The 72,089-nt window shown below is 36.2% G+C and overlaps 4 protein-coding genes and 1 pseudogene across 4 annotated transcripts; 2 read left to right on the top strand and 3 right to left on the bottom strand.

Moving 5' to 3' along the window:
* Positions 1-28,063: 28,063 nt before the first annotated feature.
* LOC145004126 (CBS domain-containing protein CBSX5-like) lies at positions 28,064-29,593 on the top strand. Its single transcript, XM_078963022.1, has 2 exons — positions 28,064-28,488; positions 28,566-29,593. Exons 1-2 carry the CDS (start codon positions 28,142-28,144, stop codon positions 29,431-29,433), a joined length of 1,215 nt encoding a protein of 404 aa, XP_078819148.1. The 5' UTR covers positions 28,064-28,141; the 3' UTR covers positions 29,434-29,593.
* Positions 29,594-39,948: 10,355 nt separating this feature from the next.
* Positions 39,949-42,536, bottom strand: LOC145004730 (Regulator of chromosome condensation (RCC1) family protein). The gene is made up of 5 exons (XM_078963710.1): positions 41,528-42,536; positions 41,231-41,440; positions 40,669-41,148; positions 40,473-40,580; positions 39,949-40,377 (listed from the first exon to the last, which is right to left on the bottom strand). The coding sequence occupies exons 1-5, from the start codon at positions 41,867-41,869 to the stop codon at positions 40,072-40,074; spliced, it is 1,446 nt and encodes a 481-aa protein (XP_078819836.1). The 5' UTR covers positions 41,870-42,536; the 3' UTR covers positions 39,949-40,071.
* Positions 42,537-46,476: 3,940 nt separating this feature from the next.
* Positions 46,477-51,506, bottom strand: NSF (AAA-type ATPase family protein). The gene is made up of 19 exons (XM_078963674.1): positions 51,102-51,506; positions 50,054-50,150; positions 49,893-49,974; positions 49,587-49,805; positions 49,329-49,483; positions 49,134-49,242; positions 48,961-49,060; positions 48,827-48,882; positions 48,674-48,739; positions 48,502-48,584; positions 48,287-48,420; positions 47,999-48,209; positions 47,734-47,926; positions 47,585-47,644; positions 47,439-47,497; positions 47,283-47,370; positions 47,088-47,210; positions 46,954-47,019; positions 46,477-46,876 (listed from the first exon to the last, which is right to left on the bottom strand). The coding sequence occupies exons 1-19, from the start codon at positions 51,271-51,273 to the stop codon at positions 46,733-46,735; spliced, it is 2,217 nt and encodes a 738-aa protein (XP_078819800.1). The 5' UTR covers positions 51,274-51,506; the 3' UTR covers positions 46,477-46,732.
* Positions 51,507-52,705: 1,199 nt separating this feature from the next.
* LOC145007459 (isocitrate dehydrogenase [NAD] regulatory subunit 1, mitochondrial pseudogene) lies at positions 52,706-53,750 on the bottom strand (annotated as a pseudogene).
* A 4,186-nt stretch (positions 53,751-57,936) lies between these two features.
* LOC145006595 (3-deoxy-manno-octulosonate cytidylyltransferase, mitochondrial-like) lies at positions 57,937-60,034 on the top strand. Its single transcript, XM_078965676.1, has 8 exons — positions 57,937-58,261; positions 58,598-58,643; positions 58,757-58,843; positions 58,933-59,057; positions 59,145-59,284; positions 59,379-59,430; positions 59,503-59,613; positions 59,711-60,034. The coding sequence occupies exons 1-8, from the start codon at positions 58,019-58,021 to the stop codon at positions 59,801-59,803; spliced, it is 897 nt and encodes a 298-aa protein (XP_078821802.1). The 5' UTR covers positions 57,937-58,018; the 3' UTR covers positions 59,804-60,034.
* The last annotated feature ends 12,055 nt before the right edge of the window (positions 60,035-72,089 follow it).

The following is a 72,089-nucleotide window of genomic DNA, read 5'->3' as shown; positions in this document are numbered from 1 at the left end:
TAAGCTTATATAAGGTTGTTAGGTATATTCACTTTACTCATATATATATATATATATATATATATATATATATATATATATATATATATATATATATATATATATAGAGAGAGAGAGAGAGAGAGAGAGAGAGAGCTAGGTTCAAATGTTTTTAGCAACTATTGTGTGCCTAAATGCACCAATGAGAATTCAAGAAATAATAAATAATTAAATAAATCATTAAAGGGTATTTTGGACCTTTTGTACTTTTATTTAAGGAAATTATTTAATTGAAATCATTCAATTAAGGAAATAAACTAATCATTCAATTAAGGAATTAAACTAAATATATTTGACCTAGATATGCTTGCGGCCGAACACTTCATCATCGACATCAATAGCATCACCATCACCGATTCTACTTCTTCTACAATCGACGGATCCAAAGGGGAGCACATACTCTCTTCTCGCAATCGATGATGGATTCTGGGGTCGATGAGGCTGAAGAAGGGGATGTGGATGAGCAGTGCGCTGTTGTGGGGTCTATGAACACGAATGAAAAGTGAGGAGCACACGGTGAGGAAATCCCGACGATTGCAGGTACTTGGATGGAGGTTTCCTCCGGCAGCCTCCTATTCTTCTTTCTTTGGTCCGGTAATCCAACAATTAGGGGATATAACTGGAAATTATTTACCTCAATCGAGATTGATTTTATCTCGATTTTTTTTCAAGATCGAGATTGTGTTCATCATCTTATTAAATTCGATATCTTCAATGGTTTATTTTTGTTCGATTGAAGAAATATTCTGATACAACTTGCACTTCACAGTCATAAGTTGGATTTTGTTTCGAAAAAGTCAAAATTGGTGTTCATATTTCTAAATCGATAATGTAAATGTGTGTTTGTTTCTTGAATTCATGACTGGGAATGAATGCATGTGTGTTGATGATTCAATCACAGCTATTGAATTCTGTATACAATCACAGCTCTTGAATTATGTAATGTATTCTATTAGTATTTATTTTATATAAATGTATTCTGTTAGAATGTTTGAGAATAATTGTCAACAACAAGTACATTCTGTCAGAATTTATAGTTTTTATTCTCTTATAATGCATTGAATTTTTTAATTTTTGAATCTTGATTATGTTTTCTTTGTGGATTTAGGTTTTGAAGAGACTAATATTGATGTGGAGAAGGAAGAAAACATAGAGAATGAGAGTGTATTATACGAGAATGTGTTATGTTACAATGTATAAAATGTTGCTAAAAAGTAATATTCTATCAGAATAGATTAGTGTTTTTGTTAGATTGTGTGACATCCCCAAAATCTCGGCCAGAAAAGACCGATTTTCATTTATGCTTTTAAATATTTTCAGAGTAAATCCTTTTGATTTGAAAGAGTTGCGGAATTTGTTCCCAAAAACAAAACATGATAAAACAATGTTTACCAAAGCATTTCATAAAAGAAATGTATTTTCATTATAATCAAAACTCGGGGTGTCATGTTCCGATACAGACCAATAAGCATAAACGAATACATTACAAGTCATATAACAAATATAAACATATGTAGACTTGTAAACAAAACAACTTGATGGTTCATCCATCTTACGCCCTTGCGCCACTTCCTGTAATACAAATAAAACTGAGTGGGTCAGGCTTGGGAGCCTGGTGAGCATATAGGGTTTTCAACCCACAATAAATAATTAAATTAATTATTATCAACCAACAATAACCCAGTTACCCATTCCCGTTATTCTCACTTTACGTCCCTAAAATAACTAACACAAGAGACCTAATCTAAGAATATTTTCATCGGGGTGACAACACATGCTGCGGGGTTTCCTCAGCAATATAAGTCAAATAAAGCAACCATGAGGGGGGGGGGGGGGTGGAATACAGCGAATGAACACCCAAGTTCATTAACACCTACAGGTTATGAGCCTGCTAGCGTTCCACTGGACTATCTAGAAAAGTCCGTGGTCGTCATCTAAATTCCGCTAGATGACTGGATCAAACAACAACGAGGCCTCTCATATGTTTATTACACACCAACTATCTACCCATGTTCTACCCAACATATTAGTAGATAAAAACATACATTTTATACATATTTTCAAAACCTGTATAGCATGCTTGATCAAAACATTTTCCATATAACAGATGAGACACACGCACATAACACGTATTTCATATAGAAATAATCATATCTGTAAGATAGAAGAAAGTGAATATACATTCACACACATAACAACAAAATATACACATAACACGTATCTCGTATAAAATACTTCATAGTTATACGTTATGAGAAAGTAACAACGCATTCACACGTATAAACGACAATAAACTTAATACCCTCGAACCATACTTGTATTATTATTGCGTTTATGAAAGGTAGTATACACTCACTTGATCAGAAGATGATCGGACAGCACTACGACTCGCAAAAGTAATAATCCTCCGCAGATCTGGAAGATCTCTACGAAAATCGAACTTCTCGCGGGCAGAGCTTCGGCTCGGAAACCGCACTTCTCGGGATCTCGGGACTCGCTTCGGGACTCGGGAATATTACCGGGGCTTCGGGATGGCTTCGGGGGTAAAAACGCAGAGCTTCGGCACAAAAACGAGAGGAAATTAGCAAATAAACCCGGACCCCTCGCATCCTATTTATAGGAAGCTGGAAGCCTCTCGTACGTGGGGCGTACGCGCCTCAAAAACGTAAGCGCATGCGTCATCCGAAGTTTCGACACTCTTCGGAGTACGCGGGGCATACTCACTTACGCGGCGCGTAAGTCGGATCAGACCTGTGACTCGCCTTCGGATAATGCTTCCGAATTTTGATTTAAAAACAAATACAAATTAATTAATAAACTTCGGAAATTCATATCTTCTTCATACGAACTCCGTTTTCGACGTTCTTTATATCCATGGAAAGGTGAGACTACGCTCTACAACTTTCGTTTAGACTCCGTCGGCTAATTTTGACTTTATTTTTATTATTTATTTTTAATAGGCCGGGACAGAAAAGTTCGTTATAAATTCATAACTTCTTCGTTTGACGTCCGTTCTCGCCTAACTTTTTATCGCTTTGATACTAACAACGAGATCTTCAATTCTCGTTTAGATCACTAAGGCTAAATATCGCTTTAACGTAAATTTCACTTTTTACGTTATTCAGCGTTGCCGGTTCTGTCGCGAAACTTCGACAGGTCATAACTTCCTCGTTATAACTCGGATTCCGGCATTCTTTATATCTTCGGAAACCTTATTTCAACTACTACAACATTATCTAAAGATATCAAGTTTATTTTACACTTAAATTTTGACACTTATTTTTATTCTTAATTAATCAAACCGCATAATTAAGCAATTAAGCACAAAACACATAATACTCAAATAATACAATCTTATTATTTCAAAACGGGTTACAAAGGTTAACCTAGACCATTATATTGCTAAAAATGGCAAGCCTGGAAACACAGGCGTTACAGATTGTGATGTTTTTTTTTCTTTTTTTATTCAGAATGTTGTTATTATTCAATGAATCACAATCATAAAATGTAATTATTTGGTATATTGTTAGTTCAAGAATTGATTTTATGTATTCTTTTTAGAATGTATTTACTAGTTTATGGTTGGCATTCTGTCATTCTGACAGAATAAAATCGAAAAATATTTTTACTAGTTTATGGTTAACATTCTAACATTCTGACATAATAAAATCGAATTTTTAATTTTGAATTAATTTAAAATATTCAGATTTTTAAAAATAAAGGAATTAATTATCCCTAAAAATCTGAAAATTTCCTTTTTTAATATAGGTTAATCGACCAAAATGCCCTTATGCTGAAATTTGTGTGATTATATGGTATATGTTATCCTATTCTACTATCATAGACCCTTAGATCATGACCTTTGATTATATTTCATCCGATGGTCCAGATCTGTGCATTCTGACACATAATAGTTACTAAAAACAAAATAACCTAACCCTATATATATATATATATATATATATATATATATATATATATATATATATATATATATATATATATCCTTATTCTAATAAAAGAGTAGTTTTTAATTTCCTTTTGACATGTGTCACCATATTAAGCTTTATAATTAATGCAAATTTTATTTTTCTTTTTTCATGTTTCACGTTATTATGTTTTATAATTAATGCATACCATTTGTCAATATATTGATTCTCCATTTCAATTTTCAAATTCTAAATTTCTCATTCTAATCAAATTAAATTAACAACACTAGAATAAAAATTAAAATAAAATTAATACAAATGATAAAGTGATATAATTTTACATATTTATTTAAATCAATGATTATAATTTTATATAACTAAAAAAACCTCTTAATTAATAATTTATTTAAAATAAGTTACTAATAATTTTAAATTTTAACTATTAAAGTTTAATTAATTTTATAATCGTGGTTCCCACGGGTTATAAACTAGTATATATATATATATATATATATATATATATATATATATATATATATATATATAAAGAGAGAGAGAGAGAGAGAGAGAGAGTTAGGTTCATGTGAGACGGCCTAATTTTGTGAGACCGTGAGACGTATTTTTTTATTTTTATTTTTATTTTTTTTAGTTAATTCAAGTTCCGAAAATAATATTTAAAAAAAGAATTTTTTGATTTTTCCATTTATTTTGCATTTTAAAATTATTTTTAGAATATGTACAATGTAATATTCTATTTAGAATATTTCACGTATTTTTTTAAAAAAAATAGGATTTTATTTTTATTTTTTTTAGTTAATTCAAGTTCCGAAAATAATATTTAAAAAAAGAATTTTTAGATTTTTTCATTTATTTTGCATTTTAAAATTATTTTTTAGAATATATCAGTGTCATATTTTATTTAGACTATTTCACGTATTTTTTTTCAAAAAAAAAGGGGATTTTTTTTATTTTAAAAAAAAAATTATTTTTTTTAGTTAATTCAAGTTCCGAAAATAATATTTAAAAAAAGAATTTTTGGATTTTTCCATTTATTTTGCATTTTAAAATTATTTTTAGATTTGGTCTCACAGTCTCACAAAATTAGAATGGTCTCAAATGAACCTGAACCTATATATATATATATATATACTAGGTGTGAGCCCCATGTATTACATGGGTGTATTTAAAACAATTAAATATGTATAAACATTTCAGAAATTTGAATTTATAAGAAAAATAAGAAAAATATTGAATTACTAAAATTAAAATGTTTTTTTTCTTTTTTTAAATTTAAACAAATCATTTAGATACAATAATCAAAGAAAATTAATGAGATTTTATTTTAAAATTTTGAAATTATAAGAAAAATCCATTAATGAAATTGATATGTATTTATTATTAAATTTAAATAGTATATGGAATTTAATAAAATAGGAAAACCATAAAATTACATATGGAATAAAAATTAATTCAAAATAACCATAAAATGACATGTGACAAAATGAATGAGAGTGTGACAAGTGACAAAAAAAACTTTCATTTATTAGAAAAGAGTAGTTTATAACCCGTGGAAATTAACCACAGTTATAAATTTCTTTAAATTTTAATAGTGAGAACTCAAAATTATTAATCAATTATTTTAAGTAAATTATTAAATAAGAGACATTTTTAGTTATATAAAAGTATAATTGTTAATTTAAATAAATATGTGAAATTATATCACCTTATAATTTGTATTAATTTTATTTTAATTTTAATTTTAATGTTATTAATTTAATGTAATTAGAATGAGAAATTTAAAATTTGAAATTTGAAATTTGAAATTGAGAATTAATAGATTGACAAGTGACATACATTAATTAGGAAGTCTAATAGGGTGACACATGACAAAAGAAGAATAAAATATGCATTAATTAGGAGGCTTAATAGGATGACATATGTCAAAAGGAGATTAAAACTATTCTTTTATTAGAATAGGGATATATATATATATATATATATATATATATATATATATATATATATATATATATATATATATATATATATATATATATATATATATATATATATATATATATAAACTGAAACATGAACATCCGCAACCTACGCACGAAACTTCAACAGCGATTTTAACAAAGATCAAGTCATACGAATTGATTTGACAACATGTTAAAAACCGATTGTGTGTCATTTACTATATACTATAGGAATATTGGTAGAATGGTCCTCATATTTTAGTAAGTGGCCAAAGTCAAGTTATGCAACTCGTCAGTTTCACATTTCAAAGTTCAAACAAAACCTCTCATTCGATAGAATTTCTTTTTCATTCTGATTTTTTTTGGCCTACTAATCTGATAGCTATTTTTCTTTTGTTTTCTGATTTGTCTGTGTGATATTAACAATTATTATAAGATATTATAAGATCTGTAGTGGTGTATATTATCTTCCAAGGTTAATAAAAAAAAGTAATAGATATTTAAAAAAATTCATTAAATTATTTTTGTGTCAATTAAAATTACTAAATCTTTTGATTTTGATTAAATTAATGATTTATAAGTGGATAAACCAAGAAAACCAGTTGCATAACCTACATTGAACTAAAAATTTAAAATGACACTATTAATTTTTAAGAACATCAATTCCGATTTCAAAAAATTGCTACCTTTTAAGCCGTTAATTTTAAAAATATATAGTTTCTGTAACACATAAAACTATCAATAATGTCACACATTTATATTTTAACTCCACATAGACCATGGAAATGCAACCGGATTCTATGGGTTATTCGTTTACGAAATGTTAATTTACCATGCATTAAAAAATATAATGGGATTTATGGATAAAAAACATAAACGTTTTTCTAAAGCATAAAAAATAATATGTTGGATTTTACAAAGACTTTTTATAAAACAAAAATACAAAAAAATAATGCAGAAAATACATTTAAAAACACACACACACTATACGATAAGCAGCATCGGCTTTCGCGTGGAGCCATTGTTCTGTCCTGTTCGCATGATGTCAGCCGAGCCGACCCGAGCTCCAGCCCACCCTTATTGGACCCCTGAAGCGGCTCTCTTGTATTTACCTAAATACCTTCCAAAACATTACATACGATTCATCACATTCACATGGGCCTTGTTTTCTATTTTTGTTTGTTTCCTGTTCGATACTTCGATGTGACCTATGTTTTCCACATATATTGTAATCGCTTTGTAGGTAATGGTTATAACTTAAGACCTGGGTTTGCTTTTATTTTAAGTTTTCTTCTTTATATTTGTTAAAAAAATGGTGTATTTAATTATTACACGGAAATATTCGAGTTTCCATATATAGGATTAAAATTATTAATCTGAACAAACTTTTTTCTGTTTTAGTCACAAGCAAACAAACTTCTAAACAAATTACGAAAACTATGGTTTACATGATTATAAAATTATTAGATATCAAACACGACATCATATAATAAGTTATCGTATAAAAATATCAAACACGAAATCATAATAATAGGTTATCATATAAAAATGTAGTAAATTTTGTCTTTTCCCAAGGATTTTATTATAATTATTTTTTTGAACGGTGGTGGAGAAAATATAAAGTAAAAACGAAGCTAGAAAATAAACTATTACTAAAAAATGTAAGTTAAACTTGGATTTTAAGGTCAAACTAATTTTACTTTATTTTTTTATTCTTATTAGAAATCCAAAAAATGTTACGTTAACAATATTATCAAACAATTTAGATTTTCTAGGAATAGATGTCCCGAAAAAACATTGAATTTCGAAAATTCCACAAGCTCCATAAAAAATCATGGTCACCACATCGAAAGCCTTCTCTGAACACCTGTCAACCGAATCGAGTCTGTCGAAGTAATAAGAGAAAGAAGAGTAAGAGGATTAGGAACCTCACCCCCCCGCCAAATAACAATCCTAGACTATAGCTCTATCAAATAAGGGCATCCTAAGCAAACATGAAAAACCATCTCAACAAATGTCGAATAATAAGAACAAAGAATCGACTCTACTATAAGGTGTTGTTTGGTTCGCAGAATGTTTCCAAAGGAATTTGAATTGGAACTGGAAAAAGAATATGTCAGAAATTTGAATTCAATTCCCTATCATGTTTGGTTGGCAAGAAAATGAATTAGAATTAATTCCAGATTTTGTTTGGTTCGCAGAAAATGAAATTGGAATCCATGTAAAATGACAAAATTTCATTTTTTTTTGTCCGTTTTGCTTAATTTTACTTTATTTTATAGCTTATTAGTAAAGATACATTATATAAATTATAAAAATAGTAAAATCTCGGCAGTGGCGGCGGTGGTGGTGGCAACGGCGATGGTAGTGGTAGTGGGTGGTTGTAATGGTGGTGGTAGTGGCGATAGTGGTGGCGACGACAACAATAGTGTTGGTGGTGGCAACGGTGGTGTTGGCGGCGGTGGAGGTGGTATTGGCGATGATATTGATGATGGGTGATGGTAGTGGTGGCGACGGCGTTAGTGGTGTTAGTGGTGGAGGTGATGCTGGTGGAGGTGGTAGTGGTGGAGACAATGGTAATAGTGCTATGTGATGGTAGTGGTGGAGGCCACAGTGGTGGTGGTGCCAACTGTGGCTGTTGGTGGCAAGTGATGGTAGCGTTTTGAGATTTATGCAATAAAGGGTGAAGGCTGAGCATAGGAAGGCTAATGATGGATTAGAGCCTTTAAATAGGGCTTAAAACCCCTCAATTAGGGTTTTAGTCAGCAACGACTATGCTATGCGTAGCCAGATTTACGCCATGTGTATATCATTAAAGACGCATTCCATCTTCCAACTCAACTTCAAACAACCATACCTTCTTCGTTTCAACTCCGTTTTCGGCGTTCTTTATATGAACGAAAAGGTATTGACAAGCCCCACAATCCTATCTAATCACATTTGGCTTAACACATGCCGAATTAAAACCATAATCCTTGCAAGAAGCCCAACACAAAACTTTTCTCTTTCTCCCCTTTTGTTCCAACACACGAATTGAGGGCTTAGATCTTATAACCAATATTATTATTCCTCAATAAGATCTAAACGTTACTCCCTTAATGCCCAAAGCTCTTTTCTTGATCAAATTACTGCCTAGAAACCCTGAATTAAGAAACATCTGAAACAGGGTGTTACAACATAAGCACATATAACATTTAGTTATCTAAATATTGCGTATCTATGTGTATGATGAAAGTAACTATGCACTCACATGATAAAAGTGGATGTCTCAGAATTTGGGCAGAACTTCACATTGGTACTTTATCTTTTCCTCTGACGTGACCTAGTATACTCATTACTAAGTGTTAGTTTAAATTTCTAGGTGACTAATGACATCATAGATTCATCACTAATCTTAATGTCTAAATAAAGATCTATCAAGTAAGGAATAACCAGGTAGGATCATATCAAAGGTAGGGTCTGTTTGGTATACAAAGTATATTGTTTGGAATTCCTACTTTAAACACCTCACTAAATCCATCCTAGACATCATCCACGTAAATAGATCAATCAGTATGTTGACTTGAAGTCACTGATAAATCTTATTTATAGGTTCATAATAACGACTATGAATCATAAATATAAGTTGCACTGAAAGCAAAAAAAATGTAGCTTAACTTATAGAGGTTTTAGTGAAAACCGGGAAATTACACGAGCAGAATCCCGACCCGGAAAGCTTCTTTTCGTTAGGCTCCTATAACTCCAGAGTTCCCACTAAAATGTTCTAAAAGTTTGGGAGAAAGTCAGACTCGAAGGTGGGAAGGTTTTTGAGATAGATTTGGAGAAGTTTTGTGGAAGGAATGTTGATTTCACAGCCTATTTACATGAGAGGGCGCGCTGCGGCCCATACTGTGTGCATCGCGCACATGCAGCTTGTTTCCTCCTCTGGTTGCTTGCCACGTGTAGTGTCCAAAGTCTTCCACCTCATCTTTTCTAGAAGGCTGCCACATGTCAAAATCTTGTAGAGCCACGTTACTTGTATCTTGGAGGATTGGGCGTCAAACTTTCCACGTGGTGCCACATCATCACCGCATGCAACTTTTCGTAGATCTTCAAACGACCATAACTTTCGCACACAAGCTCCATTTTTAACGTTCTTTATATCTCCGAAATCCCCTCGATGAGCTCTACAACTTTCATTAAGGTCTCAACATCTAATTATTGCTCTAACAAAAATTCATATTTAGATCGATTTAGACTGTTAAAGCCCCTATGAAATTCATAACTTATTCATACAAACTCCGAACTCAAATGTCTTTTTATCGACATGTTCATATTCATGAGATATACAATTCTCATTTTGATTGTTCCGACTAACAATCAACCAATTAGAATTTCGATTTATGTGCTCGCACTGTTGCGCTGAAACTTTGAAAAATCACAACTTCCTCTCACGAAGTCAGATTTCAACGTTCTTTATATGCACGCTCTCGGTTTAATGACTACTATGACAATCATTTAAATCACATAGACTACAAAGTAATTTATCAAAAAATCATTTTTTACGATACACAGAGCCATGCCGGTTTAATCGTAAAACTTCGAAGAGGCATAACTTCTTCGTATGAAGTTGGATATTGGCGTTCTAATTATGTAAGTAATCCATGTCACATATATTATAACTTAGGTTATGGTTATTATCCTAAATAATCCATTGTCAAAAATTCATTTTTAACGTTTTCTATCTCTAAATTGACTAGCTCGAATCTGTAGGTTTTACAATTATCTCCTCCTTAGAATGATTATGTTATGGAATCATCAAAATAGGGCTTGTATAATCGATCTGCATGAAACCTTTCCATCCTAGGTAATAATCGTAATTCTTATGTCCCTTCAAATGAGTTTCTAACGCTTGGACTTTTTGACTACTGACAGCGCTCAATCTTGCACATGCTCTTCCTTTCTAAATTCAATCTCTATTGGAGGCTCCTGCTCTTTTTAGGATTAACTTAACCTAAGAGAAGGTCTTTATTTCGACTATCATAACAGATCGATGGGTCTTGCTCTAATAACCTTTCATAGTATTATGCGATGGCTAGAATCAGGTCTCTTTGAGTCAGACTGTAGCATGAAAGATTCCTTCCTTCATGTTCTAATGTGATATAATCGCATTCTAGCATGTAGCACTTCTAGCTACATGCTACTTAATCTTAACGGCGACCGCGATACTTCTATTGATCACTTCGATTATCATTTCCTTTAATCTAAAGTCAAACGCTATGTCGAACTTACTTTGTAGATTAGTCGCACTCTATTCGATATGACCGCTAAGGTCGGAATAATATTTATCTTCTCATTCATTACCGAAACAAAGTTAATGATGGAAATGAACAAAATAGCTCAACTACCAGAGTTTTAGTAACCTTATGATTTTCCCTAATCCAAGTGCGAGTCATGTGCTTCCGGTAGTATAGGCATCCATTACCTTTCGCACCTACTCATACTCGTCCCAAGTATTGTCTCGCAGTTCAGTAAGTTATAGAAGAAAACTACACCGAAAATCAACATATAACATAATTATATTGCTTCTAAGAATGATTACAACGAGTACTCATATGTTACGCCTATTACATCAGGTACACAACCTAATACTAAGATAATTGATTCATATTTTGAACTTTAGATGGGTAGCTCTCTTTCTCAACCTATTGCTGCTTCATAAAGGATCATATGGTATGCTTTTGCCTTTGCCTTTGGTGGCGCATTCAATCTTGTCGGTTCGTTTTTCTTCGGGAAATCTTTCGAAATATGCTCATTGTCTCTACACTTGTAGCATACCCTGTCATTGGATATACAATCCTTTGAATAGTGATCGATCATTCAACACTTATAACATGTCACTTCTCCGATGCATCTTACGAAGTGCTTTTTTTCACTTATCACACCACTTGGTTTCACTGCTACCCCTAGACTTCTTGTCGTTCAGTTCGGTCTTTGTGAATCTCCCATTCTTATCAGATCTTGAAGATACCTCCAACTTCCTTTTCTCTCATTTCTCAGCTTTTTCCAGTCCCTTTTACTTTATCTGGGTCTCCATATTCCTAGCTGCCCAGATGGCTGTTTTCAGAGTAGTTGCTAGCTTTACTGTTGGCCCATAGTATGATGGTAGTCTGGTAGCAAACTTGTTTACTTTGGAAAGTTCGGTAGGAACTAGTTTCATCTTTTCCATGAATGTCACAACATACTCACTGACACTCGTCCTTCCCATTTTCAGATTTTGGAATTCATTGTTGATCTCCAGAAGATCTTGTTCAGCACAATATTGCATCTTCAACTCTTTAAGAAAGTTCTCCCAATACATATCAATGGCTTCTCCTTTCGGCATAGTATCAGCTAATAGCTTCCACCAGCTCAGACTATGAGGACAATCTTCTGTCTGTTGCTATAGTTGAAACTTTCAAACCATCTCCATCCTGGAGATCTAATCCATGACTTCTACTGGTGTTGGGCTTCCAAAAACACTTGGCGGTTTGGCAGCTGTAACATTCCAAAATTTCAGATAATTTTTTTTATTTTTAGTTCATTCCAACATATCCAACAAGCATGTTGTAACACCGTAAATTTTCAAACAAAATTTTTAACTTTTAAAATCACATGAATCTCATCAACAAATTTCACAAATCCCCAAAATGCCAATTTATCAAAAATACATATTCATAATTGTTTAATCAAAATCTAGGATCCTCAAAAAACATAACTTCGTCTCGTGTGTACAATGAAGTCGGCGCCTTCCTGTGATCTTGAGAAGTACCTGAAACACATAACACATAACACGGTAAGCACGAAGCTTAGTGAGTTCCCCAAAATACCACACATATCTCATTAGCCTCTCATGGATATATCACGAATAAGATCCTCCGGTGAATGTATCTTAGTGGAACCCTCCGGTCCCACAACTCGGGTGGACCCTCCGGTCCTAACTCAGTAAAGCTCAGAATAATACACAACATAAATCACAAAGACATAATGCAGGATATCACATTACTCGGTATAATCACACAAGACCCTCCGGTCACACAAAATTACCACTCAAGGTAAGTATAGTGAGAAGACTCACCTCCTAAGCAAACAAATATACCTCGTACACGAATCACCGATCTAGCCTCCGCCTAACACATACGATAATTATCTCTAATTAACACTTAAATCACAACTCTAAATAAACCACACTATGTTCTCTCTCTAATCTCTTGGGATGGGTAAAAGACCATTTTACCCCTCCAAGGTCTCCAGAATCTCTGTCTTGACCAAACCCTAAAACCAACCGAAGTCAACACTCGAGTCAACAGTCTATGTTGACCTGAATCGTCGAATGCATCTATGTGACTCGTCGAGTCCTTTTGTTCCTTCAAAAATTTCATGAAAATCCAACTTACTCATCAAGTTGTCTCATCAACTCGCCGAGTTACACATGCCCAGACTCGTCGGATAAAACCCTAGCTGGCTCGTCGAGTTGGCTCATCAACTCGTCGAGTCCCTTAAGCCTATTTTCTCATTCAGATGTTTTAAGGCAGAATTACAACCCCAAACTCTAGATCTAGCCTCCCAAGGCTGAGATACCACATAAATTTGCAAGCTTTATGTCCATGCATGGCACTTAGGGCTTGAAATGCCAAAACAAGTTCTATTTTGGGTTGGATGCACAAAAGCTTGCCTCTAGCTCAAAGCTCGGAACTTTGGGCTCACAAGACCTCCTACAGTCCATATATGAGGTTTCAACCTCATGATTTGCTCAATTGAATCAATAACAAAAGATGCATGGGAGAAAACCCTAAAAACTCCCTAAACTACGATCTCACAAAGAAATGATCAAGATAGTAGCTTTTTACCTCCACACAGAAGCTAATCACTGAAGAACACTGGATCCACAACCCCTCCTCGATCCAATCCGCAATGCTCTCCAAATCTCCTTCCAAAGATGCACAAGAACACTCAATTCAGCCTCTCTCTCTCTCTCTCACACACACACACACACAAAAACACAACGAGTGGAACTGGTCTAGGGTTTCTCACATAGCTCTAAGGTGACAAGGCTGGTGGAAATGAGGGTTTAAAGTCCTTTAAATAGGACACAAACCCGGAAAATTAGGGTTTCCTGTCACAACGCCAACTCATCAAGTTGGTCCCTCCAACTCGTTATGTTGATCGTAAAACCCACGCAACCAAATCCCTTCTCTACTCGACGAATTGGGGTCTCCAACTCATTGAGTTGCTCAGAAAAAATTATGAAAATTATAAAAATGTTATACCAGGGAGTCGGGATGTTACACATATCAAAACAACCAAGAGTGTATCATGGTGAAATAACATATGAGTACAAAATCCTAAAATGATGGAATGTGTAAAACATGGGCGGATGCGGTGCGACCAAGTCGGGCACTTCCCTTTCGAGCTGGAAGTACTTGAAACATAAACTGAAAACTGTAAGCACAAAGTTTAGCGAGCTTCCCCAAAATACCTCATACCATACATGTATAACAGTCAAAACATAATTGGGTCTATTTCACCTCCCTTCAGTCTCTTTCAACCGGTATCGGGTCTATTTCATCCCTTATAGCTAGCATACAATCATAACACGAAGAGTCATAGAGATCACATGCACATACAAACATAGTAGGAAATTGTCACAAAGACAACCATCAACCTCTAAACGTAAATTAATTGGGCCGACATTGGTGCCTTCGACCCACTAGTACAATGAAGGAAACTCACCTCAGTCTGAAGATAAACAAACCACACTTTGGCTGCTGAATCGAAAAATCCTCTCGCTAAATCACAAATAATAGAACCTTGATTAGCAATTAGGCTATTAACCCAACCGAAGAGTCCAAATACTAAGTCCCGAGTTCAAGGGTAAAAAGGCTACTTTACCTTTCCCTTATTGGGCCTATCATACCAAGCCAAACTAGCCTAAAGTCCAAAAGACACTCCAAGCCAAATATATACCCAATCCATAAAGGCCCAGATCAGAAAGACTCGTGGCCCAACAAGGGCCCAAAACCCTAAAGCCCAAGGTGACCCGAAACTAAAATCCCAAAACTCCCCTGGTGAGTACGCTAAGTGTACCCCATCAGTACGCTCGGCGTACTCAAGTGCTTCACATGATCGGAACCCCAGGCACGTACACTCAACGTACACTTGCATACGCCATAGTATTATATTTATAATATACATATACGATATATATCGTATAAGATCTATCTTTATAATATTTCATCTAACACATAACATCTTTGCACATAAGCACATATAACATTAAATTATTTAAATACTTCGTATCTATGTGTAAGATGAAAGTAACTATGCACTTACATGATAAAGTGGATGCCTCGGAATTTGGGAAGAACTTCGCCTTGGTACTTTATCTTTTCCTCTGACGTAACCTAGTATACTCATTACTAAGTGTTATTTTAAATTTCTAGGCGACTAATGACAGCCTAGATTCCTCACTAATCTCAATGTCTACATAAATATCTATCAAGTAAGGAACAATTAGGTGGGATCATATCAGAGGTAGGGTCCGTTTGGTATACAGAGTATACTGTTTGGAAATCCCACTTTAAATACCTCACTAAATCCAGCCTAGACATCAACCACGTAAATAGATCAATCAATATGTTGACTTGGAGTCACTGATAAATCTTATTTATAGGTTCATAATAATGACTATGAATCATAAATATAAGTTACACTGAAAGCAAAAGAGTGTAGCTTAGCTTACAGAGGTTTTAGTGAAAACCGGGAAATTGCACGAGCAACATCTCGACCCGAAAAGCTTCTTTTTGTTGGGCTCATAGAACTCCAAAGTTCCCACTAAAATGTTCTAAAGTTTAGGAGAATGTCGGACTCGAAGTTGGGAAGGCTTTTGAGAGAGATTTGGAGAAGTTATGAGGAAGGAATGCTGATTTCGCAGCCTATTTATAGAGTTTACGAGAGGGTGCGCCACGACCCATACTGTGTGTGACGGGTTTATATTCATGAGATCTTCAATTCTTGTTTATATTATTTCGGCTAACAATCAACCGATTAGAATTTTGATTTCTATATCCGCACTGCTGCATTGAAACTTCGAAAAATCATAACTTCCTTTCATAAAGTTAGATTTTGACGCTCTTTATATGCACATTCTCGATTTAACGACTACTATGAATTTCATTTAAATCACGTAGTCTAAAAAGTAATTTATCAAAAATTCGTTTTTTACGATACACAAAGTCGTGCCGATTTAATCTTAAAACTTCGAAGAGACATAACTTCTTCGTGCGAATGTCGGATTTCAACGTTCTTTATATGTACAAAATCTTCACATATACTATAACTTTGGTTAAGGTTATTTATCCTAAATAACATTCTTTCAAAAAATCATTTTTAACATTTATTATTTCTGAATTGACCAACTCAAATGTACAGGTGTTACAATATAATTTAAAAAGTTTTTTATTAAAATTATAATTTTACTTTTACCTAATAATTAATTTAGGTTCATGTTTATGTTACACTCCTATGAAAAACAAGCGTTCCCTTATTGGAAATTGAGTAGACTCATCAAGCACACCAAGTCATAGTATCTAATTTATTGTCTTAACTCAATATTCAATATTCATATGTGACAATCATATTGTTTTGATTTATTTTTGAATGTATTGCATGTGGTTTGTTTGTCTGAAACTGCGTATGGGTTTTATTTGAATATAGTGATTGGTGCAAAAACAATCTATCATGAAATCAAATTCATGTTAAAATGCACCATATCATTCATTAGAACCTGACTAAGACCAAATTACTGGATATCATCTCACAAAAGACTAAGCATAAATGAGTTTAAGTTACATTTCTTGATTGATATACCATTAAATTAATTATGGTTATTGTTTATCTTTTATAAAATAGTTTTATTATTTATACGTGAATTTAACAACAAATCTCGAAAATCTCATTGGAATATCGTAGGGGAAGGGAGATATGTCAACAACCATACATGTCTCCATCAGAGATAAGGTTAGAACAACTAGTTCACATATATAACTTTTGACATATGAAAGCGAGAACCTATAAATTAGGCAAACAAAAGAAATTAAGTCAATGTGATCGATACGAAAAACACAATAAGTCATAATGCAAGAAAATGAAGTCGAGGACCTTCAAATACATCAAAACAATATATAGTAAGTCAATATGAGCAGTGAAACAAATATGAGATAAATTCGAGTGTATATATATATATATATATATATATATATATATATATATATATGTGTGTGTGTGTGTGTGTGTGTGTTTATGAGCATAAAACATATATCAACAACAAAGATCTTAAAACAAAGGGTAAATAGGTAACAAAAATGTACAAAGGACACAACCAATAAGACACTTATTGGGACCTAAGATATTTAACTAGCCCGATATTTAGTCTTTACATGGATAAAGTGTCTACATGAGTAATGATGTCTGTATGGATAAAATGTTGTACACATAAGATATGTTTCTTTTTGAATGTGAATAAACCATTTGAGTGTGATGAAATGATGTTAGGTGCATTTCATGTACCCATTTTGTAGCTTTATTTTATAAAAGTACATTGCATATAGGCTTAAACTCAAGCATTTTGCATGTTTTTCGGGATTTTTCATGAGGCAGTTTCATTCAAATACTTTTGTGATATTTTAGGGACTTTTGGAGGAAGGATATTATTGGAGGAGGTAAATAAAAGTTGCGGACAAAATTTCAGGACTTGCGGAGCACCGAGGAGCAAGATATCAAAGAAATGAGGATTTTGGCTTTACAGAGATATACACGGCCGTGTAAATGCAAGCCTTGCGTTTACGCGGGCCGTGTAAACGTAGATTTCTGTGCAGTATACTTTTGCGTTTACGCGGGCCGTGTAAATGACAGTGTTAATTTACGCGGGCCGTGTAAACGTAAACGTGAGTTTTAAAGCAGTTTTTCACCATTCTTAAAGGGGGGAACCGACTTTTTACTTAGGGGGTCGACTTTTGGAGTAGAGAAGGAGAATTTCTTGAGGATTTTGAAGTTGATTAACACTTGGGAACATTTGATTTCATTTTGTAAGAACTTTAATTTCATTTTCTAGATTTGTGATCTTGTTCTAGCCATGAGTGGCTAGAACCCTAAATTCTCCAACTTTATGTCTTGACATTTGGATGTGATTTCAATCATATGACTTGATGTTTGCTTTCAATTTTCTATCTAGTGAATTTGATTTTTTCTCAATTGAATGTTTGATTCTAATTGTGATTCTTATTGGCCATTTGGATTAGGGTTAGATCATTCAAGTTATCTAATTGCAAAATCCATAATTGTTTTGTAAATTGGACTAGGTAACAAGCACTAATCTGATTTCTATTGAATGAAATTAGTGTAAATCTATTCACACATTCTTATGCTCCCGAGCTTATGAGGAGTATTGATTATTGTTGGGAACATTCACATAAAGTTTAATGCAATCTTTCAACCTAATTCTAAGAGCTTGTTTAGATTAGATTGGTAAGGTTAGGATTAATCAAAGAGCTTGTTTTGGTTAATTATTGTGGTGAATGGGAAGTGTTAGAGCTTGTTAACATTTTCAAGTACCAACTTAGATAGAATTAAACAAATATCTTGTCATCCATGGAATCACATTGCTAATTTGTCTTGCATAGAGTTGGAGTTCTCACAAATCCTGAATTTGTTTCATTTAATTGATCATTTACTTATTGCTTTATTCTTTTGTTTAAATCATTGCATACCAACCCCCCCATTTATGTGACCATTATTGTACCTTCCGTAAAAAGGTATAAACATTTGTTTCGTGTCTCTGTGGATCGACCCTACTTACCTTGTATTACATTTCTAGTACAAAGTAGTAGTGTTTAAGGAGTTATTTTACCCCTTTATTTGTTGGGTTTGACACGCCTAACAAATTGGCGCCGTTGTCGGGGACACGGTGTTACTAATTGTTTATGCCAAGCATTTTGTGAGCAGGTGCTTTCAAAAAAAAAGTCAGGTAGAAGATAAGTTTACAATTGAAGGAAGTGGTGAGAAGGTTAATGTGTTGTAAAGGCCCACCTACTTAGAACAAAGCACATTCAGGGGCCAAGTCGAGCCAACGACTTAAAACAAGGGCAGCTAACCGGGAGGCAACCCGGGGGGTTTTTTTTTTTCCTTTATTTTAAAACTTTTTAGTCTTTGGTAAATTTCAAGTTTTTGTTAATGTCCCAAATGGTTTTAAACTTATTTTTTATGCCTAGAAAATGAATCTCCGGCTCCAAAAATACTTCATGGATAGCTTGGGGAGGATGAAGAGGAGGTTCACACCACAATTGTGAGGCACCAAGAACGATTTGGTAAATTCTTTCCATATCTTCAATCGTTCATATTTTACTTAAAATTCAATTTGTGTGCATTTGTGACTGTTTTGGACCCATTCCCAAATCATCTACCATCCTCCACCATCTGACTCTCAATAGGCCGACTATACCTCTCTCCAAGCATCGAGGACGATGCTTATTTTAAGCTTGGGGAGGGGCATCCATCCAAACATTATCCCGTTGCATGTAGGTTGCATGTAAATTTTGTACATATTGCATTGCATTGCATTATTTTTCTTTGTCATTTTTTAGAAAAAATTTCAAAAACCAAAAAGATTTTCTTTCTACTCTATTTTTATTATACTTTTTGCATTTTGCATCTAAATTTTTGCATTTTCATTTAACTTGAAAAAAAAAAAGTAAAAGTAAAATTTTTTGATCCAATTCCAAGCAGCCAAATCTTCTCAAAACAGTTGAGATGGTAAGTGAGTTGTGTGCCTTGAGATTTTACTTGCTATTTTTATTAAAAAAAAATCTAAAAGCAAGTTAATCACACGAGCACATCTCCCGAAGCTACTTATGCAAAGCAGAAAATGAGAAGATTGTCAACACTGAAGCATAACAGCAGGTATGAGTCGATTCTTTGGGACATATGGCCGATCTTATGAGTAGTAATGCTCAATTGAACTTAAAATGCCAAATTCAAAAGTTCATAAAAAGAATGCAAAATCTTAATGTCCAACCTTCCAGCGCTCTTAAAAGTCCTTTCTACTTATTCCCTTTTATATACCCTGCTTGAGGACATAGATTTCAACTATACTTACGGGTTTTTGCATGTTAACATTTAGTCCCCCGAAAAATGTCTTAGAAGTCCTCACGGTAATAGACCGTGAGATGTCCCACAATAGAAAAGTCAAGGACGGAAATATAAGGAAATTGGCCAAATAAATAAATCAATAAGAGTGTTATGTGTTAACTTAGTTATTTGTATTTGTGTTACATAAAAATAAAATAAAAATAAATAAATAAATAAATAAATAAATAAATAACTATTATTAAGTTAATCTGTGACCTTTGGGATTCGAACAAGTAAACTCTGAGGGGTGGTTTACACCTAATCGCCTAAAGCTAAATTGTTTGGGACTGATTGAGTTGAAAATTCGTTACACGGGTTCCATAGAAAGTCATGAACTTAATAATAGCAAATAAAGCTAATATGTGGCCTTTGAGGTTCGGGCAAGTAAACCCGAGGGATCTCTTTAAATCTAACACACTAAGGTCATTTGATTTGGATGTGTTGGTTGAAAGCCTGTTACACGGATTTCAAAGAAAGTCATGAGCTTTATTTGTAAAAAAAATGTAATTAGAAAGTTTGTACATAGTTGTGTTTATAGTTTAATTAGATGTTGTGTTTAGGAAAAATACTTGGCTGTCAAAAGATTCCCTTGGACTTGGATTTGAATTTATGACATTGGACTGAATGTTAATTACTTCGACTGGTGTAAGTGGTTTGAAGTTTGTAACAAATCTGGATAAATATTAGGGAATTTTTAGAAAATATTTTTCAGAAAAAGATTGTTGTTAATCAACAAATAGTTGGAATCGGACATTGTTATATTTTATGAAACAAAGATGGTTGAGCATGTTTTGTCACATATAATTTCACGAGAGTAAGACCATCATTTGTTCCAAGAATTGACTTGATGATATCGAAATGGAATAAGTGTTGTGATCTTTGATTCTGTTGAGTTGTACTAGGGAGTGGCTAAAATCTTGTCTCTATTATCATATAATATTTTGAGATTAAAGCCAAGTTAACTCAAGGCATGACAGGTATATTCTCAACTATGGTACAAAACAGGGTTAATTGGGTTGGATATATTTTTTCATGTTTGTTTTGATTTCATGCATTAAGTTTCAAATAGTTTTAACTTTAATTTTATTTTCTTCTATTCTATTTTATTTTCTCCAGTTTAAATCTTCTTGTTCTTTCTTGAGGACAAGAAAGGTTTAAGCTTGGGGAGATTTGTTAGGTGCATTTCATGTACCCATTTTGTAGCTTTATTTTATAAAAGTACATTGCATATAGGCTTAAACTCAAGCATTTTGCATGTTTTTCGGGATTTTTCATGAGACAATTTCATTCAAATACTTTTGTGATATTTTAGGGACTTTTGGAGGAAGGATATTATTGGAGGAGGTAAATAAAAGTTGCGGACAAAATTTCAGGACTTGCGGAGCACCGAGGAGCAAGATATCAAAGAAATGAGGATTTTGGCTTTACAGAGATTTACACGGCCGTGTAAATGCAAGCCTTGCGTTTACGCGGGCCGTGTAAACGTAGATTTCTGCGCAGTATACTTTTGCGTTTACGCTGGTCGTGTAAATGACAGTGTTAATTTACGCGGACCGTGTAAACGTAAACGTGAGTTTTAAAGCAGTTTTTCACCATTCTTAAAGGGGGGAACCGACTTTTTACTTAGGGGGTCGACTTTTGGAGTAGAGAAGGAGAATTTCTTGAGGATTTTGAAGTTGATTAACACTTGGGAACATTTGATTTCATTTTGTAAGAACTTTAATTTCATTTTCTAGATTTGTGATCTTGTTCTAGCCATGAGTGGCTAGAACCCTAAATTCTCCAACTTTATGTCTTGACATTTGGATGTGATTTTAATCATATGACTTGATGTTTGCTTTCAATTTTCTATCTAGTGAATTTGATTTTGTCTCAATTGAATGTTTGATTCTAATTGTGATTCTTATTGGCCATTTGGATTAGGGTTAGATCATTCAAGTTATCTAATTGCAAAATCCATAATTGTTTTGTAAATTGGACTAGGTAACAAGCACTAATCTGATTTCTATTGAATGAAATTAGTGTAAATCTATTCACACATTCTTATGCTCCCGAGCTTATGAGGAGTATTGATTATTGTTGGGAACATTCACATAAAGTTTAATGCAATCTTTCAACCTAATTCTAAGAGCTTGTTTAGATTAGATTGGTAAGGTTAGGATTAATCAAAGAGCTTGTTTTGGTTAATTATTGCGGTGAATGGGAAGTGTTAGAGCTTGTTAACACTTTCAAGTACCAACTTAGATAGAATTAAACAAATATCTTGTCATCCATGGAATCACATTGCTAATTTGTTTTGCATAGAGTTGGAGTTCTCACAAATCCTGAATTTGTTTCATTTAATTGATCATTTACTTATTGCTTTATTCTTTTGTTTAAATCATTGCATACCAACCCCCCATTTATGTGACCATTATTGTACCTTCCGTAAAAAGGTATAAACATTTGTTACGTGTCTCTGTGGATCGACCCTACTTACCTTGTATTACATTTCTAGTACAAAGTAGTAGTGTTTAAGGAGTTATTTTACCCCTTTATTTGTTGGGTTTGACACGCCTAACAAATGACCATTTTGCTCTCACAATCAAAATCTAGTGGATTTGAAGTGTGTAATTTATAAATGAGGTCGATGGTACAAACATTGACACACTAAATCTTGTTATTGCTCTATGATTTGCCCCTAATATGACGAGCCACTCATCGGGTTCGTCGTGGGTCATCTAGGTGGTGTGAGTTCTCATTTTAATATTCCTACAAACAATTTTAACAATACTCATAAATTTTAACAATACGTATAAAATTTTACCAGGGAGTAGTTGAAAGGAAAAAATACAAATAGATAAATATTTGATGTTTTAATAACTTAAGTGGTGTTTTTTTGCTTAACCATTAAATCTATTAGGTTAAATAAAAAGTAACAATAGGATATGATCCACATTAAATGCTTAATCCATAAAGCCTATTAAATAGTAGTAAAAAACAAGACTAAATTGCAAAAATGATCCCAATGTTTAACCAAAATTATCACTTTGATCCAGAAAGTTTTGTACTAATATAACTAATCCAAAATGAGTTTTTGTTGCGATTTTGGTCCAAAGTGTTTTGAAATTATCTAAAATTATAGATTTGCCCTTGGTATTTTTGTTTTTCATCTTTTTATTAATTTTGTATTTTTCTTATTAAAAATTACAAAAACAAAAACAAAAAAAATATAACCCTATCCCACCCTCACTCCCTCCCCATCTCCCATTCTCTCTCTCTCTCTCTCTCTCTCTCTCTCTCTCTCTCTCTCTCTCTCTCTCTCTCTCTCTCTCTCACTAGAATACCCACATCCAGAAAATAACATCACCACTGTCGGAAAATATAAACACCACCACCGCCATAAAATATGAACGCCACCACCACAGGTCAACACCACCAGATAAGGAGCGAGGTAAAGTCGACTTTGTATCTCGTTGTTGTTTTCCCAGAGATCTAGAGATTTCATCACCGGAGAAGATGAAGGGCGACGAAAACAAAGATGATGTAGATCTCACCGACGATATTCCAGATATGTGAAGATGACAACGGCCTTCTAGATCTGGGCCGACAATGACGTTCCATATCTATGTCAAAATCTTCAAACAAAACTAGCAGCGACTCTGAAAACCCTAGTAGCGGCGACGACTTGTGGTTTGTGGTAGGCGATGTTGGAGAAGGTAGGTGGTGGTATTCTAGATCCGATAAAGATGCCTTTATCTCCCTCTCTCTCTCTCTCTCTATCTATCTATCTATCTATCTTTCTTTCTTTCTTTCTTTCTCAAAAGTCCATCTTAACGAGAAATGAAAACATCAATGAATGTGGTCGTGTTCTAAATTTTCGGTAGTTGGTGGTGCTCTGATTTTCCGACAGGTGGTGGTTGTGCCGACATTCTGATTTTTCGGATAGGTAGTGGAGGTGGTAATGAAAGGAGATAAAGAGATGGAGAAAAAAAATATGTTAAAGAGATCGTGGGTGTAGTAGGATGGTATGGGTGGGGTAAGATTTTTCTTTTTTATTTTCTTATAAATATATAAATGAAAAAGAAAAAGAATAAAGGATAAAAGTAAGGGCATAATTATCATTTAAGTATTTTAAAAAAAATAGACTAAGACCGTAACAAAATTCTCATTTTGGAATAGTGATTTTAATCCAAAACTTTTTGGATCAAAGTGATAATTTTTTGCTAAACATAAACATAATGATCATTTTTGCAATTTAGTAAAAAAAACAATCTCTTAGATTTAATTGTACTTGATATTCTAATAGTTTGGATAATTGAGTAATAACCAAACTTGTTTTCTATACTTTTTTAATGATAGCCAGGCTAGAAATATCAAACAATTAAACTTTTAGAAAAAATTGCAAGAATGATCCTTATGGTATTTTAAAAATTGTCACTTTGTGCCAAACAAGCTTGGACTAGCACTAATGGTTTAAAGGGTTCCATTTTGTTGCAACTTTGATCCATTTTGGTTTAATTTTTTTATAAAATGATGATTATACCTGTTGAATTTTCTTTTTTTCAATATTTTATTACAAAAATAAAAGAAAAAGATAATATTATCTCTCTCTCACACACATACACACACACACCCCTCCTAGGTCGAACCCAATCCCTATCATCCGCTGCAATCAGTCACCAATCTACCACCTCCCATCCCTTTGTATGACTCGCAACCACACAACCCCCTCTACATCGCTTCAGATCAAAACCATTACTACACCCACGATTAGATACATCACCCCCATTCTTTCACCTTCATCAACTAGTAGTTCCCTACCCATGTACAAACCACTTTTGAATTCGATTTGTTTAGATACAAAAGGGAAAACACTACTGGTCAACTGTGACCTAAAATCAAAATGAGTCTTGAAACATGTAATAAAACCTATTGCAAAGCCTAACAAGAAGAAGACTAAGGCAAAGAAGCAAAATGTTCTGTCACCTACACTAGTAAATGGCATCATCACCTGCTCCTACTAAAGGTCTTGGAACGAGCATCGATTCTCCTTCTCTGTTCAAGTTTGCAGAGTCGTCGTTGCTACTAGGGTTTGGGATGATAATCGAGGGTGAATGAAAAACGAGATTGAAAATAGATATGTGTTTGTGTGGATCTAATCAGAAATAAAAAACATGTGTGTGTTTTTGGGGATGATTAAACGACGACCCCTTTTGACCCCCTTTTACGTAGATCCGGTTTCATTAGTGGTTCTCAGAGTAGATTAAGACAATTGAGGTTGGCGTTGGTGATGGAGTGACTAATTAAGGGATGAGTGAGGGGCAGTAGTGGTCTGTGGAGGGTGGTAGGGCTTTCCAGCGACGATAAGAGGTGTATGAGATTTGATGTTCGTGACCCCAAATGATTTGTTGGTAGTGAAGGAGGTTGTTTCACTATATAAACAATGAACAGAAGGATCAAAGATGCTAGGGTTCGCTGGTAATTAAACAGAGGAAAAGGGGGGGGGGGGGGGGGGGAGAGAGAGAGAGAGAGAGAGAGAGAGAGTATTTTCTTTTTCTTTTTCTTTTATTTCTGTGATAAAAAAAATTGATAAAAAATAAAACGGTAAAATCGTCATTTATAAAAAATTAAACCAAAACGAACCAAACTCGCAACAAAATAAAAACATTTGGACCATTGGTGTTAGTTCAAAATTGTTTGGCCCAAAGTGATAATTTTCGACATACCACAATGACCATTCTTACAGTTTTGTCAAACTTTTAACATGGAACTTTAAGCCATCCTATCCGATCAATTCTTTTAGGAAGACGTCGATTCCAAATCTAGTTATAAGTATTCAAAACAACTGAACCAAAATAAGTCGGCTTTGTGCTTTTAAGAATAGAAGCGTTGAGAAACGACCAAATAGAGCAAAACATAGTGAAAACCACCGCACAAAACCTTTATTTTTAGACAATGGTAACCGAATATGATCTACCCAATAAATCCGATCTTTTGTCAAAAGAAAAGATGTGATTTGAATATTCCACCTTCTATCTGCTAAAAACCATAGAGAAGTTGCCACTTTCCCTATCAGCAAAAAGGTGATCAAGAAATATGGTTACAAAACTCACAATTAGTACTATAAAAAAATTGATAAACTGCATCGTCTGAGTGGCTCACATCAACCCGTCTCAAGATCAACATGAGAGGTCAATCGCGAAACACTAGTAATATTTTGAACGTGTTAAGGTTTAAACCATGAACATCTTATGTGTAATTATGCACCTCAACCGATACACTTCCATCACATGAACAAATAGTTCTACTAAGATCAACACCCTTAGCTTCTAAGTTAACCTTGGTCAGAATGCGATTAAAAACCACTGTGTTCTAATATGTTAACTTTAATTGGCTTGATGGCTTCTATTTATTCTATTTAACAGGAGAACCACCAATATCAAACGTGTAAATTAACATTAATAAAATGATTAGTTGATGAAAGCAAATTGTGATCCCACTTTAATTGGCATCTTATCTCTAAGGGAGCTCAAATAAAATGGACGAAACCATTTGATGAATAAGTACATATTAGAGTTTGTTTTATCAATATTGTGTGACTTATTGCAAACTACTTTATTTAAACCATTGACCTCATGTATGTAATTATGCACCTTAACCGATACCATTATAGGCATACCAAGATCAACATCCTTATCTTGTCAGAATGCGATTAAAAACCACCGTGCTCTAATATTTTAACTTTAATTGGCTTGATGGCTATATCAAACGAGCAAATTAACATTAATATAATGATTAGTCGATGAAACCAAATCCAGAACTCACTCTAGTTCCCGAGTTTAACAAAAGAAAAGAAAGTCAAGAGAGAAAATAAAAGAAATGAAAATAAAATAAAATTTTCTTTTGTGTTCCCGAATTGGAGAGAAGTGAAAGGAAAATTAATCATTTTGTTCTTTCTTTCCAAATCCTCTCAAATCGGAATGAACGTTAGGAGGGAAAGTGATCATTTCATTTCTCTCTACGTACTTCCTTTAATGAAACCCGAAAACATTAATTTTTTTTTTATTTTCTTCTCATTTCCACTAATTTCCTTTCTTTTCTCTTGTTAAGTTGAACTCAATAACAGGAATCGACATCTTGTCTCTAAGGGAGCCAAATAAAATGAACGAAAACATTTGATGAATTAGTCTATATTAGAGCTTCTTTGTTTTTATAGACCTAAAAAAGCCATTTGCAACATTTCGCTCAAGCTTTTGTAGCTTTTGCATAAGAAAATTGGACTCGTTAATTGAAAAATACGAGAATCTATAACTTCCATGCATATTTAAACAAACTACTTATGGCGCAAAATATCATTATGTTCTTCAAATAAATGTGTTTGTTTAAGGGTATAAAATCTGAAGGAAGAAAAGTAGGAAACTAATAACATCTATAAAAAATTTAATCTATGACTTAGAACTATATAAATTTTATGTTTTCATCCACCAGTCCCAGATTTCTTCAATCAAGCTGTACTGGATTCAGATTTCTTCATGTAAAACATTAAAAACAACACTTTTTTTATTTAATTTCTTTCATATTATTGGTAAAGTGTATAAATATTTGACTTTCACCAATTACATGATAATTTGTATAGTGATTCTCATTTACTTATATACAATTGTGAATTTTTTAATTTTTAATTTTATTTTGGGTTCAACCAACCAGTATGGCAGTATTCACTGAATTAGATAGGCCCATTCTTGATATATTAATTATATTATATACTAGAAAATAAAACATTTTAGATACAACCCAGTATGGATCTTTAAAACGTTTATAATTAATAAAATTAGATTTATATAAAAGCTACAAATTACATGATAACAAAAATGTGGGTAGAGACACGAGTCACGTGACCTTTAGAAGTTCTGCCGGCTATATATACACCACCTCCGCCATATCAATACCACCACCGTCGTACACGCACACATACAAACACCGCCACCTCTCACTCCACCCAGTCTGTGTATGGCAGCTCAGTTGTTGGCACATGAGGTTTCCGATCTTTGCCTCGGCAAGCCGCCGCTCACCTCCCTCTCCATCTCCGCCACCATCGGCGACGCCCTAACCGCCCTTCAAACCTCCGAGGATACCCATATCAGTATCTGGACATGCAACCACCACCACTCCGTAGCCGATGAAATCATTATCAATGACTGCCGCTGCGTCGGGAAAATCTGCATGGTTGATATCATCTGCTACCTCTGTAAACAAGACAACCTCTTGTCTCCTTCTTCCGCACTCATGTCCTCCGTTTCTGTTTTGCTCTCACATGTTCCCGGCGGCGTCGTCAGACACGTGGAACCCTCGGCGAGGTATTGATGAATCCTTCATATAAAGTTTCAATTTTTATGTTGGTTTTTAATTTGATCTTTTGCTTGTTGTTTTACAGTTTGATGGAAGCCATTGATCTAATTATTCAAGGTGTACAGAATCTAATAGTGCCGATAAAGAGTACGTCTAACCACTTTAAAAGAAAACAACTCCGGCAATATCCGTCAATCGCTCCGACAACGCACACCGGTGGCCGTGAGTACTGTTGGCTGACGCAAGAAGACGTGATCTGGTTCCTTCTTAGCTCAATCGGTTTATTCTCTCCAACCGCCGCGAATTCCATCGAGTCACTTGGTATAATCACGACGGAGATCCTCACAGTCAATTACCATTCGCCGGCTTCGAAGGCGGTGGACGCCATTTTAACCTCTCTTGCCGACCAAACTTCGGTTGCTGTCATCAACGACGAAGGTGTGTTAATCGGAGAAATATCTCCTTCCACCCTCGCTTACTGTGACGAAATGGTTGCAGCTGCAATAACCACACTATCCGCCGGCGACCTCATGGCATACATCGACTGCGGTGGCCCGCCAGAGGATATAATCAAGGTGGTGGAAGCAAGGCTGAAAGAGAAGAATCTGAACGGAATGCTCGAGGATTTTGCTATTTACTCCTCCGGAATTCCATTCTGTAGCAACAGTTCCTCCTCCGACGAGGAATCGACGTCGTCTCCAACAACCACAAGGTCCGGGAGGTACAATAGGTCAGGCAGGTACTCCGCCAGGATAATGAGGAGGGCGGAGGCTATCGTCTGCCACCCACGAAGCTCCTTGGTGGCGGTGATGATTCAGGCAACCGCACACCGTGTTGGGTACGTGTGGGTGGTTGAAGAAGACGGTAGTGTGGTCGGAATAGTGAGGTTTTCCGGCATGTTGGAAGTTTTCCGGGAACATTTGGAGTGCATGATGACTGATGAGGACGTGTAGGAGTTTTATGAAAAGGACCAATGTTTAAAGTATTCAAAAGATAAGGGGGGATTTGTGAATAGGAGCTAGTTTTGAAACTAGGCCTACTGGCAGATAATTTTTGTGGCCTATGGCTTTTGTTATTATTTTACTAATAAAAACAAACTTTGTTGCTACTGAACTGTATTGTATGTTTGTATATACGATAACTAGTTTATAACGTATCAAAATTACGGTTATAAAGTTTATTAAATTTTGAAAAATCAAAATTATTAATCAATATTTAAAATAATTATTAATATTTTATAATTATATAAAATTATAATCGATAATTTAAATAAAGACATAAAATTATATTTTTGTATTAATTTTATTTTATTATTTAATTTAATATTATTAATTTAATATAGTTATAATGACAAAATTTAAAATAGAGAATTAATTATTAATTTAATTATAAGGAGAAATTTAGAATTTAAAATTTGAAATAGATAATTAATATATTGACAGGTGATATAATAGTTAACATATTATATTAATGATGAGTTATAATATTATGACACTTGTTAATTAGAAGAATAAAACAATTCTTTTATTAGAATTAGAATAGGGAGACTATAAAAGTAGCAATATTACAATCATAGTTGTATCTACTCCTTAATCATAATAGTTAATAGGGGTGAATATTTGGACCGAACCGGATCGTATCGGACCGACTCTTGGACCGGACCGGACCGGTTATGGAGAATATTTTGGACCGTGGATCGGACCGGATGAGTGGTGTCTGTGTCCATGTCCGGGTCCAGGGACAGGTCCGGGTTTTCCGGTTCTTGGACCCGTTTGGATTGGTACAACTTTAATCGCATAGAGTACAAGTCGTTAAAATAATTTTTTGGGTTTGATAGAACTCGTTAAAACAAATATGTTATTAAGTTTGATACGATACAACTTGTAAAAATGATTACGTTTCCATTTCATGCATAACTAATCTACATTGATGTTATAATATTATAACTTGCAAAATTAATTTTCCAAATAAAAGCAACTAACATATAAATCAAGTTCGCCAAGATCTCTTTCATATTTATTTGTCAAAGATACAAAAAATCAGAATCATAGTCTAAAATAATAGTTAAAAAGTTGAAATATTTCAGTTTTGATAGCTCAACTTTGAAGGATTGTAACTTACTGAATATATTACCAAAATCAACAAAATTGTTGTCTAGATTTATCTACAAACTGTAAATTAAATGTTGGAAAAAACCACACGTCAATCCAACTTAAAACGAATGAGTTATGGTTGTTTAAAATTTTTCACAGATTACAAAATTTTAAAAATCTTGCTGAAAAACTAAAAAATTTCAGCTTTGATAGCTCAACTTTGAAAGACTGTAACTCGTTGAATATAATACCAAAATGAACAATATTATAGTATAAATTCATCTACAAACTGTAAATTAAACGTTGGAAAAAACCGTGTGTCAATCCGACTTAAAACAAATGAGTTATAGTTATTTAAAAATTTTCACAGATTATAAAATTTTAAAAATGTTGCTGAAAAGCTGAAATTTTTCAGTTTTGATAATTCAACTTTGAAAGACTGTAATTCATTGAATATAATACCAAAATCAACAAAATTATAGTCTAAATTCATCTACAAACTGTAAGTTAAACGTTGGAAAAAAAAACGTGTGTCAATCCGACTTAAAACGAATGAGTTATGGTTGCTTAAAATTTTTTACAGATTACAATTTTTAAAAATGTTGCTGAAAAGCTGAAATTTTTCAGTTTTGATAGTTCAACTTTGAAAGACTGTAGCTCATTGAATATAATACTAAAATCAACAAAATGATAGTTTAAATTCATCTAAAAACTGTAAATTAGACGTTGGAAAAAACAGTGTGTCAATCCGACTTAAAACAAATGAATTATGGTTGTTTAAAAATTTTCACAGATTACAATATTTTTTTTTAAATCGGGTCCAACCGATTCTAAACCCGGTAAAAACCGGACCGATTTTGATGGATTCCTAGAATCGAGAACTGGCCCGGGGGTCAAAAAAAGGTTCGATCCGATCCTGTTCACCGGTCCAAATGTTCACCCCTAATAATTAAACTACATATTTTGTTCAAAACACGACTAAGAACTTTTAACCTATTGATTGAGGGCGCTTGCTAATGTTGGGTAAAGACGTAAAGTCACATTTGGTCTAACCGCTAAGAGTTTTCTTTAAGCACTATTACATAAAACTTTGAATTTCATGAAGCCATTATAGTTTTGAAATAGAAGAAAGTTTTTTGTGATCTAAAAATTAAAGCATTGAACTTGTTATAAAAACACCAACTTCAACAATAAAAATATTCTTCCGTTTGTGGTAATAAATAAATAAACACCAATGGGAAAATCTTTGCATTTTTTTGAAAAGCCATTATAATTTGAAATTTGTTAAGTTTTCCCCTTTATGGTCGCTCTCATACACTTTTTTATTTGGAATTTAACGAAACACAACGATAAATAATTATTGAGCTTGCTCCCTTGAGAAGAACGACCCTATATTGCCCACCTTCTGGGCCTAATACATCCATCAAAATCCATATAAACATCCATTATCACGAACACAAACGTTTTTCTCTTGTTTGTACGCAATTGTAACCACAATAAGTCTAATTAGATGGTGAACTAAACCCTAATAGATTTCGTTGAGCTTGGACAAACTTTGTAGGGTTTTTTTTTTTTTTCTTTTTTGTTTTTCTAGAAGGAATTGAAATCTTTTGTTGCGATTTCTTGACTAAAAAGAAAGTAGAAATGTGTATGGAAAAGGAATAGTTGGGGACTTGGGGTGGATCCATAAGAGCCAAAATCTTCCATTTAAAGTAACCCCACGCGCCATCCCAACCAAAACACATTGAAGGTTTTTCATTATTTATTTTCTTAATTTAAATTAAACCAAAACACATTTAAAAGTATTTCATTCTTTTTTTCTTTTCTTGTTTTAAATTATAAAAATATAAATTAAATCTTTGAAGAGTGCGGGTATATTTGAGGACGGTCTTGAGAAATTAGTCAATATGATTGTAACAAAAGAAAATGACAAAATTAGTCATATTACCTAATAACTTTTCACTTAATAGCTAAAAATTTATCACTAGCCAAAATTAGCCAACAAAATTGTAGCCCATCATAGACGTCTGCGGTTTTGGAAAAAGTCTACAGTTTCAACTTACATTGTAAAAGAAAATCATTTTTTTACAAAAATATAGGTGATTTACTCACCTACGGTATGCTCTCAACAAAACTATGGTTTGGTTTCTGTACGAATATGAAAAACAAAACCGTAGTTGAGGGCTCGAAACCTACGGTTTCCCCCCTTAGCTGCAATTTGGCCAACAAAAAGGTGTTGACTGCTTTTTAATTGAATTTAACTACTATTTCATATTGGTATTGACTACTATAAGGTACCTATTTTTACTAGTATATATAAAAAGTAAGTATTTTTGGAGAATAAACGTAATTGTTCTTTTTTTTTTTATCAAAATTCATACTATAAGTTGCACTAAATATTTTGTCTTGCTTGTTACTGAAAGGAGATGATAGTTGGTTGGTTCCCAACTATCATATGTATAACCATTGGGTTATATGTCAAGAATGTTTTATTATGGTGTAGAATTTTACGAGACCACTATATTTAGTGAATTTGTTTATTTGGTGAAAAGTAAGACTGTTATTCCAGATGAATCAAAAGTTAGTTTTTCTTGCCAACATCTTGAGGAGCTATAATATCGTGACATTGTTGATGATCGTGATATTAGAAAGTTGATCAAGTTAATCAATGTGGTTGGATGTAAGTATGTGTAGAGGGGTCGGAATCAAAACTTCATAATTGAACTATATTATGACATATCAAAACTTCATAATTAAATTATATTAACAAGTTTTATTTGGTTCAAAATAATAACATATCAAAAGTGTAAACACGAAAACTAATATAAAGATTGTTACATTGTTTATCAAAGTGGAACGTAACGATCTTTTGCATTTTTAAAGTATTCTATAATTGTCTCTAAACTAATCTTTTGGGAATCTTGAACAAAACTTGGGTGTTTTTTTTTAAAAAACTCATAGTTGATTGTTTTTTCATGTTGATATCCACTGTAATAAACAAATGATTTTTTTATTTTAAAAAAATAATATATAATACTTATGATATAAATTAGTTTCATATCAAAACAATAAAAATATATCTTAGTGCAACATGTACCATGTACAATTCTTATGAATTTATATGCAAATAAATCAACATTTACTTTAGAATAATGAATAATAAACTAATAAATATAATAAATCAACGTGAATAATAAATTAATAAAATTATGTATAAATAAATAAATAGAAAATTATGTATACATACTTTTACGTATATATTAATTCAATATGTATATTTAATATCTTAATTCAATAATATGTGTATGTCAGTATGTGAGAGGAGTAGAAAAGTGTGCACGTACAGTCATAATTAATAAAAAGCATAATTTTTTACTTTATGAATTTCTACTATTTACCTAGTGCCCTAGTGCTAGACTATGAGTCTATGAATCATATAATCGATATAAACAAACATATAAAGTAAAAGAAAGAAACAAATATATGTACCTAGTAAATTCATAAAGTGAGAACGAAGACGGTGGAAACAAATAAGTTGCAGGCTCCGGTGACAATGGAGTCGGAGGTCAAGTTTCAACAGCCAACAACAGTCCAACGAGGCGGCGACTAGCGAAGATGAGAGAGAGCATACGATACAAACGGTGTTAACAATCCGGCGACCGGAAAAGATTACAAGACAACAGTGGTCTTAACCGGCGGCGATGTTCTTCCGGTGAGTTCGAGAAATAGTATTCTGGCGGCCGGAATAAACTAGGTTTAAATTGTTCAGTTTCTTAAACTCAATTTGGGTTAAACTGTTATAATTTGGATTAGATAGTTGAATTTTTTTAGATATTAAGTTTTCTTATTTTCTAGAATCCTAAATAAACAAGGTCGGATTTGATTTTGTTTGTGATCTTCCGAAAATTTTGTTACCGGTTATTCCTATATATATCATGTATATTCACTTGATCTTAGAAACTAGGGGGCAAAAATATCTTTCTAGTATATTATTTTTTCCAACTATAATATTTGATTATATATATATATATATATATATATATATATATATATATATATATATATATATATATATATATATATATATATATATCACACATTAGAAGGCCTAAAATTGGGGAGGCCATGGCCTCCCCCAGCCCCTAAGACGGTCCGCCACTGTGTGTATGTGGTGGTTAAAGAAGGTGATGGTGCTAATGAAGTCGTCGATAATGGAAAAGCATCTGCGGAAAACATATCAAGTGGAAAAGCGAGAAACAACCAAATAGGTACTTTTATAACTCCAAGTATACCTCATTATCATAGTGTTGCTAAGAATATAAACGTAGTGCAACAACCGATTATGCATATGGAACCGTAGAATTATAAGTATGTTGGTGATGGTGATGTTGGTACATATCTTAATGATGTAGGTACACATGATTACTTTGAACACAAACCACAAGGTATGGTTAACCGAGTTGGTAATGAAACTGGAAAACAAAAGGTTCCTTTTCTAAATAATGGTGAACTACAAGGATAGATGGAGTTTGTAGATTGTAACAAGTTAAATATATCCAACCTTGAGAGTAATTATGATGGAGAAGAATCGGATGACGAACCTAAACTTATGTAATCAGATACCATGTTTCATGGTATGCCTCATTTGCTTTCGTGTCCCGTCAATGATAATGTCAACATTCCATCACATATGGTAGACACAAGTCAAAGATCAAGCTTCTTCACATTTTCGGTAGCAAAGAGAAGTATAAGACTTTATTGATTAAACCTCAACGGGTAAAATAAAATTTACAACTATATATAGTACAGCAAAACAATAAATGATAATAAATATGAAATACATATAGATAAATACATTATCGATTATTTATCTATGACTTGTCACTAATACTCCCCTCAAGCGAATAGGTGGAAAACCAACGTGAAACTTGGCACGAAACTGTTCGAATAGCGGGCGCGGAAGTAGGAACAAAACATGTGCGTAATCATCCAGAAGCAACTAACTCACAAACAAAGTGATAGTCGGTGTATATATGCTTCGCTCGTTTGTGAGAGATGGGGTTCTGACTGAGAAAGAGAGCACTTTCGTTGTCACATAAAAGAGTAGGAAGATCTGGAGGTAATTGTAACATCCCAAAATTTTCAATAAATTTAAATCTTTCAAAAGCAACCCCTTTATTAATAAAAGTGTTTGCAAACTATCATTCCAAAACATTATTTAAAATTAGAGTCTCCCAAGATCCATTTAGTTGTAAAACCAAGGATGTGTACGATCAGGCATTCGCCTTGCTACGGTCCACTGAAGTACCTGAAACCATAAACCAAAATTGTAAGCACGAAGCTTAGTGAGTTCCTCCAAAGTACCAACACACAAACACATAACCCACATAATATAACAACATGAACTAGGTTCACAGCTAAAAAAAATGGATTACCCTTGAGCCCACCGTATGAGTCTAGCTTGCCTAATGGGCCTACAACTCATATATGGCTTGCTCTTGAACCCACAACATAAGTTTGGCTTGCCACCGGGGCCCATAGCTTATGTCTGGATTGCTCTAATACGCTCAAGCCCTCAGTGCGAGTCTAGCATACCATCGGGTCCTCAGCTCGTATCTGGAATGCTACTGAGCCCTCAGTATGAGTCTGGCATTGCCTACCCGGCCCTCGACTCATACATGGATTACTCCAATACCTTCAAGCCCTCAATATGAGTCCGACATACTATTGGGTCCTCAACTCGTATCTGGAATGCAACTGAGCCCTCAGTATGAGTCTGGCATGCCCTACCCGACCCTCAGCTCATATCTGGAATACTCCATGGTTTGTTGGTTACAGCACGAAGCGGTACAACCTCAATCCATCACAATATGTCGACATATAACAAACATATACAGATAATCATGCATATAAAAATAATAGGTAGTATTACAGATCTACCAGACTAGCATATAAAAAACTAGCATGTATATTTATCACATACTCAGCATATCAACAATATCAAGTTATTAAACCAATGGGCCGGCCTTGGTGCCTTCGACCCAAAAGTATAGTGAGGAAACTCACATCATAAGCAACATAGAACTGATAAGGTCTGACTCTGAATCTCATCTCTCAACTCAAATGCCTACAACCATCAAATGACCAAACCCATAAAAATTCCAGCAATACCCAAAACACCCTTAAGGTCAAACTTGGTCGAAGTCAAAGTCAACGGTCAAGGTCAACAATCCATTTTGACCCAACACACCATTTTTACTAGCAAACACGCCATGTTCGATAGCATCCAGACGATCGGGAAAACTCCAGCCAACACGTTGTGTTGGCTTTGGAAACACGTCGTGTTTGCCCAAGTTCCAGCAGCTTAATACAATCAGTTGTTTTCTTCGATTCCAGGGACTCCAAGGATTATATCTGGACCCAAATGTTATCAAGAAGGATAAAGCTTCCAAATTTATCCTTTGGGACTACTCCAAGGGTCCCAAAACCCAACCACAAGGATTGAATATTCAAAGGCTTAATCAAGAAGCACTAAATCCTTGAAGTTAGAAAACCATCCTTTCTAGAAGAGATTCTAGCACCAAAACCATCACTAAAGTTCGGTGCATTATAGACATGCATATCCAATGCATGTCTTGAACCCAAAATAGGTCAAAAATGTGGATTTATGACTTACTCTCTATGCATGGAATCAAAACTCGACTATAGGCCAGATCCAAGACTCTACAAGGTCACTTAGACTTGGAGATTCGTAAAGTTGCTAATGTTATGAGATCCAACCATTCCCTGACTCAAGAACAACAAGATAAAGGGCCAAAATTCAAGATCTAGCAACATAGAAGAATAAAAATCGAATCATAGACACTTACCAAGGTCCAGAAGAGTGTCAAGCTGAAGGATAAGGACTTGTTTGCTGGATCATTACCTCCTTCTTCCAACTCCTTCCTTCTTTGGCTCCAAAAACACAACACTAGCTCACAAATAAGAGGGAAAGATAATTAGGGTTCTCAAGGGTTAGTATAGGGAGTTGAGGCTGATAAAAGACCACCCCTTAGGACTTAAGGAGATTATATAGGGTGCAAAACCCTGAAAATTAGGGTTTTCTCAACCAACCGTCAACACCTCGTGTTTCTCCATAAACACGACATGTTGACTTTAAAGAAAGTTACGCTTCTTCAATTTAGACACGTTGTGTTGGTTCCTCTAACACGTTGTGTCTAACCCTAGAAAGGGGATTTATTTTCGTAATTATTCATCAAGATTATGGGTGTTACAACTTTCCTCCACTTAAATTAGATTTCATCCTCGAAATCATTCCTTACAATCTCCCCTATTGAAATGACGATCCTGACTGAACTCCCTGAACCCCAAAATGACTAGGGAAGTCACCCCACTCAGATGACCGCCCACCCTTACTGATGTCAAATCCAAAATAGAAGATACCCAACCATTATACCCAAAACTGAAAACCCTGAACAATGTCGAACTCCATGACAAATAGCACCAAAGAAAATTATCCCCACAAGGACTCAACTTCACAACTCAAACCAAACAACCTATCCAACTTGAACGAATTTACAAATACCCGAGAACATAAATCCCTGACCACCTATCAGATCCCTGATAAAAGGCAACCATCACTACTCAGCTCAAAACCAAGAATTCAATACCTTATCTGAAAAGAACCCAATCACAGAAATCAAGAATCTTCCACTACTCCAAAGCCCCAAATATGCACCAAAATCCTTTAATTAACCCATGACTCCCTGACACGCCACTCCAACCACTGCTCCTATGAGCAAGGATGAGAATTCCAGGAATCCCACGTTTACCTCCATTCCTTAACAATTCAAATGTACCCCCATCAAGCAAAGCACTTGATATATTAACGAAGAACTTTGATTTGAGACTTCATAACCGGTTCCCAACCTTTATAATCAACCCCTCATAACAGTTTGCGGGCAAACGAGATTATAATGCAAACATTCCGAGAGACTTTCTGATACACGACCGATAGTTCCAACCACCTTTAATTGTTCCCTTTATCCAAATTAGTTGATTGCGTCTCCTGACTTCCATTAATAGTAGTACATCCATCTTCTCTGCTTTTAATCGATTAGGTTAAACAAAGAAATAAGTGGGAGACTTTTGGTAAAAAGAGTACTTAAAGTAATTTTTGAAAAATTCAAATAGAATTAGTGGGTGCTTAGAAACCAAACCAAATCAAACCAAACCGAACTTGAATTTATATTTAACCAAAAAGATGCGCAAAAATAATGGTTTCTTTATAGAATTTATTTTTATTTATAAAGAAATAAATTATTAATTTAGGTAAATTAGTTTTCTAACGAAACATGTTTAAACTTCAAAAAAACAATTGTTTTACAAAATATTTTTTTTACAATAACTATCTCGAATTCAATTTACTAAAAGTATCATATCTACTATTAGGGGTGAGCAAAAAAACGATATTGAACCAAACCGGTACAATATAGATTTTTTGGGTCGATACTTAGTTCCCCTAATTCATGATTTTTCATTTTATGTTTTTCTTCAATTTTAAACATTTATAATTCTTTCATATGAATTTAAATTGTACCAATTTTTTATTTTTATTTTTATATTTTCTTCATCATCTTGGCTACATGTTAAGTAAAGAATCAAGTGATTTGGATAAGTATAATCTAAGTTAAGAGGCCCTAAACATCGCTACTTAAAACTTAAGTTTTTTCAAACTTGGGTCATTTTTTTCTAGTTAGCTTCGTAGATAATTTTTCCTCAACTATGAACACTCATAACTCTCATATAAACTTGGATCAAACTATTTTTTTTTCTTGCATCTTCTTCTCTCTTTTGGCTACATGTTAGGCCAAAAGAATCAAATGAATGAGTTATATATCCCTAAACATGGGTATTTAAAAACTTAAACTTTTTAGACAGTCATTTTTTCTTATGAGAATATTTCCTCAACTATAAACACGTATAACTCTCTCATATGAATTGGGATTTTGTATTGGACCGATTATTTTTGCAATGTGTTCTTTGTTGTCTTAATTGCATATCAAAAGCAAAACCCTCTTGTTTTGTCTAACTTAAGCACGAGTTCTATTACCTCAAACATATGGTGTTGCACACATAAAATCGATAATAAAATGGAATTGGTATCATGTATCAATACATGTATAGGAATCAAACGGATAATCGTATTATCGTATAGTAACCAATCGAATCTTTGGTTTTGATACAGGTACCGTGCTCACCCTATCTACTATATAAGATATCAACTTACTTATATCACATTAATTTGAATCTGCCGTATCTTTCAAATTCTTTTTAATAATGATTCTAGATGGTTAATTAATCCGATACAGGTGATAAAGCAAAATTCTACCTACCATTTAGTCTTATATAAACTTTTAATCATTACAATTGGTTTTATTACAATAACATCAAACATAAACAAACCCAATAGCTATATCTAAAATCCACCATTTTCACTTATTCTTCAACCAAGATTTCAGTCGGATGAAGACAACCCCGCAATTCATCATGCCCAAGTTGCGCTCTTTCATTGTCCCCAAATCCAAATATCCGACCTCGATTCGTAACCACAACCGAGTGATACAAACCCGTGCTCACCTGACATATATGATGATCTTTTAAACTATAAAGCATACTAGGCTTCAACACTTTATCAGATACATCCCTATCTGGAAACCCTAAACTCCCAAATGCCATCCATCCAAATCCATATAAACATCCACTATCCATCAACACAAACGTTTTCCTCTTGCTTGCACACACCTATACCCACAAAAAAAATCCAATTTCGACACTTGTAATCAGATCTTTAAAGATGTTTCCTTTGATTAGAAAAGTAGAAAAGAAGAAAATCGAACCTGTACAGCGAGGTGATTCTTGAGACTGGTTAGGAGCGCGGGGGTGGTCTTATCGATCTCATCACCATGTCCAAGTGCACCACAGTAGCCTTTTCCCCATGTGTAAACCTGTAAAAAAAAAACCATTTATGTAAAATCATGAAATTCAAGACTAGAAAGACGGAGATTTAATACGAGAAGCGTGAAATGGAATTACGAATCCGTTGGAATCAAGTGCGACGACATGTTCATCACCAGCGGAAACACGAACAACATGGATTCCATTCCGGCTGAAAGACTGAATCACACGAGGGCGGAGTTCATTATGCTGTTCACCATGGCCAAGACAGAAATTGGAACCAGACCCAAACGAGTAAACGCCTCCATCGTTAGTAACCGCAAGGGTGTAGCTTGGACCCGCGGATATCTGAACAACCGAACCGATGGGTCCAACCGGTTCGACCAGTTTCGGTGTGGGTCTGTCCAGGGTGTCACCATGACCGAGTTGACCATGTCCACTGGTCCCACATGTGTAGATTTGACCTTCTGTTGTAAGAAACACAGTGAAACTAACCCCAGCAGCAACCTGCTTACATGGAACATTCTTTAGTGCTTCAACTAGCCTTGGCTTGAATATTGGTCGATTTGTATCACTATGCCCACAACAAAACGATGAGTTATCACCACATGTGAAAACCTACAAACATTTTATAGTTTGTATAACGATTAAGAGTGTTGAAAAAGATGAAGATAGACAAGTATAGAAAGTATTTAGAAACCTCTCCCGATTTTGCGACGAATGCAGCATGATTATGTGAGGCTGAAACGTGGGTGACATTGACAGGATATGGGAATTTGATCGGAGTGAAAGCTACACAATTTGTTGTTTCGGGGCCATGACCAAGAACACCACATAAACTCGAACCACAGGAGTAAATTTTTGAATCTTTGATCAGTAATGTGTGATACCTTCCGCTTCTGATTTGCATCTGTAAGAAAGATAGATTAAGTATCAAGTAATCATGAAAATAGTAAGAAGAACATATAACAAAGAGGGATTAGGGATATAATCATACATTCCCTGAAGAGGTTTCGACGATGTCGGAAGACTGGTGGACTGATTGCAAGAATCTCAAAACCTTCTTCCAGTTACCACTGCATCGAGCTAACAGTTCTTCTTGAGCTCTGTAACTCAAGGAAACGAATATCGGATGTGACCCAGAAAGCTGAAAAGCTGCAAAGTCAACCAAAGATCTTAACTTGTGAGGGACCAATCCAGGGGTACCTCGAAAAGTTGTATTAGTAAGCTCCAAACAGACGAGATCCGACCCGCCCAGTCGGGCTCCGGATGTCAAGATTTCGAGAATCAAATGCGATGGTAAGTCATCGAACGTGGCTGACCTTAATCGATCTCCCATTTGTCAAATCGAGAAAAAAAGATCAGATTTTTAGGCGGAATTTGATGAAATTCAAACGGGAGAAAGAGCAGGAATATGTGGGGTGAAGGAAATTTGAAGGGATCGAGCTGGATGAAGAGTTGATTGGTGTTTGATGATAAGATGAGTCGAAACTAAACATCAGAGGAAACAAAACGGCCACCAAAATCGAATTTCGAAGAAAATACACGTTGTAGAAATGTGGTGAATTAGCAATTGGGGAAAGCGAAGAACATGTTTCGAAAAGGGGTTTCAATTATTTAAGCTCGAAGGTACGAAGATTCGAGTTTTAGGACATGGGGGATCGATCACATAAAACCTGTAAACTGAATTTAAAGAATCAAAAGAAGAAGAAGAAGAAGGAAATTGGGGAAATGGAAAGCGAGGATTGAGTGTGGGAGCTTTATTAATGGCGACAATTGCTCACTGTCATCGTCTTTCTCTCTCTAGACTTGTTAGTGACAAAAGTAGAGATTGGATTTGGGGATTTTGGGGCAGAGGAGAAGGAATCGTTGGCCTGTTTTCCGTGGGTTTGGTAGTGGTTAACCACTCTGTCGTGTCCACGTGGAGGGTTCTTATTGGTTTGATTGTAACATAAATATGGAAATCGGTGTCGGATTGGCACTACCAAACTCGACGGTTTAAGCTACTTTTTTTCCTTCTTCATCAAGTTTGATATTTTTTCAATTTTTCAATACGCGTTAAATAGACGACTTTATAAGCAAAATTAGTTGGTAAGCCGGACGATATAGTTTTAATTTGTATAGAAATATTCGGTTAAAATAGTTATAAATTTTTTAAATGTGCAAAATAATATTAAACATAAAAGTTAAATGTAAGCTTTTAAAAGTTATATGAAATAAATTTTAAATTAATAAATTTTGTTTAAAATAAAAATTTTAAGATATTTTTTCCATATGAACTTTAAAACTAGTGGAACTAGATCTACATATCTTGGTATCTTTAGATCTTCACTTATTTCATGAGTTTTTTTAAAGGTTTATTGAGTTAAATGTTAGAAATTTAGGGTTTCTGGTGGAGATCTGGATACCAATTTGGATCGTGAGAATACTTTCCGAACTGATATTTCTACCCTATGCCTAGGTTGCAAGAAATTCAGCCTAAAATAATCAAAGTGGACACTTACGATACTAGGCACAGAAATCGTGAGCCAAATTGCTAGAAAGATTATGTGAAAGTTTGAAGAAATTACGAGAAGGAAGAGTCTATTATATTAAGGTTGAGCCATCATGAGTTGCCTTGGAAGCAAGTCAAGGTAATCTGGATTTTAATGAGGATTTAGGGTTACCAAAACTAACGAGTTTTGTTAGTTTTACGATAATCACCCTCAAAAACCTAATTTCTCATTATGTTCCCATATGTAAAATTCGGAGAGTTTTTTGGGCGTTGTCCCTCTGTAAACCTCGGACCCAGGGGCGTTGCCCTCGGACTCCTGACTTGTCATCGAACCGACTTTTAATTCGATTTTATACATGTGTGCACTCCGCACAAACCCGTACATATATTATAATACAAATTATGAAGCCCTTATCTCACATGTTAATTCCGGTTACATAAAATGACATGATGACACTAAAATCACCAACGTTAAATAGGAAACTGACAAATCGATTATGAGAGCTTTTTCATTTCAAGACAAGACCATCATAAATACTTGCTATATACTCTTGAGCCATAATTGTTATCATGAGAAAGTGTTATAATATTAATTTAAGTGAATTGTGACCACCGTACCGAATATGGATGTTCTAGTTGATGGTTTATAACTGTTTAAAAATGGTGCTTACATTTTCAACGTCTAGTAAATCTGCTAACAGGTTCTAATTTTAGCATACATACGTTTTTCTCTATTGATTCAACCACTTCAATGGGATGAATCAACTTCCCCAAACATGGCTTGAGTTGTCTACTAGGCATGTATATCTTCATTTTCCTTATTTTCATCATGATTCTGAAAGCCTATGAGAATGCTCATCCTTATATATCCGATTCACATACGGTTACAGCAAACCATCAACTCTAGTTGCCAACCATATAGATATTTGGACCGATAAAATAGACTCTTCCACCTCTTACCATAAAATTATTTAATTTATTTTTTGTGCAACTTTTAATAATGTGTTCCGGTACTTTTAAAGGAAAAAAAATGTTGTCATTTTGTACTTTTAAGAAAAAAATGTTATTTATTATTAATTCAAAAAATTTATGTCGTTAGACAAATCATATGAATGTCGTTAGACCATCATTGATGGGAGATACCCAATGAAGCAATCGCCCGTGTGATTGACCTATTATGTGTCTAAGTGGGTGATACCCGAGTAAGTGTTGATCGTTAAACCGCCATTGATGGACATAAAGGGGTAGAAGACAAGCATTAGAACTGGGGGCCAAAACAAGAATTTTGGAACCATATACAAAACCAACAAATAGGGGTGAGCATGGTTTGGTTTAATTCGGTTTTATGCTAAAATCAAAACAGAACCAAAAGGATTTGGAAAAACCAAACCGTCGGTTTTTTTCGGTTTTATATTTTGGTTTTTTAATTAATAAATTAGTAAACTCAGCACACTGAATTTTAAAAGCTTATACTTATTTAATATATATATATATCCCAATACAAATATGCAATATGTCTTATCCTATTAAACAAAATGGAAATTATTGTAAAATAAAAAAAGATTGGTGCCTATTTTTTATATGAGTTTTCATTTACGAATAATAGATGGTTGAGTTAACTATTTTCCTTCATTTTATAGTATCAAAAAAATCTTCATTTTTGAATCTCACAATCGATGTGAGATGTATGTGATTTGAATCTTTTTAAACTTTGAGTAAATTATACGAATGGTCCCTATGGTTTGGGATAATTTGTGCGTTTGGTCTCTAACTTATTTTTTTAACTCGGAAGGTCCCTACTATTTATTTTTGTTACGCGCTTGGTCCCTACTGTTTGTTTTTGTTACGCACTTGGTCCCTGTCTTACCTAAAAATACAATTATTTAAATAGGGAAAAATGGTGGGGTGCGTAAGGTAAGGTGAGAGGAGTGGGGCTAAGGGTGTGTTTGTTTAAATAAATTAAAAAATCAATGAAAAAATAGTCTTTTTAGGTAAGACAGGGACCAAGTGCGTAACAAAAACAAACAATAGGGACCTTCCGAGTTAAAAAAATAAGTTAGGGACCAAACGCGCAAATTACCCTAAACCATAGGGACCATTCGCGTAATTTACTCTTAAACTTTTAACCATCTAACATCTCCTATCATACACCGTTTCATCTACACAATAGAATATTAATTTTTATTATTTTATGAATTACTTTATAATGGTGTGATATTTATATATAAAACGACATCATTTGGTGTATTTCGGTTCGGTTCGGGTTTTTCCGATTTCTAGATGTAGAAAAATCAAACCAAACCTAAAAGATCGGTTTTTACAAAAACAAAAACCAAACCATCGGTTTTTCAAATGGTTCGTTTTTTTCGGTTGCGGTTTTTCGGTTTTGGGTTTGGTTTCGGTTTTTTTGCACGCTCCTACCAACAAAACATTCAAAAATTCAATAACAAGAACACTATACATAGGGGTGTGAGCAAGTTGCAAGCTACCAATGAGCCATTCAGATCGATTCATTTAATGTTTGACTGGAGATCAAGCTTAATTTGGGGCTACTTTATTAAACAAGCTCTAACCCAATCTTCAACCAATCTGTTCAATAAAACTCACAAACATAAACGATCATCTCTATAAATATGACATGATATAAAATATTTTATTGAATTTGGATCTAACTGATATGTCTATTGAATTTGAAAAATGTATATCAGTCATGCCCAACTTTAAGAGAGAAACATTATTTTAGTTATCAATGGTTTTCTTTGTCAACTAGCTTCAACTCGTTAAGACTCATAGAAATGTAAAGTATTTAAAAGGTTTCATTTTTACTATATGGTTGATCAGAAAATATATTTCTAAAATTAAAATTAAACATTTTGTTGCAATTGTTTTTGTTTTTCATGTGGAATAAATGCATCTGTTGCTCTTCTAAAAACATTTATATATGAAATGTGGATTAAATGCAATTTAGAAAATGAGATATTAGGGAAGGGGTGTAGATACAGATCCCCTGGTTGTGAGAGATAAAAAGAGAGAATGAAGGTGTGGTCTAAAAAGAGAAGTGTAAAGTTGTAGACCCACATCGGTGTTAAAGAAATGAATGTTGTAATAAATTGATATTACACTAATAATTATTAGAAACCATATTTCATATTTAATATAATGCTTATAAGCCGAAAGCGTATGGAAGCCATGGCCCCCCAAGTCCCTTATAGCCTTCCGCCCATGCAGACAAACATCAAGTTTGCCGGCAGCATAACAATGTAGCTTACGCTTCTCCATAAAAACAGTGCATATTCGCATATGGTGTCGTCTTCATTTGGGTAGCAAAATATGGGATATTTTCCTACAATTGATTTAAATAAATAAAATGATGTATCAGGTCTTAATTTGTATTTTGGATTCAATATAAATTAAATGATATTTACCAAGGTGTCAAATGTGGTCAACTGGTATGTGTTCAACTTGAACCAAAATTCCACCTCTTAAAACCAATAACAGTCAACGCATACGCATACAAATTAGCAGCTATCAATCAGTCTGCTACACATTCCCACACAAAAGAAAGTATTACTAAACTCTGCTGTCAAATTGTCCCGTGGTTTGCTATTAACCCAAAACAAATGTAGGGAAAAAATAAATAAAAACAAAACAAAGCTCCAGTTTTCCATACAAATCAAAACCAGATCTATATTATAGGGCCCCACAAGGCTAGTAGCGGACAATATCTTGTAGGCACTCATAGAAATGTGAGATTTTAATTGTTTCCTTTCCGGCATAAATAGCTTCTGCACTTCCACCGGATTCTCCTTGTGCCGCCATCTCCACCACCATATACAGCCTCTTGATCGGCATCTACAACACCACCAAAAACAAATATATATATTTAAATATTTGTAACCAAATTAAAATATTTAAAAAAAGAATCTTACATCATTAAGAGCCTCAGCTGCAGAATCCACGTCATCCTCCGAGAACACCTTAAGTTGTTGCAATACCTGAAGAAAAAACAAAAACATATAAATTATATAAGAAGAATAAGGACAAATTAGTAAATTACTATTACCTTCTTAGCATCTTCGGTTTTCAATGTAGGAACATGGTAGGTGACTGAGAAAGCATCACAAAGGCCAACCGACTCCAGGAAGGTCACCTCGCTTGTTGTTCCAATCACCAGCATATTTTTACCCTGAATGTTGAAAAGTGATATTTAATTTTCCAAAATTACCCCTATGGATAGTAACAAGATAAGAAGGAGAACCTTGGGAGGAAGGCGTTTGAGGAGGACCATCAATGTCTGAGAAATTAAGTTTGAAAAACGAGGTCCAATAGCAACGTATTCCAGTAGTCTGCATTAGTTAGCAAATCATGAATAGATTAATAAGCAGAAATTATAGAGATTTGAAGATTAAATTACCTTTCGATATCATCAAGGATTATAATGCTCAGTGTTGACTTGTAAGCATCTTCAAATACCTATAATAAAAAGTGTTCTCATGAGAAACAACTCAAGTAATGTATAACATAGAATAACTGAGACAAAAGTAAATAAATAAATAAAACCTTGACAATCTGTGCACATTTACTGGCTTCACTGATGCCAATCATTGATTCGGCCGAAATCTACCATTTTAGAGAGTGATGATATTAATTTTATTAAGTGAAGAAATTGGATTTTGTAAAATAAAAAAAGAAAAAAGAAAAGAACTTACGATTTTCACATAGGGGAAATCACTACCAATACCAACAGTAGCTGCCATTGCAGTCTTACCACTGCCACTAGGACCTTCTAGAAGAACTGTGACAAGTGGACTACCTCTGCTAACTTTAACTTGTTCTGCTAATAGCATTGTTCTTTTGAAGATGTGATCATGTTTCTGACCACAGTCAACTATTCCATTCAGTCTGCATCATTTTTATTTATTAGAAAATATATATTTATTAAAAAAAAGGAAGAAGTTTAGATAATTGTTATACCTGCAACGTTCAAGGCCATCCATGGAAGCACCAAATGCAGGAATAACTTCATGAAGAGCATTCAAGAAATCATCCATGGTGACTTTTATGCTTTCCTCATCTACTTTTTTGGTAAGATCATCAAGGCTGAGCTGGCGATTCAGAGCATAAGAAACCGCACTTTTCACCACACCTTCAAGTTCTGCTCCACTGTAGTTCTTTGTTCTTGCAGCTATACACCATTAAAATACAAATCATTACATATACAAAGATATATTTACATGTAGTTATATAAATTAAAAAACATACCAAGTTCTTGTAAGTTGACATCTGGAGCAAGGAAAGAATTCTCTTTCATTTTGTTTGTGTGGATTTGAAGAATTTGGAGACGACCATTTTCATCTGGAAGGCTGATTTCCACTTGGACTTCTAAACGACCAGGCCTAGCCAATTAGGAGATGACACGTCAGCAAACATGGTAAAAGACTAAAAGTTAGTTAACAGGATTTTTTTAATGGACTTGCCTCAAAAGAGCTTCATCAAGAAGATCCTTTCTGTTTGTCATACCAATGAGCAACACGTTGTTTAGTGCTTCCACACCATCTATCTAAAAAAATGGATTTTTGAAATTCAGTGTTAATTTAATTTAATTCCTTTTGGTGATTGTAGAGTTTGACTTTAAATTGTTGTTCAAACCTTTGTAAGGAGCTGATTCACAATGCTATCGTGCACCCCTGTGCCATCCCTAGTAGAACCTCTAGACTGAAAATTTAGAAAGAAAATTATGATGAAAATTTTGGAAATGAAAATTAAAATATGTTAGATTATTAAAATATGGGATTGACATACCTTGCAGATTGCATCAATTTCATCGAAAATGATCACATGTAAGTCGCTTTGATCTCCTGGAAAAATATGAACAAAAAGGTTTTTTAAAAAAAATGAAACAAACTTGTATAAAAGTCAAGATTTTTTAATCCTACCTCGTGATCTTTGATCTTGTTCAGCATCAGCAAATAAGTCTCTTACATTTTTCTCAGTTTCACCAACAAATTTACTCAACACTTCAGGCCCATTTACAATCTAATTTGTGAAATCAACCAAAAATTAATAATCTTTTATATTTCCAATATGTTTTCAATGTAAAATAAAGTACCTTTGGGTCTCTTCCATTTAACATCTTTCCAATTTGACGAGCCATTAGAGTCTTCCCAGTGCCAGGTGGACCATATAACAGCATTCCCTTAACATGCTTTACACCCAATCTGACACCAAAAATAAAAAATTATAAAAATATTTCAAAGAAAATGTTATATAGATAGATGAGATATTAATAACCATAGAACATTACTTGCTTGCCACATGTGGAGGGAAAACCCTAGAGGCAAAAGCTCTTCTAAAGATATCTGCAAATTCATTGCTCAAACCACCTATGCCCAATGATTGAAGGTTAAACTCCTTGTGTCTGAAGATATTGCTGCTAGCAGCCTCACGTTGATTCACAATCTGAAAATAAAGAAAAAAAAATATTGAACAACAAACAAACAAACACGGGTATTTTACTATTTTATCGACAACTCATTCTGAAAAATAATAATAATAATAATACCTTTATTCCACTAGAGTTTGAGGCTTCAAAGACAATGTATGAATCAGATGAAAGCATGCCTCTTTCAATGTCTGTTTTGTCCTGGCCTTCCACAGCAACTTGGGTGACTGTGAAGATATAACCATTGCCAATAAACTCAAAAGTTACCCTTTGTCCAGCTGTCATAACCTGGTTTATAAATCTTTCACGTATCTTTTGAGCTAAAACAATAGCATCAACCTGCAAAATACAAAAAAAGATCAAAATTTAGTATGGAAACATGCAATCTCAAAGCAAGAGGTTAAAAGTAAGAGTCTAGGAGACTACCTGTTCTTCTTTGTTCCCTTTCTTAACAAATTCCAACTCGAGGGTAAGTAAGGCAATGTTGAAATCTTCAGGTGGGACAAACCTGAAATAGTTGGCAAAAGGGATTTCTAAAGTGCTAAAACATATTTAGTTCCTACAGCAGACTAAGGATTAACACATACCTGCTAACAGATACTGAATCTCCAGTAGAAACTCTTGCATGGCGTCGTTGGATGGCATTAAGACCAATTTGCCCACTTTGTATGGTATCGTAGGCAGTTTGTTTTGGTTAAGAGAAACATTGTTTTCTTATGGATAACATGATAACAGTAGTTATTTAATGCTCAAACAGATCACTTAAACATACAAACAGGGAATCAGGGATTCTCAATTTTAAAGCACAAACACCAATAAGATTTTACAGAGCTAAATACGACCAAGGTTTTAGGAAGTTAGTTCAATTTGATTGACAAAAGTCCCTAAGAACAAGGAACCAAAAGTCCCAGAGTATCTATATGTAAACAAGAGCTAGAGAATTACCAATTTCTTACCAGTTCCAGTTGTTCAAGTGGTCTATAAAAGATCCAATGAACATGAAATTAATGTTAACAAATCCAATCTAACAGCTATCAGCAGATGTTACAGCTAAAACATTTAGCACAAACAAGACCTTCCTGATAACAGAATTACAAGGTGACAGCAGTAGCAACAATTCACATACGATATTGTACAATTAAACAAATAATTAATACCTAGTAATCACTTTATGTAGCTGAAGTTGTAGGATATGATCAGTAAAATCTACATTCTTAATTGTTTAACTAACTATCTAGCTCAAACAATCACAAAAAAACAGTCAATCCACAGATAAAAGGCCACAGCCTACGCTATTTAGAACAGAGACTACTAGAGGAGTAGCGGAATAGTAAACTACGTGAGGGTCAAACATTAAGGTTGCACAAAAAATGAAACTTCTCGTCGTTCTCTTTCGCCTGTAAAATCGAAAATGGAGAGAGAGATCCAGAGGCAGAGGAGTAGCGGAATAGTAAACTGTGTCATGTTTAGAAGTATCACCATTCATAGGTTGTATTCAATCAGTTATGTCTAATGAGAAATGCCTATAACGAACAGACAACGATCCAATTTCAGAAAATTTCAAGCATCACGAAATTCAATAATCACCATTTCACATATAATATTTAATTATACGATTAATATGTGAAGGATATGCTATAGACAGAACGAACACGTCACCAACAAGTGCGAGAGCGAGATTGGATCCAGGAACAGCAAATTGACGAAGATCGGAAGGGGAAACATATGCGCAATTCGTATACGCGAGATCTTTGGCCGGCGTGTTTGTGACGGTCATCGTCATCGATGATCTCGACCTCCCCGCCATTGTCGAAACACAGAGAGATCAAATCGAATTATGCGAAAACGATTAAGCCCTAATTCGTCAGGATATCTCAGTGCAGCTTTGTCGCTTTTTTGAGAAATGGAAATGGGAGAAAAAGGAGATAAAAAATGGAGGAAGGAAGACGTAGGTCGGTTTCTTAGGATCGAAGATTGACGAGTAGACTAAGTAATCAAGGAGAAGAAACACCGCCGGGCTTGAACCAAGGTCGACGAGGCTACTATTCATTCTTTCAAAAATTAATTTATTCTTCCGACTTTTTTTATTAAAAAGAATATATATTATGTTTAGTTCTTAAAAAAAAATTAGTGACTTTTAAAAGGAATAAAATTATTTTTGTGGGGTCTAATTGATTTTTATTGGGTAACCCTTTTACCCCTTGATGTCGGCCCATTTAATTGATCTATTCATTTATTTGTTTACTAGTTTTAAGATCCGTATGTTATACGAATTAGATAATACAAAAATAATTAAACATAAATATTTAAAAAGAAGTTTATTTAAATTTGAAATTTTAGATTTGAAATTAAATCTTAAAATTTGGTTTAAAAGGAAACATATTAAAAATACTATATAAGTAATATTGTAATTATTTATTATTTTTAATTAAGGTAATTATTAATTAAGGTGTAAATATGATGTGTTAATTAAAAAAGGGAGAATTTCATATATGTCCTTCTTAAACCTCAAAATATCATATTTGCCCAGCTTATTTTCTTAATATCATATTTATCCTTCATAAACCTTCAAAATATCATATTTGCTCAAATCCTTTTTTATAATGTTTTTAATATTTTATAATCATTTTTTATAACTTAAAATTACTATAATAATTAAAAAATTTAACGATATTATCCTTACGTCTATGATAATGGAATGTGAACTTCTAAATTGTTGGAATGTCGTCCTCTTGACAAACAAAAATATTCATCTTCAACTCTCTCTATATAATGTATATTTTGATTGTTTAGTTTTTTTTTTTTTTTTTGTTGATTATGTTGTAGATGAAGAATATTTTAGATATTATCATTAATATTTTGATGTTTAAAAAGTGCATATACGATATTTTGATATTTAAGAAGGGTATATATGATATTATAATGTTTAAAAAGGACATATATGATATTTTGAAATTTTATGAATGGTAAATATGATATTTAGAAATTTTATGAAGGGTAAATATGATATTTAGAAATTAAGTTGGGTAAATATGATATTTTGATGTTTAAAAAGGACATATATGAAATTCTCCCATTAAAAAAATAAAAAAAATGAGAAAATGACAAATAGAAAAAACATTTATTCAAAAATACCAAAAAATAACATGTGTCCAATTTAATGAGAGAGTGACATGTGGCAAAATTATTTTCATTTATTAGGAATTAGTTTATAACTCGTGGCAATCACGGTTATACAATTAATTAAACTTTTAAAATAAAAACCAAAAAATATTAATCAATTATTTTAAATAAATTAATAATTAAGTAATTTTTTTAGTTATATAAACTTTAATCATTGATTAAATAATATGTGAAATTATATCACTTTATAATTTGTATTAAGTTTATTTTTATTTTTATTCTAATGTTATTAATTTAATGTAATTAAAGTGAGAAATTTGAAATTGAGAATCAATTTACAAACGTCATGTATTAATTAGGATATATAATATGATGACACGTGGCAAAATGAGAATAAATTATGCATTAATTAAGATGCTTAATAAGATGACACATATCAATAGGAGAATAAAATTATTCTTTTATTAGATAGGGAGATTATAAACAAAATGGCACGTCTTTTTATCTCACACGATGTCACACTCACACATATAGCTCTTATTCATCATCTTCTTCAGGCTACATAACCTTATCAGATCCAAATCGTCTTCTTCAGGGCCTATCATTTCCTTCCCTAAACTTTTTTAAGAGCCCAAAGGAGATTTGACCTAAGATTCTAAGCTTAGAATTTTTTTTCACATATCCAATGAAAATTGGATCGAGATAAAAGCAAACGATACTTGGATTAGAGTATACCTTAAGACTTTCCACCACACCAGGAACAACCTCGTGTCCGAGCCCTGCATATTCCCCTTCAGTATTCTCTCTAATTACCACAATATCAACATTTTCATGGTGTGTGGGTAATTCGGGCAGATTAAAACAATTTTCAAGTGAAGTGTACAGATCAAGCTCTTTCCTTAACTGCACATTCAACAAACTAACCCCTCCACCCATGGGAGTATTCAAACATCCTTTCAAACACACTTTATTCTTCTTAATCGACTCTATAACCTTCATTGGTATGACCTTCATTTCACAATGAACATCGAACTTTTCGAAGTAAATCGGTGCGTGTATCGCATCCATTACTTGCTTGACGGCTCCGGTAACGAGGGGATTGATTCCATCTCCGGGGATTAAGGTGATTGTACGAGGAGCGTCATCACCTGGTCGGGGCATGTAAGCGACAGATCAGGATGGGGTTGAAATAGATAGAGTTGGTCGGTGAAACAGTTGCTTGAGGATTGGTAGAGTTCGTTTGGCCATCGAATGCAGATTTGCTTCTTTGATCCAATTGAATAAGATTACAAACAGAGCAGATATTAAGGTTTTGATTGACGAATCTGATACTAGAAAGGTCGGGCAAATAACAAGTTATATTAAAAAAGTCAAATAATCAAGTATGACTAGGCAGATCAACAAACAGAAATGATACATGGCATATGAAATATCAGGCCCGGTTATAAGGAGGGGCAAGTGGGGCATGTGCACAGGGCCCATTTTTTTAGGGGCCCTTTTTTATGTTAATTCCGAAAATACCCTTAATCTACCATTAGATTACACGACTGTTTTTGCTTCGTTTTCCTTGACAGTGGCAATTCTTCTAATCAATCCCGGTCAATTAGGACCTAAATTAGATTTAAAGCATACCTATTTTCTCTTCAACAACCAAATCGCAAGCAGTCATGGAGCAAATCATATGCAAAATTGAAAATGGAAGATTTATTTTCTCTTCAGCAACCAAATTGCATTTCCTTTAACATTTGGGTTTGATTGTATGGAATAATATTCCGTTTGTTCATCGAAGCTACAAGATCAGGTACGTTTTCTTCATCTAGGATTTTTATATGATCGCTCCCTCCTTGTCTGTTTGTTTCTAAAATTTTGTGAACTTGATAATATCTTTAGAAAGTAGATCGTTGGGACAGATTTGGTATCGTTAACTTAAAAATTCTAATACACAATTTCATCTTGTGGCTTGAAATTTTTGGCCAGTTAAAAACTCAAAACCGACTTAGGAATTGGGAATTCACAAATGACATGCCATGTGTTTTTTTGCAATGATCAACTTGATTATGGTTTCTCAAAAGAGGCTTGCCAAAGGGTAATTGAGTTTGTGGGTTCTAAAAAAACTTATTGCATGGAAGATTGAAAGCAAGCAACTTTAGAATGATATTCTTAAGTTTCTTCTTGGTGCCTCTTTTAACTACGTATGGAAATAGAGGAACTGGAAGCTCTTTAAGAAGATTAATCATGATCCTATTTTTTTTGACCAGATTGATTTTGAAAGAGGTTTTGTTTAAACTATTGGATATGAAATCTGGTCACAGTAATGTGAAAATTAATGAGATTTGGTTATTACCAAAGCAAAATATTGATTTTTATTATCTTTATGGGTAATACAAATTTAATTTTTAGAACTGTTCTATTGATACTATTTGGTTTTCAGATTAGCCTGGAGTTGGTTTTGGGAACTTTTAGATGTTAAGGAGAATTAGCCCAAATAGAAAATAAAAAGATCTGGGGATTTTTTTGCAAGCACAAGGGCTTTTTTTCCGGCTCGTCTTAGGCAAATGAATCCTCGGAACCAGCCCTATGAAATATGTTGTATTAGGTTAGGTGACCAAATGAACATATAAAAAATAACGTTATTCCCTTAAAAGGCATGAAAAAAAAAACTTTCAAGACTACAAGGGTAAAGTTAAAATACATAATAGGGTCGTTGCGTCATTTTTCCTAAAAAAATAGTCTATACTATTAATTTATTATCACTATTTTATATAATCTCTTTAAATATTCATAAATAAATATTCTATATAAAAGATATCAACTACATTAAATTAATTTAATTTTCCTTCAGTGTCATTAGTAAGTATGCTTTATAAATTGGTTTAGGGTGTGTTTGATATTCGTCTGACCGAGTCGACTCAGACGTTTTTGGCTGACTCGGTCAGCAAAAGTTGTTTGTTAAAAAAAATTTGGATGTCTGATTCAGTAAGCCAGATCTGAGCGGAAAAGATGAAGGAAATCGTCTGAGTGAGAAAGAGAGAGACGTTTCCAAAAATGCCCTTGCCCTACGTTCTAGTTTTCAACGTTTCCTTCCCAGTTTCTTCTCTCTTTCAGCGCCGATTTTATGTACCTGCAACAAGCAAAAATTGCGAGTATGTGTTCTGCCTTCTCGAACGAGCAGGAATAAAGTGGAAGCAGAAGATGATGACCAAGAGAAGGGGACGTCAGACGTGCATGAGCTGTAACAGAGGTGTAATACCCTTCTCCGACTATTTCGTCTTCGTTTTAAAGAGTTGTATTTGCAAATTGATTGGTTGCACGGTGACTAATTAGGAAGAGACAGAGGATGGGTGAGAGTGAGGACTAATTAGGGTGGGAGTGATTATTTAGGTTTATGGTAACCTAAGAAGTAATATCCAATGATTTTTTTTATGTGTGTTGGGCTTTTAGTTAGTAAGGGCCCTTTTTATGAATTTTCTATTGAAAATTAGATAATTCAATATAAATCAAATTTTCTATAATACAAATACTTAACCATTTTTACTATATAACGTAAACTTCAAGAATTATATATATTAAAGTTTAATTATATATCAAAGTTTAATCATATATATAATCAACATTCATAGAATACAAATACTTAACAATTTTTTATTTGGATTTTCAAATGGTTCATGTGTAATTTACATTTTGTATGAAAATTTGTATGTTTTTATAACTCTTCATCAACTTCATCAATCATTCTATAAAGCAACATGGTAAAATAGTTATTTTTCATCAATCAACACATTTAGTCAGATGTACAATCAAACAACATGGTTTCTTACTCGGTCATGACTTCTTACCCAGACATATATTTCTCAATCAGCACTTTCTCCGTCAGCAACTATCAAACAGAACCTTAGTTAACTTGCAGAGACCAAAGAGTCTTTGGCATGTCGGTAAGGAGTGACTTTCTCATTTGAGAGGTTATGAGTTCAAATCTCGATTAAGCCATGGGTGGTGATAGTTATGAGTAGATTAGTTTGTCGTTACAAAAAATTAATAATAATAATTTTTCAGAGTAAATGCAAAAATGGTCTTTGTATTTTTTTTCGTTCGGCTAAGATAATGAAATTTTTTGTGGTGGTGTTTTAACATTTTGGTTCCCATTATATATAAGGACGGACGGTATACTCATCAAAACGGTGATGTGACAATAAGTTGGAGGAGGGCACAATTGTGTTGTAAGTTGTAACACCCGTTCCAAGAAAGTTCATTGCTAACCCTTGACTTTTTAAGTTTGAATTCATGGTCCGTACGTCGATGAGTTGGACGTTGTTTAACAAACCCTAATTTTTAGGGTTTTGAACCAAATTTAAAGGCATTAAGTCTTTCTTTTGGCTTCCTTATGATGTAACGTCCGTAGATCCGGGCTAGTCAATGTAGAGATAATAGGGGTCGAAAATGACTTTTCTACAAAATATTATTTAGGATAAATAATCTTAACCAAGTTGTAGAATACGTCTCAAGGGTTCCGTACATATAAAGAACGCCGAAATCCGAGTTATAACGAAGAAGTTATATCCCTATCGAAGTTTTACTGCAAAACCGACACAACACTGGGAGACGTAAAAATAGTGAATTTATTATGGAGGACTTTTTAGCCTTAGAAATCTAAACAAAAGTTGTAATATACGTTAAACCGATAACGTACAAAAAAAGAACGTCAAAATTTGACTTCGTATGAGGAAATTGTGAATTTTCTAATATTTGGCATAGCAGTGCACGGGCCGAAACTCAAATTTTAGTTCGAGCGGTTTTTGGCCTACACGACCTAAATGAGAGTTTAATATCTCATTAATAGGAACTCAACGATAAAAATACAGACGAAAACGGAATCTGTATGTAGAAGTTATGAATTTTACGTAGAGGAACCTAGATCCAAGCATTAGGGTTTGTATGAGCACATATGATGTTCTTATGGTTAAAACCCATCAAGAAGAACTGTGTAAAATATAAGGAAATATGTTGTGATATTTATAAGAAAGTTTGTAGGTAAAAAATTTTAAAAAAGATATCGAGTAAATGCCCAAAGTAACCGTTGGACATGGACCAATTTTGATCGGACATTTTAGTCCATGGTGTCGACCACAATAGGCCACAAGCACAACGAACCACAAAGGTCCTTGGTAGTGTGCACGAGCCATAGTTGTGACCACCTAAACAACGAACCGTTCGTGGTATACATACCGGAAGGCCTTATCAATCTAACTGTAGTATTTTTTTTTTTGTCTAAATTATATATTTTATTAATGATTTCATCGTATCAAACACTCTAATGTCATGACTAAAATAGTTTTGGGGCAAAAGCAGGGCAAGGTGATATGTAAACCGCCACAAATAAACAAACTTAATACTATTTCAATTTCGTAAACACACGGTGAAACAGATCAGCCATGAGTTGGATGATCCCCAAGTCGACCTGTGCTGAATCTTCTCGTCCGATGTCCACCAAAGCATGGGTTTTGCACGGCGTCGCCGTCGCCGCTGCTCTGGTCGGTGCTCACGCTTACTTCTATTACCGCCGATCTGCCACCGTGTTTCGGAGTCGAGTAGTGGGCATAATTCCAGCCCGGTTCGCTTCTTCTCGATTTCAGGGCAAACCCCTCGTTGAGATCCTCGGAAAACCCATGATCCAGGTAGCGTGTTACTCCTTAACTCCTCAACTCCTAAAATTCTTCATTCTCTATAAATCTCGAATTAAGATTCTCGCGATCTCTAAACTCTAAGTAATAATTTGTTTTTTTTCGAGTGTATATACTTGTATTATTTGTCAGATTCCTAGAGTTTAAGGCATAATTGTACTATTTAGTTGCTGAATCCAAGTTCATGAGCTTCAATTACAGTAAATTTTCCGAAATATTCATATGATTTCAACAAATCACTATCGTAGTTGATACTAGTTGCATCGATGCAACCAAATGTTTGATCCATTTCCTCACAAATTAGGGTTCCTTTTATTCAATTTTTAACAGAGAACTTGGGAAAGAGCAAAGTTGGCAACGACATTGGATCGCGTTGGTAAGTATTTGAGCTTAATTTGGAATTTACTTCTAGTGTATTCTCGATAATCTCTTCTTCTACATCCTCTCTGAGTTTTACTTTAACTAAATTGGACATCATCCCTGTTGCAGTTGTGGCAACGGATGATGAGAAGATTGCAGAGTGTTGTCGTGGATTTGGCGCCGATGTGATAATGACTGCAGAATCGTGTAGAAATGGTACAAAATCTGTCAATCGAGAGTTCTAATCATCTCAAATATCGATTAAGATTAACCCGATTTTTTTTTTTTTTTTGCATCAATTATAGGCGCAGAGAGGTGTAGTGAAGCACTTCAAAAGCTCGACAAGAAATATGACATTGTTGTCAATATTCAAGGAGATGAGCCACTAATTGACCCTGAAATCATCGATGGAATTGTCAAAGCCCTTCAGGTATCATATCATAGAATCACATCACTTGCTTATGAGATTTCTTCATCTATAATTCATAAACTACATTGATCTTTGTGATGCTTTTAGACTACCCCTGATGCAGTTTTCAGCACAGCAGTTACATCTTTGAAACCAGAAGATGCTTTTGATCCAAATCGTGTGAAATGTGTGGTTGATAATCGTGGTTATGCAATCTATTTTTCTCGAGGACTCATCCCCTTTAACAAGTTTGTGTTTCTTTGACCTAAATATTTGATCATCTTTGACTTTTCCATGTTTTTTTTATTTAATAAATGGTTCTTCTTGTTCTTTTTGGTGCAGATCTGGGAAGATAAATACTGAATTCCCTTATAATCTTCATCTTGGCATTCAGGTACTCTTGAAAAAGAAACAAAAGTTTAATTTTATTTAAATATTTAATCATTACATGATTTTGGTTTTTTAGAGCTATGATTCGGAATTTTTAAAGATTTATCCCAATTTGTCTCCAACTCCATTGCAACTTGAAGAAGATTTGGAACAACTTAAAGTTCTTGAAAATGGGTACAAGATGAAGGTACTTTTTTTTTTTTTTGTTTTCCCATTTGGGTTTTGTGTAATTTCTTGATATAAAGATTTGAAAAATGATTTTTGTTTTTTTTTATTGGTTGAAGGTAATAAAAGTGGATCATGATGCTCATGGTGTTGATACTCCAGAAGATGTGGCCAAAATTGAAAAATTTATGCTCGAAAGGAACTTGTCTTAGTGTAATCTTGTGATTTTGTCACCAAAAGCTTGAAGAGTTTTATCAAATTAGTGTTTATTTGTTGTAGAGTTGGAGTAAAAATTTAAGCATTATATTTTGTACAAGTTATTAACAAAAACATTTACATGACTTTGTAAGTTTAGCATGTGATAAGTGTATCAAATTGTGGGAATATGAAAGGGAAACTTGTAATACTTTTGCTGTTTTTATAAACAATATATTTAACTTTTATTTATTATAGCAATGTATTTATATTATTTATCATAGCAATGTATTTATATTTGTGAAAGTCGCTATGCGTTTTCAAATCGATCGGCCAGCTAGCAAAAAATATTCAGAAATATTCATTCTAGGCCGGGAGTCAGATTTGGTAATTATAAAGAATTTAATTTTGGAGATATATATATATATATATATATATATATATATATATATATATATATATATATATATATATATATATATATATATATATATATATATATATATCATCTTTAATAAATGAATGTGTTTTTTTGTCACTTGTCACACTTTCATTTAATTTGTCAAATGCTATTTTTTTGTTATTTTGAATTATTTTTTTTTCACATGTCATTTTATAAGTTTTTCTATTTTATTAAAATTTACATAATATTTTAATATAATAATTGTAATAAATGTAGTAATAAATAGATATCAATTTCATTAATAAACTTGACTTTTAATTTCAAATTTTCCAAAATTAAACTCATTAGTTTTTTATTTAAATTATTTGTTTAAATTTAAAAGATAAAAAACATTTCCATTGTAGTAACTCATTATTTTTCTTATAAATTCAAAGTTTTATTTTGACTTTATATTATTATTTTTAAAAAAATATTAACTTATGTAATAATTGGGTCTCATAACTAGGTTTCCTCCTACGCATTTGTAGCCTCGAGGGTCCAATCTTGGGCATTACAAGACCACATCTTATGTGACAGTGGCGCATGTGGTATGAACTCGGATTACTTATGTGCTATGACTCGTCTTCGTGATACGATTCCGGGATTTGACTGTAGTAGTTTCACTAATAAGGACCCCCCCCCCCCCAAAATCCCAAAAAGCTTTAACGTGTGCCCTTTTTAGCAAAACCGTCCATGAAACGACCCAAAAATTTTCGTTTTTTTTTCAATATAATCAAACCATAATATAAGTGTCATAACGTAAATCATACGCGGTGTATCCTTAAAACATAATAAAATACGGTGCGGAAGATTGTATCATACTACATTAATTCCAAAATATCAAAAAGTTATCCCCAGGACAAAAGCTGTGTTGTAGTGTGTGTGCGATGCTGTCACCCCGAGCTCTTCCCTTTGCTTGCGGAAGTACCTGAAACCAAAACTGAAACTGTAAGCACGAAGCTTAGTGAGCTCCCCCAAAATACCACATACCATACAATAACATATAAACACATATTGGGCCTTGCCCACTGCATCGGGCCGAAGCCCGAAAACTGCATCGGACCGAAGTCCGGAACTGATTGGGACCTTGTCCCCTGCATCGGACCAAAGTCCGGAACTAACTGCATCGGACCAAAGTCTGGAACTAACTGCATCGGACCGAAGTCCGGAACTGGCTGGGACCGTGTCCCCTGCATCGGACCGAAGTCCGGAACTGACTGAGCATAGCATAGCATATCATCTAGCATGAACAAATATACTGCATACTGCATCGGGCCGTAGCCCGGAACACATAACATAAAACACATAACACATAGCGCATAAATCTTGTCTGAACCACGAAGGCATCAAACATACTAACTACTACATCGGACCGAAGTCCGGAAACTACTGCTAACTGGACGGGCCGGCATTGTGGCCTTAGACCCGTCCTTACTGGAGGGAAACTCACCTCGTAAGCTAGCTGATGAGTGTGCGGCTCGGAAAGCTAACGGCTGCTGCTCCTGAATCTCCTCGGCTACAAATCCATAAACACACTCAATCAAATACTAACACTACACTTGGGGGTAAAATGACTCTTTTACCCTTGGTCAAAGTCAACTCACTCTGGGCTGACTCGCCGAGTCGGGCTACCCAACTCGCCGAGTCCTAGTCTCATCTCTCAGCTCTTCACGCTGCTACTCGTCGAGTGTGGCATCGACTCGACGAGTACCCTCTGGATCCAAGAACTCAGACAATCTTCATCCGACTCGCCGAGTCGTATGAACAGACTCGACGAGTTGTTCTTGATCCCCAAGAAGATTGCCTTGGACTCGCCGAGTTGTATGAACAAACTCGCCGAGTCCCTCCATCACTGAGTCTACTCTCAACTCGCTGAGTCCACTCCCTAACTCACCTCGTCCACTCGACACTGATAAAACTGAAGAACTCGGGACTCGCGACCCAACTCGTCGAGTCGTTCTTCCGACTCGGCGAGTCGCCGCCATGCAACAGATTTTTACTTGATTTTGTTTGAATCCAATGCATACAATTGATAGATCTGAGTCCAATAAGTTGTTTTACCACGTAAAGTTTCCAACTTTACGTGCACAACCTCATGAATAAAGGAAATAAGGCTAAAAGATGCATAAAATGAGTAAATCTATGGCTAACATGCAATATAACCCCAAAAAGACAGTAGATCTGGGCTCTACAACACCCCAACATTCAGATCCATAGATATTTCGACTTAATAAGACGTTCATGCAAGAGAAAGGCTTGAAACAAGCACCAACTAGCTCTTAGGAGAGCCCTAATGGAAGTTTAAAGCATATAATAAGATGGGACTCCGAAAATACCTCAATAAACTCTGATTTGGCCTTGGATCTTTGCACTCCAACCCTTCTTCTTGCTTCTTCCTTCTTCTCCTTCTTCACACCTTCACAAAGAGGGCACCAAACACAAATAAGCTCTTCAATGGAGGTTTGGGGCTCTAACACTGTGTTCTCAGGGTGAGGGAGGCGAGAATGGGGGCTATAAGGTGGTATAAATAGTGGGCAACCCGGGGATTTTAGGGTTTCACCCAGACAGATGGACTCGCCGAGTCGGGGACATGGACTCGTCGAGTCCCCGGCTCACGCGTGCCCTCAGACGCGACCCGACTCGGCGAGTCAGGCTAGAACTCGCCGAGTCCCTCTAGAAAACTCACTATAATTACCAATAAATCAACATACCGGGAACGGGTCGTTATAGTCCAAGTTATGGAAGTCGACGTTAACATGACTGTCAGACAGAAAGCAGTCTTTGAGTGTCTGCGGGCAGCTCATGCTCAGGATTTTCTGCTAACTATCCCTATTAATGGTCTGGGCCAACATATGTCTCCTGTGGAGTACCGAACTATCATTCGATACTGTCCTATTTTAGCCTTGGACTCGGCGAGTCACAAGGTCCGACTCGCCGAGTAGGGACGAGACACAGGACACGTTTAAGTTGGCGACTCGCCGAGTCCATATCCTGGACTCGGCGAGTCACCGCTGTTTGATGAAACCCTAAGTTTCAGGGGTTTGCTCCCTATTTAAACCTCATATCTGCCCCTTGCCAGCCCCCATTCACCCCCAGAGCTCCCAACCCTCGTCCTAAGCTTGTTTCTTGTGTAGTTGAGGCTCTTGTGTGCATTCTTGAAGGTTTTGAGGCAAGAAGGGGAAGGAGATCAAGAGAAAGGAGAGCCATCCAAGCATCATTGTGTTTTTCAGCTGTATCATTGAGGTATATCTCGTTTTTCCCCTGTTTCTATGCTTAAGATTTCATTTAAGACACTCTTGAGCAATTCCTCAAGCTTGTTTGTGCTTAACATTTCGTAATAAGTGGATTGGCCTTTAGATCTAGGCAAGATTGAGCTCCAGGAGCTCAGATCTGTTAGCTTTATGGCCCCATGTGGCTTGTTCATCCTAGATCTACCCTTTTGAGGCATTTTGAACCCTAAAATCCATATTAGTGAGTATCCACACGTAAAGTTGGAAACTTTACGTGTGATTTGTGTCCTAGAAGTCCAGATCTATGAATGGCATGGACTGAAATCGAGTAAATCGGTGTATTTGGTGGATGCATGGCGACGACTCGGCGATTCGTATAGGTGACTCGGCGAGTCTGGTCGCGAGTCACCGAATTGGTCCCTTCATGATGTATCGAGTTGAGCCGTGAGTCACAGGGGATGACTCGGTGAGTTGGGAGCTGAACTCACCCATGTTAGGACTCGGCGAGTCAATGCCCTGACTCGGCGAGTCCAAGGCAATCTTCATAGATCAAGAACAGACTCGGCGAGTTGTTCATACAACTCGGCGAGTCTTAGCATAAGTGTTCTTCGGATGAAGATGAACTCGACGAGTTGTTCATACAACTCGACGAGTAGGATGAAGAGGTTGAACGTCAGTCTAGAAGATGAACTCGTCGAGTCATAGCCTAACTCGATGAGTAGAATCAGGGACTCCGGACAATCGTCTGATAGGGACTCGACGAGTTGGAGAGCCAACTCGGCAAGTCGGGTCAATTGAAAGTTGACTCTAACATTGACTTAGAGCTAGACTAGGGGTAAAATGGTCATTTTACCTAAAGGACAGTTAGCAGTGTTTGATTGAGTATGTTGTGGGAATTGCAGCCGGAGGACTCCCGGAGCAGCAGCAGTCAGTTAGTTCCCGATCAGTTCAGCAGCTACTTTGAGGTGAGTTACCTTCCAGTAGTGGTGGGTCTAAGGCCACAATGCCGGCCCACCAGTAGGAGACGTATGATAGATGATTGTCTTTGTGATAGCATCTAGGTTTGCTATTACCTGTTATGTTATATGCTCTCATGATACGTTATATGCGATAGTAGTAGAGTTCGGTTGTTAGGACCGCAGGGTAGTCAGACACCCCAGAATCATCTGAATGTATGTGATGGTATGCTTGTATGTTGGCCTGTTATGTTATGCGATAGAGGTAGTGGGAGGGGACCAGCCCCCGAGGATCGGTTGTTAGGACCGATGGGTAGTCAGCACCCCAGAATGGCTTGACATGGGTAGTCAGCACCCCAGAATGGCTTGACACGGGTAAGACGGCACCCCAGAATGGCCGTATGGGTAGGTCGGCACCCCAGAATGGCCGTACCGGGTAGTCAGGCACCCCAGAATAGCCTGGCAGTATTTATGTTATGAGTTTGTATGGTATGTGGTACGTTGGGGGAACTCACTAAGCTTTGTGCTTACGTTTACAGTTTTGTTTTCAGGTACCTCTGCACCGAAGGGGAAGGAGCCGGCGCGGTAGCGGCACGTCATACACACACTCTTCGGTTTCCGCTTTTACGAGATTTACTGGGATTGTACTATGATATTTGATGGGATGTATGGTTTGACTTTTAAAACGTGGATTGCGATGTGTTATGGTGTAATCAAACAATGTTTTTATTTATTAATGTTCTATAAAGGAATATTTTAAAATGAAATTTTTGAACATGAAAATTTGGGTCGTTACAAGTTGGTATCAGAGCCCTGGTTTGAGGGATTCGGACACGCCTTCGGGAGTGTCTGAACTCAAATCGAGGGATTGAAAGATTTTCCAAAAGAAATTGTTCTTTAAAACCCGGAAAAGAGTCATAAGAAAGAGCGAAGTGTGTGACGTGCGCGACCGGCCGAGCTCAAGTAAGTATTCCCCATAGTACCCATACAAGTTTATGTTATGTTTATCAGCTTACGTAGAACCGCATGCTAGAATAGGGCTAAGGATCTAGGAGTGATGCCTTATGTGCCTACTTATGTGTTACAACTTTATGAATATTACATGCTAGAATTGAGTAGACAGCAGTAGGATAGTCTGTTTAGGTTATGCCTGATAGTATGAGCTTAGCATCCTATGTTAAAGTGCCGTTTCTTGTTATAAGAATAGTTTTGGCTTGAGTCTGTTTCCCCTTATCCGAATGCTGCTTGCTTCGTGTTTGGTGGGGTTCTGAGTAATGGGAGTTAGCCACTAGGTAAACACGTCACACCACATGTGATCAGGGTTGAATAATCCCAAAGTATTGGAACTGGCCCTATTGCGCAGCTCTCGTTTGAGTCCAACCGTTGTAGGGACGGATCTTTTACTTGAAGGATTATCTAATCCTCATCACATGTGATGGTGTTTGGGTGGTGGCTAACTGGCACTATGAGGAGACCCACAACAGCTGAGGACCAGTCGTGTTGAACTTGAGTTTTCCCTAGGGCAAGCCTAGGATGAGAATAACAGAGAGTAGCAGTAGTAAAGGGGATCTGGTGGAGTCGAGGAATTCCTCGGAGAAGGTACGGATAGATGTGGAAGGTAATATGGGCCCGTACTACTGAAAGCAGAGGATCCGTACCCGAGCCGAGGAAGGCCAAGACGAGACCAAGGAACCTGTAAGTAGTTGAGATCCCTCAGAAAGTAGCAGTATCACTAATGATTATTATGATGAATTGCAGAATGGTGGTACTTCGACCGAGACCGACAGATGGCGGGTCAGGAGAGGGGTCAGGTTTGGGATCAGGCACCGAGCCGATTGACGAGAGGCTACGTAAGTTCATCACGTCGGAGATTACCAGGGGCATCCTTGAGTCGACCCCCATCCTCTTTGGGTCGATCAAGGAAGGGATCATAGAGTTGATGGAGGATCGCCTACGGGCATTCAGGAGCGATTTAGCTTCTAGCCAGTCAGGATCTCGCACACTGTCCTTCAAGGACTTCAGGGGCAGTGGTGCGCCGGATTTCCATGGGGTGAAGGACCCCATTGTCGCCAGGCGGTGGATTGCGGATATCGAGTCCGCCCAGTTGACTAGCTTCTGCCCCGAGGGGTCGAAGGTGAGGTACGCAGCAGGGTGTTTACGGGACCGAGCCCGGGATTGGTGGGAGTCAGTGGGTGACTCGTTGGGAGCCTCGGCTATCGAGGTAATGACCTGGTCGGACTTTGTGGCTAGGTTCAGGGCAGAGTTTGCACCGGCGGTCGAGCTTCAGCAGCTGGCCAGGGAGTTTCTAGACATGAGGCAGACGACAGAGACCGTGGCGGAGATCACCGCCAAGTTTCGGGAGAGGGATTTATTGGTGCCCCAGTATGCCGGTGACGAGGACATGAGGAGGACTCGTTACCATGATATGCTACGAGCTGACATCCGGGAGCATGTTAGTTTTTCGGCTTGCCCCACCCTGGACTCCATGATTGCCAGGGCTAGGGAGAGAGAGATAGATTTGGAGCACATCCGGAAACGGAAACTTGAGGACGGTCAGGCAGCAGGGGCTTCGGGGAAGAAGCCCAAGGGATCAGATGGGAGGCCGAAAGGCCAGTCGGGACCGAGCCGCTGCAGGAGGTGCGGCAGGCCGCACGAGGGGGCGTGCAGGATGGGATCGTCCGGCTGCTACAAGTGCGGCAAGTTTGGGCATATCAGCAGGGATTGCACTGCTCCTGCGACAGTTATTCAGACATCGGAGTTGCTGTGTTTCCATTGCAACCAGAGGGGCCACAAGAAGGCCAATTGCCCCCAGTTGTCAGTTGCAGCGCCAGTAAAGGCGCCGGCTCCAGCGACCCTGCGGATCACGGATGGTCGGCAGGGCAAGGCAGAGGCTCCAGTGGTGAGGAGTCGGGCATTTCAGTTGACTGCCGAGGAGGCACGCGCCGCGCCCGATGTGGTGACGGGTATGATTCTTTCCTTCTATCTTTTATTTTATGTTGTTATGATATTGATATGTGCTCCGTGTGTATACATGTGTATTAGGATCGTTCCATGTGAACGGCATCCCGGTTCAGGTATTGTTCGACTCGGGTGCATCCCGATCGTTCGTTTCTCTTGCTCTTAGCAAGAGATTTCATGAGACTTCAGGCGAGTTAGATTGCCCGTTAGAGGTAGAGATTGCTGACGATCGATCGGTGCGAGTATCGATGGTGTTTCGAGATTGTGTTCTGCGACTGTTTGAGGAGCGTTACCTGGTAGACTTGGTTCCCATTCCATTGCGTGGGAACAAGGTGATTATTGGTATGGATTGGTTGAGCCCTAATGGGGCAGTGATAGATTGCGCGCAGCAGCTAGTGCGAGTCAGGAACCCAAGCGGGGGAGAGTTAGTGATTCATGGAGAGCGGCCGCAGTGTGGACCCACTGTATGTTCAGCAGCGAGGGCTAGGCGCTACCTTCAGCAGGGATGCACAGGTTATGTCGCGTATGTGATGGATACCCGGGAGGCGGGTAAGGCGACCGTGAGCGAGGTCCCGGTGGTTCGAGATTTTGCTGATGTTTTCCCGGAGGAACTACCTGGGATACCTCCGGAGCGACAGGTGGAGTTCAGGATTGACCTCATTCCCGGTGCGGCTCTGATAGCCAAAGCACCATATCGGTTGGCTCCTCCCGAGATGCAGGAGTTGTTTACGCAGCTACAGGAGCTGCTGGACAAGGGATTTATTCGGCCGAGCAGTTCACCTTGGGGAGCCCCGATTCTGTTTGTAAGAAAAAAGGACGGGTCGCATCGGATGTGTATAGATTATCGGGAGCTGAACAAGGTAATGGTGAAGAACCGATACCCGCTTCCGAGGATTGACGACCTATTTGACCAGCTTCAGGGAGCATCTTGGTTCTCCAAGATTGACTTACGTTCGGGTTATCATCAGATGAGGGTCAAGGAGGAGGATATGCAGAAGAGTGCGTTTCGGACGCGCTATGGTCATTACGAGTTCGTGGTGATGCCGTTTGGGCTCACCAATGCTCCTGCCGCGTTCATGGACCTCATGAACCGCGTGTGTAGACCGATGCTGGATCGGTCTGTGATAGTCTTTATCGATGATATCTTGGTCTATTCCAAGACTCGGGAGGAACACGAGGAGCATCTGAGGGAGGTATTGGAGACCCTGAGGAGGGAGAGCTTGTATGCCAAGTTCTCCAAGTGTGAGTTTTGGTTGCGCGAGGTGCAATTCCTTGGACACCTCGTCAACCAGAACGGGATTCTGGTTGATCCGGCCAAGGTCGAGGCCGTGATGAGATGGGAGGTCCCGAAGTCTCCATCTGAGATTCGGAGCTTCCTGGGATTGGCAGGCAACTATCGGAGGTTTATCCAAGATTTCTCCAAGATAGCCGTACCCCTGACGCGACTGACGAAGAAAGCCGTGGTCTTTCGGTGGGGACCCGAGCAGCAGGCTGCGTTTGAGATGCTGAGACAGAAATTGTGTGAGGCGCCGATCCTAGCCCTGCCTGAGGGCGGTGAGGATTTTGTGGTTTACTGCGATGCATCCATTTCGGGGTTGGGCGCAGTTCTGATGCAGAGAGGGCATGTCATTGCCTACGCTTCACGGCAGCTCAAGCCTCACGAGGCAAATTACCCGACGCACGATTTGAAGTTGGGGGCGGTGGTCTTTGCCCTCAAGATTTGGCGACATTACCTCTACGGGGTTCGGTGTACCATCTACACGGACCACAAGAGTTTGAGGTACCTCATGGACCAGCCGAATCTGAATATGAGGCAGCGGCGGTGGTTGGACGTGGTGAAGGATTATGATTGCGAGATCCTTTACCACCCGGGGAAGGCCAATGTGGTGGCCGATGCGCTTAGCCGCAAGACGGTGCCGATCAGGGACGTTTGTTTGAGGATGACTGTGGTGACTCCCCTGTTGGAGCAGATTCGGGAGGCTTAACAGGAAGCTATCAAGGAGGAGCATCAGAAGAGCGAGCGTGTGGTGGGTCAGGTTTCCTCCTTTGATTATGATGGCAGAGGACTTTTGACATTACACCATAGGGTGTGGGTGCCGTATCACGGTGGCGTGCGTCAGATTTTGATGGAGGAGGCGCACAAGTCCCGATTTTCTATTCATCCCGGGGCGACGAAGATGTATAGGGATCTTCGTCCGGATTATTGGTGGCCTTGCATGAAGCGGGATGTGGCATGGTACGTCGAGCGGTGTTTGACCTGGAGGAAGGTCAAGGCCGAACATCAGAGACCGCATGGCAAGATGCAGCCGTTGGACATTCCACTGTGGAAATGGGAAGATATCACGATGGATTTTATCACAAAGCTTCCCAGGACCGCACGTGGAGTGGATTCGATTTGGGTCATCGTGGATAGATTGACCAAGAGTTCTCACTTTATTTCAATTCAGGAGAGCATATCGGCCGAAAAACTGGCCGACATCTATATCAGGGAGACTGTGGCACGGCATGGGGTGCCAGTATCGGTGATCTCGGACAGGGATGTGCGTTTTACTTCCAGATTTTGGAAGAAATTCCATGACGAGTTGGGCACTCGTCTGCATTTTAGCACCGCCTTTCACCCGCAGACAGATGGTCAGAGTGAGCGGACCATCCAGACTTTGGAGGACATGTTGCGGGCGTGTGTGTTGGATTTAGGTGGTAGCTGGGATACCTATCTTCCCTTGGCTGAGTTCTCCTACAACAACAGCTATCACGCGAGCATTGACCGACCACCGTTCGAGATGTTGTATGGGCGGAAGTGCAGAACCCCGATATGTTGGGGGGAGGTTGGCCAGAGAGTCATGGGAAGCACTGAGGTGGTGCTAGAGACGACCGAGAGGATCCAGCAGGTTCGGAGCAGACTTCAGACTGCACAGAGTCGGCAGAAAAGCTACGTCGATCCGACTTGGAGTTCCAAGTCGGGGATATGGTCCTCCTGAAAGTGTCGCCTTGGAAAGGTGTCATTCGATTCAGGAAGCGGGGCAAGTTGGGCCCAAGGTTCATCGGGCCGTTCAGGGTTGCAGCCCGGGTGGGCAAGGTGGCGTATAGGCTGGACCTGCCAGCCGAGCTCAGTCAGATCCACAACACCTTTCATGTTTCGCAGCTGCGGAAGTGCCTGGTGGATGATTCAGCAGTAATACCATTGGAGGATATTTAGGTTGACGACAGCTTGAATTACATTGAGCGCCCAGTCGCAATACTTGACAGAAAGACAAAGATGTTGAGAAACAGGAGGGTAGAACTAGTAAAGGTGCAATGGCAGCACCGCAAGGGTTCGGAATGGACTTGGGAACCGATGGACGAGATGATGGAGCATTACCCCGAGCTGTTTCAGGACCGGGCAGCAGACTTCGAGGACAAAGTCTAAAATAAGTGGGGGAGATTTGTAGCACCTGGTTTCCGGTATGTGAATTTTATTTGAGTATTGCCCTATTTTAGCCTTGGACTCGGCGAGTCACAAGGTCCGACTCGCCGAGTAGGGACGAGACACAGGACACGTTTAAGTTGGCGACTCGCCGAGTCCATATCCTGGACTCGGCGAGTAACCGCTGTTGGATGAAACCCTAAGTTTCAGTGGTTTGCTCCCTATTTAAACCTCATATCTGCCCTTTGCCAGCCCCCATTCACCCCCAGAGCTCCCAACCCTCGTCCTAAGCTTGTTTCTTGTGTAGTTGAGGCTCTTGTGTGCATTCTTGAAGGTTTTGAGGCAAGAAGGGGAAGGAGATCAAGAGAAAGGAGAGCCATCCAAGCATCATTGTGTTTTTCAGCTGTATCATTGAGGTATATCTCGTTTTTCCCCTGTTTCTATGCTTAAGATTTCATTTAAGACACTCTTGAGCAATTCCTCAAGCTTGTTTGTGCTTAACGTTTCGTAATAAGTGGATTGGCCTTTAGATCTAGGCAAGATTGAGCTCCAGGAGCTCAGATCTGTTAGCTTTATGGCCCCATGTGGCTTGTTCCTCCTAGATCTACCCTTTTGAGGCATTTTGAACCCTAAAATCCATATTAGTGAGTATCCACACGTAAAGTTGGAAACTTTACGTGTGATTTGTATCCTAGAAGTCCAGATCTATGAATGGCATGGACTGAAATCGAGTAAATCGGTGTATTTGGTGGATGCATGGCGACGACTCGGCGAGTCGTATAGGTGACTCGGCGAGTCTGTCGCGAGTCACCGAATTGGTCCCTTCATGATGTATCGAGTTGAGCCGTGAGTCACAGGGGGTGACTCGGTGAGTTGGGAGCTGAACTCACCCATGTTAGGACTCGGCGAGTCAATGCCCTGACTCGGCGAGTCCAAGGCAATCTTCATAGATCAAGAACAGACTCGGCGAGTTGTTCATACAACTCGGCGAGTCTTAGCATAAGTGTTCTTCGGATGAAGATGAACTCGACGAGTTGTTCATACAACTCGGCGAGTAGGATGAAGAGGTTGAACGTCAGTCTAGAAGATGAACTCGTCGAGTCATAGCCTAACTCGACGAGTAGAAGCAGGGACTCCGGACAATCGTCTGATAGGGACTCGACGAGTTGGAGAGCCAACTCGGCGAGTCGGGTCAATTGAAAGTTGACTCTAACATTGACTTAGAGCTAGACTAGGGGTAAAATGGTCATTTTACCTAAAGGACAGTTAGCAGTGTTTGATTGAGTATGTTGTGGGAATTGCAGCCGGAGGACT

This window comes from Lactuca saligna, chromosome 7, assembly GCF_052625555.1.
Source record: "Lactuca saligna cultivar CGN05327 chromosome 7, ASM5262555v1, whole genome shotgun sequence".
NCBI lineage: Eukaryota > Viridiplantae > Streptophyta > Magnoliopsida > Asterales > Asteraceae > Lactuca > Lactuca saligna.
This window is presented reverse-complemented; position numbering and strand designations above follow the sequence as displayed.

Bases quoted from the DNA above. Each gene is read 5' to 3' on its own strand.
- LOC145004126 (XM_078963022.1), top strand. From the start codon at position 28,142: ATGGCAGCTCAGTTGTTGGCACATGAGGTTTCCGATCTTTGCCTCGGC. The intron at 28,489-28,565 runs GTATTGATGAAT...GTTGTTTTACAG, and splicing joins CACGTGGAACCCTCGGCGAG to TTTGATGGAAGCCATTGATC.
- LOC145004730 (XM_078963710.1), bottom strand. From the start codon at position 41,869: ATGGGAGATCGATTAAGGTCAGCCACGTTCGATGACTTACCATCGCAT. The intron at 41,441-41,527 runs GTATGATTATAT...TCTTTCTTACAG, and splicing joins TCGAAACCTCTTCAGGGAAT to ATGCAAATCAGAAGCGGAAG. The intron at 41,149-41,230 runs GTTTCTAAATAC...AAATGTTTGTAG, and splicing joins TCGTCGCAAAATCGGGAGAG to GTTTTCACATGTGGTGATAA.
- NSF (XM_078963674.1), bottom strand. From the start codon at position 51,273: ATGGCGGGGAGGTCGAGATCATCGATGACGATGACCGTCACAAACACG. The intron at 50,151-51,101 runs CATATCCTTCAC...AACCAAAACAAA, and splicing joins CGTGTTCGTTCTGTCTATAG to CTGCCTACGATACCATACAA. The intron at 47,211-47,282 runs GTTCTCCTTCTT...TTCAACATTCAG, and splicing joins TCAAACGCCTTCCTCCCAAG to GGTAAAAATATGCTGGTGAT.
- LOC145006595 (XM_078965676.1), top strand. From the start codon at position 58,019: ATGAGTTGGATGATCCCCAAGTCGACCTGTGCTGAATCTTCTCGTCCG. The intron at 59,058-59,144 runs GTATCATATCAT...TGATGCTTTTAG, and splicing joins GAATTGTCAAAGCCCTTCAG to ACTACCCCTGATGCAGTTTT. The intron at 59,285-59,378 runs GTTTGTGTTTCT...TTTTTGGTGCAG, and splicing joins GGACTCATCCCCTTTAACAA to ATCTGGGAAGATAAATACTG.